This window comes from Microchirus variegatus, assembly GCF_963457635.1.
Source record: "Microchirus variegatus genome assembly, chromosome: 20".
NCBI classification, from domain to species: domain Eukaryota; kingdom Metazoa; phylum Chordata; class Actinopteri; order Pleuronectiformes; family Soleidae; genus Microchirus; species Microchirus variegatus.
Window position 1 is genome coordinate 13,971,172 of NC_139821.1, and position 72,089 is coordinate 14,043,260.

General features: G+C 40.9%; 1 protein-coding gene across 1 annotated transcript; it reads left to right on the forward strand.

Annotated features, from left to right (window-relative positions):
- Nucleotides 1-16,840: 16,840 nt before the first annotated feature.
- Nucleotides 16,841-32,487, forward strand: gpr37b (G protein-coupled receptor 37b; the record flags this gene model as incomplete). The annotated part of the gene is made up of 2 exons (XM_083906814.1): nt 16,841-17,875; nt 31,669-32,487. The coding sequence occupies 2 exons, from the start codon at nt 16,841-16,843 to the stop codon at nt 32,485-32,487; spliced, it is 1,854 nt and encodes a 617-aa protein (XP_083762940.1).
- Between the last annotated feature and the right edge of the window lie 39,602 nt (nt 32,488-72,089).

Below are 72,089 nucleotides of genomic sequence, written 5' to 3' on the forward strand. Positions count from 1 at the left end.
TTGGCACCAGCGACCCTCATATGGAGGATAAAACGGTAGAGACATATTTGAAAAAAAAGAGCATAATTGCTTTTTTTTGAGTGCCGTTAATTTGATATAAATTCCTAACACTTTACAGGGCAAAGAACTATTATTGGGTAACTTCTGCAGACATCCGAAAGTTCACAGCGCATTACAGCGCGATAGAAACATGGATTTCACTCAGCCAAACAGCATAAAACATGCAGGAAAGTGGTCTAAATGTTCTACAATAATGTTCCCTTCACATAATTTATGTTTTTTTTGTATATTATTTATATATCTATATATATATATATATATATATATAGATATATTCTCTTTTTGGATATTTATGTTTTTTACCACATACCGGCAAGGAACCGTATATGGTACCTTTACGGACCATGATTTTCTACATGAAAATTTAAAATGAAAAATGGAACAAAAGGTAAACAAGTCTTCTTATATCCTCCAACAACACTCAAGGGTAGAGTTTTTCCAAGAATTTCAATGTCACTATGGAAAGTCATTTGTCATTAATCTGTAAACAATTCTATCATTTCACAGCTTGCTTGTGATGCTGGTCAACACTATGTCCACCCTGGATGTGTTAAAGGTGAAACATGTTTCTAATGTATGTGTGCGCAACCTTTTCACACATGCACGTGTATAATCCGGTGTTTTCAGGTACGCCGACAGCGTATGGGCAGCGGTACGTGGGGGAGTGCGAGTTGAAGGCCGATTGACCTCTCATTCATCACACCACTTGTTCTTGTCAGTGCACAATGACTAATGGACCAAACATATGCACACAAACACACAAGTACACACAAGTTCAGCATAATTTTACATGTTGTTACGGCTGGGCAAATAATTATGTCCAAAAATGTCCAAAGAAAATTTGATCTGTCTATATTAATCATTACTGAGATAAATTACATATTATATTTCGCTCTGAAGTTGTAAGTTGACACAGTGTAAACACAAGAATATTGTTTAGTCATTTGTCCGCATGGAAGCAGCAGCATCAACACATGTTGATTCCCTCAGGCGTCGGGCACAAAGACAGCAGTGATCTCACAGAGGAGGAGAGCGAGGGCATTTATTTTCGAATGTATGCTGCGTCCTTTATGTGAAAACAGGCTCTGTCAAGCAATACTATCAGACCTGACTGATCCTGTCAACCTACTTGATTATCCTGTTTTCTAGGTGATATGCACGGTCTCTTCCTGGTTTTCTGTTAAGCTGTCAGCCAGTGATGCAGAGGTGTTCTACAGTCATGTCTGCAGAGGTTACTAGAGACACATTTAGCAGAGGCTGTGGACATTTAGGCCATTTTGAATCCCTTAGGGATATCAACCAAAACAACTCCAAAAAGACAATGTAAACATTTTTGATCTATATTGGACATTTTGATTGCCAATGTTACCTAAAAAAGTTAAAGTTTCCCCTAAATGACAAGGAGCTTAGAAGTTGTAAGCGCGTGCATATCTTTTCAGAACTTTTTGAGGGCACTTCTTTGTGTGTTCAGTGATACACTGACCTGTTTGCAGCCGTCTAGCTTCACTTGAAGTGTTGCCGATGCATCTGTCCATCTTGACGTTAAAGCAAATCACTTCCTGGTGCAGCGTGGGAATGACACTGTGTGACACAGGATCCGAAACACTGGTAAACACAGAGAAACACAGAGAGAGGCTTAATCAGCTTGATGTGAACTCATTTTACAATGTAAGTTTAAATGTAACAGACTTTATAAACTTGTGTCCTTAAATCACAAAGTTGCCAAAGAGGTTCTCGACACTGCAGTTGCACAATATATAACATTCTCTATGAGCGAAATTAAAAATTGAAATGTGACTTAATGACACTAGAAGGCCATAAAAAGTTTGCTTGCCCTAACATAATTCTCCTAACCCCCATTGTTACTGCTTCCGCAGATGAAAGAGTAATGGAAATCATTTTCTTCTGTTGCAAAATGTTCTGATATACTTGAAATAATATCTTACATTGCTTGGGCAAAGATTACTATTGATGGTAAACTGTCTAATAGCCAGTTAACCAGTAAAATATCTGCATTGCAGATTAGTAGTAGTAGTAGTATAGAGGACTTCTTTTCACACGTCACATCTTCCTCTTTATGCTGATAAAACTGTAAATACTATGTTAAATATTGTGCAGGTAAACTGTTCATATCTGTATTTCCTTTTTAGAAAGCACTTTTGTGGCTTTTTTTTGGATAGTGACAAGACACAAGAAACAGGTTGGGAGTCAAAACATATTTAACCATTTTTAATTTCATGTTTTGCCCACATTTGACATCTTCAAGTGTCTAATCGCATTAAGTAAAATTGTTGACTTACGGTATGTCAAACTTCTAGCTGTTTTCCCCCCCCCCCACTCATTAGTTTAAAAACATTTTTGTCAAACTGACATGGTCGGTGCCAGTTTGAAAAAGTGCTTTCCTCCCCCGTGTCACTCAGAAAACGTCGTGCTGTGACAGAGTCGACAGTGTGACTGAACAGCTGAGTGGTTTTGCCGACTATTCGCCTATCTGACTGATTTATGTACAGCTGAATGACGGGGCTAGTTTTCAGAGAGAGTGACGGGCAGATTAACTGTCCGAGTGACTGACTGGATGTAAATCTGTAACCGGGTGAGCCACCGGCTGACTTCGTCTTGCAGGACTGGTTATGTCGCTGAGCTGGCAAGCTGCTTCTCGAGTTGCCGACTGATTTGGGAGACGGACAAGGAGCCACCGCGATAAGGTTGCCGAGTCATGATCTTCCCGCTCAGTTTGATCGGATCGCCAAGCTGATTCCGCCAGAGGTCGCTGACATCCACGCAGATTACCAGCGACGCCTCTTCTCTCCATGAAATTTGATTTCCGTCCCGGGTCGACTGCAGTTCAAATTTGACAAAAGCAGCAGCTGGCAGAAGTTTTTTTTTTTTTTTTTTCATAAGTTCTCTGAGTGTTATGTGTTTAACAAGCACCCGCAAACACACTAGAAATCCAAGGAGAGCAGCGTTTCTATTGCATTTTTATGAGGTTTACTGAATCACAGAGACACAATGGAAATGGTTAATTTGAATATTTAAAAGTGCGGGTGTTTTTAGATTTATTTTTGGCCACGTGGGAGCAGCAAAAACAAGCTGTTATTGCACTTATTGCCATTGTGTAAGGTGATGTGTTTCGAAAAAGCTGAAACAACAGCCTCTTTTTATGGGACGTGGTGAAAGATAAGTCAAGTAGACCATTAATGTTCTACAGCAATTGTTATTTATCTACTCAATGAAAGAACGTGTTTAACTCTGAGTACACGTTAAACAAGCTACTTGTTTTACTTGAACACAAAGAGTACTTGTACTTAACTGTTATCAAAATAGTGGTACTTCTTCTACTTGAGTAGAACATTTCATGAACTCTTCCCACCTCTGGTCACGCATAGATCGGCCAAAATGTTCAACACTTGAAATCCGTAGAAATCTGTATTTCTATATTAGTTAGTCAAGTGAACCTTTTCATTTTGCACACCTATAAATGATGTCATCTGTTTTTGCACAACTTCTCTCTTTCCGTAAAGCCCAAATGCATGGGGGAATCAAATCAGGAAACAAGACAACGATTCCCATGATCCCACACTGCTTCCCAACATCATTAATCTAGATCTTGTATTATCTGTTTTAATTAAGTGACCGTTTATCTGCAGAAATGACATACCGTTACGTCCTGTAATCTGCTTCTTCGGGCCTGTGTGGATGTTCTTTGTTCAGATTTGATTACCGTGACCCATTTTGGACCCCACAATTCACCAACTTTTATTAAGAGTCTGAAAGAAAACAGAAATAAAACAGCATGTTGGTAATAAAGTCGGGTGTTTTCAACGCAGAATAATTCCAATCGATTTCGTCGTCATCACCTCTACAGTCAAAGCTTCTTGTCATTTGACATATTCAGCGACACTCTCCCTTTCCCTCTCTGTATTTTTATCCCTCCCTTCTTCACTCGCCTCACGTCGCACCTTCGTGTATTTTAAGCAGTCACACCCTTCACTCTCTCTGGTTTTTTGTCTGCACTTGGACGATCAGCATTAGCCAAGGGGTGGGAGAACATAGAGAAGGTCACTGTAGCGATAAGTGTGGGGCTTGTATCAGTCTGCCATCTCCTCCCCTCCAGATTGGTTTCCTCCTGCCCTCGAGTCACACGGATGCATAATTCATGTTTCCTCATCTTTAATTGTCGCTCTCTTTCTTCATCTTTTTCGTGTCATCTTTTTTTTTTGTCATCTACGCTCCTCTGCTCACAAGTTGTATTTTTTTTTTTTTTTTTTACTCTTGTGTTTTATTTATTTTTCGTTTCTTTTCATCTTTTGCCGTACTTCCTTTCTTCCATTTTTCATATCCCATGGCATGGACGCAAAGACATGCGAGAGAGAGAGAGAGAGAGATGAAATATGACTGTAAAGTTACTTGTTTTCCACAGCGAACAGCCCCGTCCTCACATGCACTTCCTGTCGCGACCATCATTACTCTCATCTACTTCGCAGCACTTTAATTGCAAACTACACTCTGTTCATTACGTTCCAAAAAAATGACACCACACACTTTCTGATCTGCAGAAAACACTGTTATTGTCACTGTACAGCACACACACAAGCGTTCCCCCTCCTGAATTGCTCCTAATGAATGAGTGTAAATAAGACCCTTTAGGTCTGAGTGGGGTACTTTATCATTTTTCCGCAGCACTAATTATCGGTCTGTTGTTTTTTTTTCCTTCCACCAATCAATGCAGAAGTGACTGGCTGGTTGAATTATACATGTTTGTTGGTGTTGGTTTCATTACAGAAGCAGCTGAAATAAAATATTTTTCTTCACCTCTCGCGCTTGCGCTTAGAGAGAGATGAAGAGCAATTTGGGGTAGATTTCAGCTCAGTATGAATCCGTTCTTGGGACGTCATTATATAAATCTGATAATAGTTCTCACATATACCCAACCAGTGGTGGAGGAGAGCGGTGTCAAGGATGGGTTTGTTGTTGTGGCTGCCAAAATGAATCCAGCCTCATTTCCGTGTTTCTGCTCTCACACACTCTCTCTCTGTGTCTGTTGTATCATCTGTGAGCCGCGATGTTGTTTCACGCCGGAATTTAATATCTGCTCCGACGTCCTCATTTCACCGCACAAATGCGTGTTTTCACAATGTGATGAAACTGCCATACAGCTAAATCACACACACGTGCACACTTTAACGCAAATGAACACCAGCGCAGACCATGTTTTCTGTTTGTAACATTGTTACACCTGAGAGAATTTAATACACTTGCACAAACCTGGTGCAATAAGGTCTTGGTGACCTTGTTAAACTGTAATTGTTTTATGTACAAAGATAGTTATGTGCTAAAGAAGTAAATATAGGAAAAATGAATATACAAAAGCCAAGTAAAAGTCGACATCTCAACGAGCTCAAAACACAACGTTGATTAAAGTTCCTCCAGTATTTGGTCTAATCTGATTGATATTGCATCTTCTCCAAAGCAAATACTATTATCTTTGTTTATTTTATTGCCTCAAAGCCTCGCGTCATCAAAGCTTCTGAACAAATAATCGCCACTTTCATTAAATTCCTCGACTAAGACGTACCTTTAGTGTTACTGGCCATAAAACGACCATAGGAAATGACTCTATTATGTTGGACTATAATTGTGTTTATTCAACAGAGGGAAAACATTCCCATTAACACATACACTCAACACTCACACTATTAATTTACTGTAAGAGCTAAATAAAGACTAATTGATAAATGTATACTGTATAATTAAGCAGTTGTTTTTTTTATACCTTGCAGTTACAAATGTTAACAACAAGGCTGGTACACTACATTCTACCACAGATTAATATGTATGTATTAATGTATAGCTAGAATTAAAATACAAAAATGGCCCAACAGACGTATTCTGTGTTCTTTTTGTGAGATAGAAATGCTATTTCATTTTTCTTAATGTTGGTGGTGTAAAGGCAGAGCACACTACACATTATCAAATTTGGACCTCCACTTGGGTGCTGTGCTTGATAATGATAGACAGCAAGACATTTTTTTTTTTTCAAAACATATTTCATACAATTTCGTACCAAAGTCTGAACATCTGAATAGAAGTAAAAAAAATGTCTGCTGTCTGGTCGGACGGCACTTTTACTTTTGAAATAAAAGCAAACGACAATCTTTACTTGACTAAAAGGATGTTTGGCGCTGGAAACATCGATCACACTGTACTTAAAAACCAGCTCTTCGTTGTCAAAAACAGGTGAAAACATTATGAAAGGGAGAACGGTTTATACTAAGTATACCCTTTCACATCTCCTTTTTTTCCTTTAAAGCTAATGCTTGTACTTTCAAATACCAAACAAACATGGTCTCATTCTCCTGAGCCACTTAGGATCCCATCCCAGCACTTGTTGGCTATAATTGAAATAATAGTTTACCTTGAAGCCTGAAGTAAAAACATTCCTCACAGACTTGCAGATGTTAAAAAATGTACACATCAAGATTGCTATTATGCATCCCACAAAAAAGCAAGGTGTCGGCGGCAGATTTCAGGGTGACGCGACCAACTATGTCAGTGTTCCATTAGGTTTGAATTTGAAGTCTTACAAGTCAATCTAAACGTTGCACTTCATATTCCGCTTCATCACATTAACATAATAAAGGACCATAATGTCTGACATCGCACAAAACTTCCAAATAACATCTTCCATGTCCATGTGTACCTAATAAAGTGGCCGTCGGTCTGTGTTGTGTGTTCAGAGATGGTTGTCATTATGTTTTTGAGTTACAGTCTCTACTCTTAAGTTCTTCCCCCTCTGACCTTTGGCGTTACGCATTTTCGCCCTGGGAACTGCTGCTCAATGGATATTCTCTCTCCTTTTTTTTGGACTAATCGCTATAAACCCCTATAGTGAACCTATAGTTTGTATAAATCAGCAGTTTCTGAAAAACTCTCAGTCTCTTAAATCACTTCTCTTCTCCTGTCTGAGGCACAGATTGAACTCGATGCATCGAGTTGCTGCCGCGTGATTGGCTAATTAGACGTTCGCACTAACGAGACGAGCCTGACAAAGTGGAGTATATGTGAGACGTTGTTGGATTGCATCCTCGCGCCTTGCTGTTATATAAGAAGAGACAAATGAGCTTGGCATAGTTTGCGATCACAACAGCTGCTACTACTATGCAGCTCTTGCAGTACGTCGTAATTCCAAAAGATGTACGGGTTATTCTATTTAATTACATTCATGGATGGATTAAAAAAGAAAAGAATCATGCGACCACAAACCGGCTGACACCCCGACATATCTATCAGGAATGCGTCCTATTCTCTGCGCCCAGACTTGTACCGCCACCCGATGGTGAAGTGAGATACTACAGGAACCTACCGGCATGTGCGCAGAAGTAAACGAGGGCCAATCATATCCAATAGATTCTTAGATTTTGGAAAAGTGATTGCAGCTCCGACCTCGTGACGTAAAGGTTGCTTCTTCTTCAAAATCACTTGGTTTCATTCATCAGGCTAATATTTGGCAGATTCTACCTCACCCAGCCCTGCTGGAATACACATAAAAGGCCATTCCCACTTACCAAAAAGTACATTACTCTAGAATACCAGGAGTGTCTATTCTGTTTAATTGTTGTTGTTGTTGTTGCCGTTTGGGCAGGAAGTACATGAAAAAAGTTGAGTTACAAAAAATATGTAAGTTAATTACCCGGTTCCTGCAGCCACAAGACCAGGATCTGTCCATGCAGCTGTTCCTACATGAACTCAAAGTTTGTTAGAAGTGTCGAGTTTGCAATTAAAAGCTGTCAGGTCACAGACAGTCTGCTGCAGAGCTTGATGCAGGCTGAGTAAGCTACTGCATCCCAGCGCCTTCCTTAATGTCTGGCTCCCAGACTTCTCCTCCTCTCCTCCTCCTCCTCCTTACTAGCTGAAGGCCACAGGACTCACAATGTGGTCTGTAATGAGCTGCAGAGATGGCACCAACTACACACACACACACACACACACACCCTCTGATGTCTAAGGACAAGGTACAATCCATGAATTTGCCGGTTTTATTCGTAGGTGCTACAAAACAGCAACGCCGACACACTGCGCACGTGTTTGTGCGCGCAGTCATGATGAGGTGCAGTCCTTTGGCGACAGGATTAATGAAGCAGCAAACAAGGCCACACAAGAGCCACAGTAGCTCTTTCTACCCTTTCCATTTATTTGTGTTGGGGCTGCACATGTCTGACTCTGCTGCTGCTGCTGCTGCTCTGTGTTGTTTCTCTGCCAGTCTGTGGCCTATAACCTCACTTGTTTACGCGTCTGCTAGCAAGACAGATTGAGGTGAAGGCAATAATAATATACAAAAGAGTAAAAGTGACAGTATTTTTGGAGTGGGAAATCTTGATTTATATTACAGATAGTGGGTGCAGATAGTGTTCTCGTTCCAATTTTTCCCCCCTCTTACTTTGCTTTTCAGTCGTGCACATTCACAGCATGTGGGTGCTTATTAGCTGAACTCCTATGGCCGAGTCAAAACTCTGGGATATTTGGTTTCCTTCCTTTCAGCCCCAGTGTTGGTAATGATGGAACTATAGTTGAACATAGGCCAGAATTGAATTATATTATATGATATATGCATAGACCAAACACTCATTATCCTGTAAATAGTAACCAACAGTATCACTTTAACCAAAATGATTTCCGCTGCAGTCCTGGCTTCATCTTCTGTGCGTGCGTAGGGACGACTGTAAATCAGCAAATATCATTAAAAGCATATGCCAGAGTGCAGGGTGCATCATCCTGATCACTGACATTTTGCAATGATAATGTAGAAAATAGATGAAGCTGTTAAAAATAAGATGCCACCCCCACATTGCTCTCTCTCTCTCTCTTTGGGAAGTAGTGACATCTGCCGACTGGCTGAGGAACTACACACAGGATTCCAGTAATGCTGCATATTGCACATTCATTCTTACTGACAGACACAATCTCCGGGAGGGGACAAACAAACACGTAACACTTCAATAAAAAGAGATTTCAAAGGAATATTAATTCACTAGAAAATTACAGAAAATAGCTTTCCTGAATAGAGTCTTCAAATGTCATTAAATTAATAAACCATTAACTCAGCGATGACATAAATCATCACTGTTCAGTTTCTTTTTGCACCGCATATGCTGGAGAGGCATAATATGCCATAATCTGAGTTACAGGAGTAAACAGAGGAATAATATTAATAAAAAAATAAAGCTTTTGGAAAACTGAGTTATTATCAAGTTACTATTAAAAGCACTTTCTAACATATTTCGACTTTCTGTCGCTTAGCTCTGGAAAACACTCGCGTTTACTCACAGGAGAACAAAACTGGCAGAGATGATGCATTAGTCTGTCTCCCACATTCACTCACACTACACTTCAACACTCTTCTCTTTAACAGGCCACCTTTTTTATTGATTTCCTCGGCGCTCTCAGTGCCATCAGATGATTAAGAGGCTCCTTAAAGCACTTTAAACTTGTCAGCACTTTCCCGTAGCGCAGCTCAACCTGTTGGTGATGCACTTTCGACCGCCGAAAACCGTTTGTTGTCCGGGCCAGGGCTGTGAACTCGGCTCATTCCTTTGAGCTCTCTCCAGAGAAGACTATCACAACCATCAGCCATCACACCTGACACTCCTCAAATGTCAACATCTTACTTTTCTTTTTCAAAGTTGGTTTCCAAATTTCCAAGTCAATGTTGCAATCTAACAAAGTACTACATAAGTACAACATTCATGTTTCTTTGTTATTTCTATTTCTAACAACTCTTACATATCTTTGCTACTTGTTACTACCAAATAAAAGCAGAAGACGAAGAGTTGGTAAAGGTCTCTATTTATATAGAGCTTTTCTAGTCTTGATAAGCTGCTTTACTCTACAGTTTTGCCATTCACCCATTCACACGCTTCAAAGTCGGGGTTAAGTGTCTTGCTCAAGGACACATATAGACGAGCACAGCCAGGAATTGAACCCATAACCTTCCAGTTAGACAATTCACCTAGCACTGATACTTCTAAAACGTAAGTACATTTTATATCAGGAAATTACTTTTGATACTTATGTACAGTAAATGTCATATACTTTAAGACTTTTACTTAAGTAATATCAAAAGAGTGACTTAGACTTCTACAAAGTAATTTTCTCGCAAAATTCTTGTACTTTTACTCAAGTAACTCTTTATACAAGACTGGTTGCCACTACTGAACCTGAACGTCTGGTTTCTTCACCACAGAAAAGTAAATATAAGTTCAGTCATGCCACTACTTTACTGCTAAAATCATATACTCAACCTAAACTTCACACAGCAACTCCATATTGATTCACAACACCAAACTATCACCCCACTGGTTGCAAAAAACATTTCCTGCTGGGTAAATGTTCTCAGTCACAAGTTTCTGCTAATACAATACAATAAAATATCATGGCTTTTTGCAACAACTACATACATTTTTCCATAACAGTCCATAAATCTTGCCCAGAACAAATCACAAAAAAATAAAGAGCACTCGCAGCAGCTTCGGACCTCCAAACATCACAACTCTACCGAGCTGTGCCAAGCAATTTTTGGAGGACTTCACACCATAAATGTGCAGATCTGTCTATTTATGCAATAACGAATGGGACGCAGTCTGTTCAACCTCCAGCGCATGGCTGTAAATACACTGCTGCCTGATTAAATGTCAGGGTCAAAACGTAAGTGTTTCCGTGGCTCCACTTTCAATGAGACTCATTCATCCGCTTAATGCGTAATATCGGGATCTGTAGCATCGAGAAGAGACACTCTAACGGGACCGTATATGGCCGTGCACTGCAATCATGCAACTAATGCCGTCGTTTCTGCAAACAGCTATATGAAACAAAATCCATGTTCTTCCTGCATGTGTGCAGAATGGATATTCCACTCTCTGGATATTTTCTCTTTTTAGGACAATTCAATGTTTTTGAATTGATTGATTGAACTTACATTTGAATGCCTAAATGCACTGAGTCGCTGCCTTGTGATTGGCTAAATAAAAATGTGCGTTAAAAAGCAACCTCATAAACTGACCAGTGAGTGTAGGCTGTCCCGAAAAGAATAATCAAGATGGATAGACAATCTCTGGCTCCATGAAAATACTAAATTAGATCATCTTTCTGTCTCAGATTAATGTATACATTATACTCTCGTTCACAAAAGGGTAGGACAAAAAAATGTGTGCGCTAGCTCCACAGAGAATATAAATTTGAGGTAAGGAAGGTAAACAACGAAGAGAGCAAATATTAGATAAATATGAGACAAAGAATTCAACGCAACATAAATTTGTAATTTGAAGCCTGGATTCATAAAAGTGTAGCGAACTCATTGATTTTTCTTTTTATTGAGAACATCTATGTAGTTTTTACAACTACAGTGATAAAAGCAATAATATTTGTAATATAATATAATAATATTTTCTCCTTATTCTGTTTCTGTAGCTTGAGGGGAAAACATTTTGAGGAAAATCACAAGAGACTAATTCCAATCCCTGTTTATATCACTGTACTCTTAAATGTCTCCTAAATGTTCCTGCGTCTCCATGAACCGCCATCAGATGGCAGCAGCAGGACGTGTTTCGCAGACATCCACAGCGAGAGCCTCCTGAAGATGTGCTGACACCAATGAAAGATAATGTAATTCATCATAAGGTGTCGGCGCTCAAAAGGATGACAGTGCATTTGTTGAGAAGCACTCAGAGCCACGGCAATATTGTGCGAGATTGAATGATAAAAGCGGCACAGTGCCGCGCTGATAAGACAGATAAGAGGGGGAAAAACAGCTCTTTCAGTCTTAGATATTCCCGCAATGTCGATCTTGTATTGCAATATTATAGATAATGTCAAACTCAGATGACCTGGGTGACAATGACACAATATAACACAATATTCCATCATAATATCGCAATCATGAGGAGATCTCACACAATTCCAAAGTAAAAGTTGTTTTTTTTGGATAATGGAAGGGTGTGTACTTCACAATAAAAGCATCTTATCATTTTAGTATTACTATAAATATATTTAGTATTATATTCAGTTTAAATGTCATCACTTCAGTTTGACACCTTTGTTTCAGAGGAAAATAATATCAAGGATTACACCTCTGGACTGAAAATTGACAGGCAGATCTTAGAATGACTTGGAACCAAACCTGCTTTCCCCACTGCAGCTTCCTTCTCTTTAATCAAAAGGAATGCATCTATTATTCAATGACGTGGCCTCGACTGTGTGAGTGGGTCTGCTGTCTGTTTTGTTTAGCATGTGTGAAGTCACTGGGTTTGCTTGTATCTCAGTGGCTTTTCCATCTGCCTGTATGCCTGATCTGTGTACAGTGTTCTTGTGCAGGGCGAAAGAACACCAACATAATCCTTAACTTTAGTCAATAAACAATGCAAAACCAGTATCAGATTTCTCAATTGCAACTTAGCAAATTTCCATTAGGAATAGTACCAGAATCTGTACTCTTCCCTTGGGGTACCAGAGTAAAGGTACAGTAAGGTATGGGTGGCGCTAGACCTAAGACAGTCAGCTGATTGTGCGACAGAAACGCATCACTCTCTTGCGACCAGTGTTTCTTAATATTTTCTCATACAAATCTTGACGTCTTGTTGAGACAAACTGAACTGAACTGACTGGATGTCCTCCTTTGTTGTCCGTTGTGTTGTACAACGCCACGCCGACACCGCCGTGGGGCACAGTGCACACCCTGTCTACCGAGTAAAGGTACTGACCAAGACTTTACTGCTCCAAACTGTACTAAACTGTAACATGATGGACACAAAGATGATGGACAGAAAGTCATTTCTTAAATTAACAACATTTCAAATCAAGAATAATTAATATTTATCACTTTAAACATTTCTAGCACTGCTTCTATGGTGTTTCACCAGAACAAACATTTGTGGACAGCATGTCTCATGGCCAAACAGGAAGTGGCAGCACCATAAAATAGGCTTTAACAGGAAGTGATGTCACAATTCCAAAAAGAAGCTTAGTTTATACAAATACTAATTAATGGACATGCCTCAAAACTTAAATCGACATTACCAATTTAGCTACCAAATGAAAAATACAAAAAAAGTATTTACGGGAAGCCGGGCCTGATAAATAATTCAGACAAAGAACGAAAAAAATTGTTGAAAGTTGGTGAATCTGCCAGTGAGTGTGATGGAAAAATAATGTTTATAACAAACCATGCGACAGAAACTTCCCTATTACCTTACCAAAAAAAATTACGTCATCAAGTTGCACCTTGTCATCCTTCTGAAATGATGCCTACTGCTTATTAACTAATGTAAACACAAATAAATGTGCATTTAATATACCAAATCTGAAAATTTCGTTACAATTTGCAACATATTGTGCTTCTGCCTTTACATATTTCTCTATTTCTCTATAGCGTGAGCATATGTATGTGTGCACATGTGTGTTTGTGTGCGAGTCATTAAGTTTCCACTCAGCAAACCCATGAAATCTTCATGGCCCTAACATGTTCTTCCTGCAGACTCTATGCACTAATGAACTCGGGGTTCTTCCCTGCGATTGTGTGTGTGTGTTTAGCCGTGCAGCTATTTGTGACATAGTTTGTGCCCTTGATGTGTCTGAACCGTGGAGTGTTTCCATGCGTGTGTACATCCAGCCAGAGAACCTTCTTCCTTTATCTCCACCCACACACAGTCTCCCTGGACTGCACATACAAAAGACATGATAATTACATGTGAAGTGTTGCTCTGTGCCTACTGGCTGATTAAAAAAAATGGGTACCACGAGTTGCTGCGGTGGCGTTTTCAAGGTCAGATATACACGGTGTAATTTGAACTTGTGAAGCCTGACTGACTCTGACTGTTTACCGAGTGATTAGCTTTGCCAGGATTTACTCAGGACTCGCTGTGTGCTGCCAAGGGGAGAAGTCAAATGTTTTCGATTAATTCATAAGATGACTCGCCGGACATGTGCAGGAAGCAAAGGAGAATGAGTGAATTAATAATCCTCTGTTCTCCTTCAGCGACTTCTCCATGCTACCATTGCTTTGAAAGTGTTATTTCTTGTTAAAAAAACATGCAGAGGTTAATTGGACACTCTTTAGCCCCCTTTTCCACTAGGGTGGCACACCTCGCCTCGGTTATTTTGCGTTTCCATTAGTGATAGTACCTGGTACCTGGTGGCGAGCTGAGCTGATACTATGTGTGACGTCGACAGCGTTAATCTCCAACAATTACCAAGGAAATGTCTAAAATCTCATAATTTAACAGAGGAGTCTGGTATATTGAGACCCGTCCAGGATGGCACCAGCAACCCTGGCAGCCCTCATAAAGCAGTAGCCGATGAATGAATGAATGATTACTTTACATGTAGAACTTCTCTTTAAAGTCAGGATCAAGGTCAGATGAAGATATTGGCAACAGCGACTCAACTTAATCCATCATCAGCACTCTTCTCCTGTTGTGAATCTTGGCTGTGTGGGAATATTGTGGAGATATGGTGTGTGTTTGTGTGTGTGTGTGTGTGCTCCCCTGGCTGGAATTAGCTCCATTTACCTATTTGATGTAGAAGGTCACCAGCTAGAGACGTCTGCTGTGTCTGCCAATTCCCTCTGTCCTCTGTCATGACTCGTCCAGTACCTGCATGTCGTTGGAACACAAACACACAGAGTCACACGTCTGTTCATAACCACATGCTTGAGTTTGTCTCGCACACGTGTACAAACATCGGTATTTTCCCCTGCATGCATACTTGTTTGTGTCTTTCATCTCACATACTTCACATGATTGAAAGTCCAGGCTACAGTGTGAGCAGTACTGTGTCAACAGCGTGAAAGGCCCGCTGACAGTATAGCGCTACAAAGCACTTAAGAAATAACATGCTCAATTCATTAAGTCAAGGGAGCCTCTTGAATTATTGATCAGGCAACCAGACTTACAGTAGTTTAGTCACAGGTTGTGGGTTTCCTGTCTTACTCCTGTATTTATGTGTGTTTAATCACAGTATAGCCACATGTTCTGAACTCTGTAAAGCAGCAATTGATACTTTTTTGTTGTCACATATCCCCCCACTTTTAAACTCAAAGATGCATTGTGTAACTTTGCTGCACCCTCCATCTGAAAACAGACTCTGTCAAGCAAAACTATCAGACCTGATCGAGGGAGAGTTTGTACAGCAGCAACGCAGAGGCGGGCAGGCGGCAAGAAGCCTTTTATACTGTCGAACTGGGTTTTTTGAGCGGTAGAATTCACTTGTGAAACTTTTCCCATTTCTGAAAGTTGTTTGAATCCAAAGGATATTTGTTTATATTTAACATTTGTATGGATTCTATCCATTTCTTTTTTCAAACTGCTTGGGTTTTTCTATCAGAATTCACAAACACTACTCCACAGTCTCCCGAGTACTTAGAATCTCAAAATGTTATGGATGGGAATGGGTATCGGTCAGTATCTGTATCGGTCCGATATTGGTCAAAATAACTGGATCTGATATCGGACAGATAACAATGTAAATGTAAAAAAGTTCCTACTAAAATGCGTCTGTACTGTCATCACAAAATAAACTTTTAAAACAGAAAGTACAGATATTTGCACAGTACTATAAAATGAACTTTGCAGTAGTATAATAAGTATTATTAAGGTTCCAGCAATGACTCCATAATAATATCAATTTCTCCAATATCGATACAACAAAACAAAAGTATATATTGATATTGTGTATATGCCTTGTGCTCACTTTGAAACACAACATAATTGTTCTTTTTTTGTATCATCTTCTGCCCAGTAATAAGTTTAAAACTTAAAATAAAAAAATCATTCAAGATGAAAAACTAATCCTAATTTGACATTTATCACCATAAATATCAACATGTCTGACTTGAACATGTTGCGCCTGGTAAGATTTGTGGCTTCAAGCACTGTCAATATTGCATGTGAGTCCAGTGTGTGAAATTCTTTGTATAAGTACAGCACTGTATCGATATCACAGCGCCGCCTGTGCGCACAAATTAAAACTGTGTGATGTATTTATTAGCACGTCTTGTCGGGCGTGGCTGGCTCCTCTCGGCTGTTGTTGGTGCTGGGGCTGGAGAGTGCGCTGTGGATGATGCTCCGGTGATGGATGAGGAGTGACAGATCGGGGTTAGCCGCCAGGGGAGTCCAATTTCTTCCAGCGCGCGGACCTATATACCCGAGGAGAAAACAAGAGGACGAGGAAGAGACAGAGGAGAGAGGTTTCCACCCCTCCTCTTTCCCTAACACACTCTCTCTCTCTCTCTCTGCTGTACTCCCGCGCATCACAGCCTACAGTGCGCTGCACTGCATTGCCGCTGCTGCTGCAGATCGACCCAACCCAGTCCTCTTAACACACTCCTGTCGGATGCTGTTAATTACAGCAGGAAACTGGATGCTGCACGGATTGTTTGTGTGTGAGAGAGAGCGTGGAGATGCAACAATTTCTCCCTGTTTGCGCTCTATCTCCCTCGGTGCAGCCTGACTCTGCGTCCTGCTCGGTAATGCATACAGATTTCGGGCTGTGCTTGGATATTATCGCAGCTGCAGCGCACACATGAAACTGGGCTGTATCTTTTTTTTTATAACTTACAAGTCTGCAGAGCTCCCTCTCTGAGTGTGGCGCTTCACTCTGTGCTGTTTTTCAACCAACATGGGTGTTGACTGAACGGAAGAGTCTCCCCGCGCTGCCAACAGGAGCAACGAGGATGCACTTGTGAGGATTTAAATCTGCGCTTCTTCTTTTCTTTTTAAATATTTCCAGGACCATGATTCTGCAGCCTGGGACGTTGTTGGTGTTACTTGCGCACGCACATGTCTCATTGTCACTCCGAAGTGATGTTGTTGGAGTGCGAACTAACGAGGAGGGCAACACTGACGCGCACTCCGCCAGGAGTTTCCATGCGTCACTCCGCGAGAGTCACCAAAACAAAGCCAGGGACCGTGCGCTCTCGCCGGGATACGCCACAGGTGCGTCCTCGGCGGGTTCCAGGGGGACTTTAAACTTCACTCACCACTGGAAAAGATTCACTGCAGGTGAAACGAGGCGAGCAGGACGCAACAACTTCAACAGGACCGTGACATCCATGGAGGATCCCAACGCTGTCTCACATTGGGACGCGACGCGCCACCATAATAGGAGGATAAAGTTGAATGGCGGTCTTAGCACTATGAGGACGCCAGCAGGTGGACACTACAATGCGGCTAAGTCCTCATCAATGGGCTGGGGAGACGGAGGAGGGGGCCCCGAAGAGGGTGACAGGCTCAAGAGAGGCACAAAAGACGAGCAGAAGAAAGCCTGGAAGAGGGGGAGAAACCGGCTGAACAAAAGCGCAGCACCTCTAACTCAACCCCATGAGTCGCCGTGGGAACCCATCCCCAAACCGGCGGCTCTCACCTCCACCGACTTGCCCTTTGACCTTTTCACCAGGAGGCCCGAGTTCTTCACTTTCAGGGAGGAGAACCCCTGGGACGCCACGCCGATCACGCCACCCAGCCCGCAGGATTTCGGGAACGAGATCAAGAACCCCTTTTACCCAGTGACGAGCGAGACCTACGGCGCGTATGCGATCACGTGCGTGTCCGGGGTCATTTTCCTCGTGGGCATAGCGGGCAACATTGCCATCCTGTGCATCGTGTGCCAGAACTATTACATGAAGAGCATCTCCAACTCTCTGCTGGCTAATTTGGCTGTGTGGGATTTTGTGCTCATCCTTTTCTGCCTGCCGATGGTGGTTTTCCACGAGCTGACCAAGTCCTGGCTGCTGGGGGAGTTCACCTGCAAAGTGGTGCCCTATGTGGAGGTAATGGTGTGTTTGTGTTGTCACGCTGCTCTGAAGGTCACATTGGCATGTGTCCTTATTCATACTGGGATATTTTTGATGTAGTGATGTCAGGTTTTCTCTGAATGTCATCACCCAGCAGTGACACCAAGCGCCATCTGTTGCACTTAGAAAAATGAGCTTTCGCACTCCTGTGGTGAATAGATGTTAAAATTAATAACTGTCGTTGCGTAATGAATATCAAATAAGTTCACACGAAGCTGAATCAGCCCGTCACCTCCACACGACTCTCACTGTATTTCTCATAAAGCTGTTTTTAGATCGTCTTGTGTTGCATTGCACACAGGAGGAGATTCATTTCATGCCAGGAGCTTTAACTGCATGTAAAAATGGGCGTTCTGGTTTGATAACGGAGCCAAGGACGTAGGATTTGAGTAGGAGTAGAAGGTGACTTCACTGGTTTGTTTCAATGGAAGTCTATGGGAAAATTTGTTTAGTGGCACATAATATTAATTCAGTAAATTATGTTCACATTTAGATGAAGATGCTTAAAAAATCAATAAAGAGTGATTGACAGCTGGCGATCTTTAGGTGCCTCACCATTCGATAACGATTACAATTCAGGGGCCACGACTCGATTATGAAACGATTACCCACCGCTATTTTTAACAACAGAAACAGGAGTTTTGTTCATTTACATTATAATTTATTAAACTAAATGAAATGTGTAACAACTGCAGTTAAAACTGCATCGTGAAGAAGCAACACCTTGAATGATAAAGTGTGCAGTTATAGTGATGTACGATAGCATCACGTAATTTCTATCCCAACTTCTGTTTTGGTTTCGTTGTTGAGTGTCGCGATCGCCGTGTCAGTGAAATAGCGGCGCTGTATCTCGGCTCCATGGTTCTTTGTCGTATGTGCTCCCCATAAAGTGTCCAGGTGATGGTGCGCTGCACTTCGGAGTTCCACCTTTTTGGACCGTTATTTAACATTTAAATAATCAAAATTTGGATATCTGTGAATAGATTCAGAATGGTCCATATCTGAATCGCGATGCATCTAAGAATCAATGTTTTTCCGCCATCCCTAGCTGGTAAATGGTTGCGATGTCTGTAAATTTACTGGAGTAGGACTGAAAAGCAGTGCCCATGAAAAGTTTAAGAATTAAAATTCTACTCCTCAATGATGATGAAGGACGCAGCGTACAAAAACATGCAAGTTCAACAACAACAAAAATCACTAAAAGTTACACACTACAGCTTTAAATTACGAGTTTCAAAGCACTGGTTCATCAGATAGTGTCGCCTCAACCAGTCACAAGTACACTCAGTTTGTAACCTGTACACCTGCTGCTACTGGAGACAGAGAACCTCACCCCACCCTCAAGGCATGTGAACAGGACACACGTTAACACCAGGATGTCACACCATGCTCACCATCTCACTTTCACCCTGACTTACAACAAACAACAGACACACACACCCATCTTTCACATAGCAGTGAAGGGATGCTTGACAAGTTGTTAACACCAGGTTAATACCTTCCCTCTGTGCACTTACTGCAATAACACCAGTGTCACATTCGGCCAAAAAGGGTCTTTTATAGAGAGCATGGATTTCCAGCTCTGGGGTCTTAAGCTTGTACGGAATGGTCTTTGTCAAATCTTTGCACAAAGAAAGAAAACACAAGGAGGGGCCCGATTAATGCATAAATTAGCCTACATCAGTCTAAAGGGAAAGAAATGCTTGGTGTCCGAGGCGCATGAGTGAGCGGTCGATAAGAGAGACTTAGCGTGCGGTTGGGCAAAGAGAGAAAAACAAATGTAACCAAAGCCCAAAAACAGACAAGACATAAATACGAGAGGAGGAGGAGTTTGACTTTCTCCAGCCTCTATAGACGGGCAAGACGCCAGAACAGGTGATTTCAACTTTGATCCCATTTTCCAGAAAAGCCCACAGACAGACATGGAGGGCCATCACATAATGAGGTGGTAATCTGAGCAGGTCGACACCGAGCTATTGTCCTCAAACTGCCTCCGTGATGAGTTTCCATGCTGCGGTTGCTGAGCTTTGTCGAGCGTTTTTTTTTCTTCACAAAACGCACAAATAGGATGAAAAGCTTCAACTGAGAAGAACATGTTCACCTTTGTTTGACAGACTGTGCTAAGCGAAGCATGTACTCTCTGTCCCATTTTATGATTTATATCAGATTTGATATGTTTCTCTTTCATGATATCCAATGCAGTGATTTTGACAAGTTTCAGTATTGTATTAGCTCATGTCAACCTATCAGAGATACTGTTTAAGTGGCCCTTAGGGACAGTAATAATATTAGTCACACTCGTACTGCTAAGTACAAAAATGTTTATAAAAGCAAGCTATAAAAAAATATTATACATTATTTTATTCTATACTAAATACCAGTTTTTGTCATGATGCCAGCACGTTTTTAGTAAAAAAAAAACAGTAAATATTTTAATATACTACATGCAAAGTAGATTTTTCTATTTTGAACATTATTACATTTTTTCACTTACATCTGACATAATTATTGATTTCAAGACCTAGTATTTCAGGATTTTAACCCTTTAAATGCCATATTTTCACTTTTGAAATGAAAAAGAAACATAACATGAATTATTTTTTATATATACTACATGCAAAGTAAACGTTTTTGTCCTGAATTATTTTAGGCTGAACCTGGTATATGTAAATGAGAGGGAGGGGCAATTGTTACTGCGCTATCTAGTTAGCATCTAGCATGATTTTTCTCCATATGCTGAATATGGTCAAAATGACGCCATCTGGTGGAGAGTTCAAAAGCCCAGATTGACACCCAGATATAATCAAATGCGTGTATTATACTTTCATATAAAGGAGATCACTGCAGTTTTAATGGGTTTCAATGGGACATTTTTTGCACTCAATGGTATGAGTGTAACACTTTTCTTCTTTGCACAGCTTATTTGAGCCTCACTGTAGGAGCTGAGCAGGAAATATACAAATACACAATTTTGCCAAAATTCATGACATGCATGAGCACAGCCAACATTATCAAAAAAAAAACAAAGAATTAAAAACCTGCACATCGGTCCCTAGGCACAGGCCTGGCTCATAGGGTTTGGAATCAATAATCAGAAACGACATAGAAAGACAAGTTATCGGACATGGACGTAGACATGGGTGGGCAATACCCCAAGCAAATGCTCAAACTGTGCTATATACAGAAACAAAACAAATTGCTTTAGTTTTAGATACTATATCTCTCAAAGTCAACCAATAACCGTGTTCTACCACCAAGCCTGCCCGTGAAACCGCTGAGTTTCATTTGTTTGACGCTTATCATTTAGATTGATAATTACATAGCTCATGGAGTACATCGTCTCATTGATCACACGCGGGAAACATTGTTCTGCTTTGCCATTTGTCTGTCGCACAGTATGTCACCAACACCTTGTGAGCGCATATGTTTTAATTATCGAGGATTAGAGCGTGAAAAGGACCTCCTTCTTGTGTTGTTGCATATGAACTACTCAACAACCACAGGATGTTATTAAATAAATGTAATAGCAAATCTCTTCTGCAAAGACTGTGTGTATGTATGTGTTAGGGCTGCATAACTATATTTGATTAACCCTTTAACTCCTAAGCCTCAAAATGTCCATCTGGACTTTTTGGATTATTTTAACCATAAATGGGCCAGAAAATGTCCTGTGAGTAAGTGCATTTTGCAGAGTTTTCCTGAATAACTTTCAACATCTGGCAGTTATTTACAATTTAATGTATGTTAAAATAGTGTATTAACAATTTAAAATGACGAAAAAAACAAAGTTGTATTGTATGTGTAAAAGTCGTTTTTCCAACTCTTTCCTCTCTGGTGACAAAGACACTGATTTGCCGGCTTCCTGCAACAGCACGAGTGAAATTACCGCAATAACCACGAGTTGAATTTGACGTGCAACTTCTCAGCTTTCAGAAAACGGTGGAATATTTCCAATAGCACAATCCGCTGCATCACTACGGTAATGCAAACGTGTCGTCTTCGATGCGCTCGGTGTTAATCAAAAATCGCAATACAACCAAGTGCAATATCCCACTCGAAATAGACTGTAGTTATTTGAGGAAAAAGATAAAACATGTGACAAAACAACAGCATCGTGATGACATTATGCAGCGCTCCAGGAATTAAACTCCAAAACAAAACAAAACTCTTGCTCTTCAGTTGACAGTAACACAGTCAACAAACACAACTGCAATTTCTTTCTCTATTTTTTCTCATAACTTTCACAGTTAAGCTGTGAAAAATGATCAGTCACACCGATTATGAATCATATCCTAATTGCAATACGTGATGAAATAATTGCAAAATGATTTATTGAAGAGCTGTTGTGTGTGTGTGTGTGTGTGTGTGTATTTAGGATTTGCACTCGCTTGTCTCAGAGCATTTGTGATAGCTTATGACTATGCATTTTGTGTTTTTTTGGGATATGAGTACTGGGTTCTGTGTGTATGTGTGTGTGTGCATGCGTATGCATGAATCAGGCTGTGAATAGTGCAGCCTGGGGCTCACTTTCCCCCTGTGGAGCATTCAGTGAAACACACACACACAAGTCTGCACAGCCATTCTTCTTAGGACATTGCATTTACGTCCATACATCCGATGAGTGTCGCAAACTTACCTCAAACTGTTTCCGGTACGACTGCAGCTGAGGTGGCGTACATGTATCCCACTCATTACGGTTGATGCATTTCCCACACATGCAGTACAAAAGATCATATTTGGAAGCACGCCATCTCGTGGTTGGAGTGTATTTTCTAAAAAAAAAAAAAGAATACATACAAGTTTATTAGTCGCTTCTACTGCTGATAAACCAGAATAGACTGTATGTGACGAAAATAGTGGAAGATATTGTGGAAGAGGACAGAGCTCCCTAAAGCATGGTGGAGCTCCAGGGAGGGGCCCTCTGCATGGGGCACTTGTGTCCAGCAGAGGAGTGCCTTGCTCGGGCATGGGATAGGACAGTTCTCCCTGGAGCTCCAGGGGAGGGGCTTCCTTAAATGACATCCTTGATGTCTAGAATTTGCATCATACCTACATTTCTATCGATTGTATGTGCTATATTAGCCCTTAGAACACAGCATTTAGGCAGGTTGTTTCCATTACTATGTTAGAACGTACATACAGAGGCTATAAGAATGTAGAGTGTCTAATATCCTTCTTTTTTTTCAGCACAGTCGATAGACAATCAGATAAAAAAGTTTTGATTTTCACCAAATATGTAACACACCTAAACAAAAAGTACTCGAAATATTTTTAAATCAGAATGCTTGGCTAATTTGTTGAACAAAAACTAAATAAAAACGGTCTATTTTGTGACTGCTGCACAATTAACGCTATTTTTTTTTTTTTTAAAGCGATATAAACCAAATGAAAACTTTGGTTCAACTCATCAACACATAAGAAGACGAAAAACACATTTTGTACAGCCTGAACATGCGGCCTATAAACACACTCCCCCAGGACGTCCATATAAGGAGTTGTGTATAATTCCCACAGCAATTTGTCAAGAGTGCGCCTGCGGCACAAATCCATACCGTGTGAGCACTAAGGGTTAAAACAACAACAATTTCCACTTACTTTAGCATCTGCTAGCCAACAAAAACGCACATAATTATTATTTTTTTATATATATATATAATTGGAAATATATTCTTGACAAGGTCAGTGCCAGAAAAGGTCCTAAAGGCAACAGATACAAGTATGTGTTCACCCTATGCAGTGGCTCTTAATCCAAATTCAGTCACAGTGAGGCATCAACATTCAGTCATATATGCAACACACAGTCAGGCAACTATGTGTGTGTGTGTGTGTGTGTGTGTGTGTGTGTGTGTGTGTGTGTGTGTGTGTGTGTGTGTGTGTGTGTGTGTGTGCATACATGATCAAATCCTCAGTGTATGGCTGTCTGCAGAGGGAGAGAAGCAGCCATGGTGCCGTCTTCACTAACTCTTGTATTACTCCGGGTTTAGCAGAGTATAGAATTTTCCTAACCTCCATGAGAAGGCATTTGCAGGTGTGACATGCAAGCTAAAGAGGCAGGGGGGGGAAATTGTAAGGAAAGTGCTGCACAAAAGTATTATTTCAGATATGCTGCCGTTTTCTAGGTCTCTCCAGGCGGTGATGCACAGAGCAGCAAATTCAAGCAAAACTAATGTGCAATAATTGTGTTTTCCGTACCTGGCAGTTGATTGGATGAGGCGGCTGAATTTACAAATAACCAGCGCAGTAAGCATTTTGTATGCTTATTTTGTAATAGGGAAGCGAGTTTACTACTGTAACGCGGCAATTTGAAGAAATTGTCCCATTAAACCCTAAACAAGGATGAAAAAAGAAAGTCCAAGATGAACTCCTAATGTCATAGTCACAATTTACAATACATAAATGCAACTAAATCTGTTCTATGGGCAAAAGAAAACAGACAGAGCAGCAAAAGCCGTGGAACTATTACTGTGACTTAAAATGAAGAATGTTGAATTTGAAATAATAAATCGAGGAATACAGAAATAGTCCCAAGGCTTTTTAATATTTCATATAGTAAAGTCCAGTTCTCATGTACTGTGAAGGATGCTCTGTGAGGACAGCATGGTTAATGTCCTCGGTTATGTCACGTGCTGCACCGAGAACTGTGCCGAACAAATGAGGTTAGGCTCCAGAGAGGCACGCCACGGATTTCAGAAAAGGACAATCGATGATGAGAATAAAATCCAAGGAAAACGATATATTCTTCCAGTTCAGTTCGCTGTGCTTTCTTGATTACGGCTTCTGTGCTTTGTGGTGGACCTGTGCCGGTGTTTAATCTAAAAAATTAGGCCTTGCAGGATTACAGTGAATCCACAGGTTATGACGAGGATAACATATAACTGGGAACAGTTTGGAGCATTTTGCCTTTGACTAAATGACATTTTTGCAGTGAGTTTGAGCTTTGCTGTGGATCTGTTTTTTTTTTTGCCTCAACAGATCCTCGAAAAAACTTGGTTTTCTCTCATTAAGGATGCCTAATGACCACTCCCATCAGTGAGCACACATGGCATGTGTGCACACTGATTCACAGCTTACTGCCAATTATCATCTTGGGACATTAGCGACTCCCTACTTATTCAGTTTAATATGTACAGTTCCACAAACAGAAGCTGCTGCATTCAACTTAATATGCATATATGTGACTGACACACCTTTGCATTATTTTACAACTGTCACTCAACTCGACACTGAACTATTTCGGTGCATGAATCTCTTTCATTTGTGTGTCTCTACTGTGCTACACAATCCCCTGAAGGCAAAAAGCTGTGCTGTCTCTGCTGTGGTACAGTGGGCTCCAGCAGGCAGAAAGAGAGAGAGAGAGAGAGAGAGAGCGAGAAAGAAGCTCAGGGAGGAGACAAAAATGACAGGAAGATAGGAAGAAACGGAGAAAGAGGAGGAAGAGGGGAGTGCAGGGCTGCATGGAGCCACAGCGGGCCGGTGGAAGACTCATCTATTGTGTTGAAATCGGCGGTAATGGCAGCACATACATCACCCCGACACGTTCACATTCAGCGATTCAACACGCGCGCATGCGCCAAAACACTTTCAAGGAACAATCAGGGTTATAAAATGTAGCTGAGAGACAAAGTGCCCAGTCCACACTTTTATTTATAGGATTCCACACTGCAAACGATCAGTGAAAATGAGAAAAAAAAAATCATGTTTCTCACAGTCACCCCTGCATTAATGAGTTTGAAACCTTATTTTATTTGAACAAGGAATCGTAAAACTGTACAAATGTCCCAATGTGCAACACTCGTTGTTAGATGTGTGTTATACTTTTCAGGAGACCAACAGGTTATATGTTAGTTATGGGCACATTAACGGCGTCAACATTAGCACATGGCGCGTTTCCATGACGACTGACCAGAAAAAGAGGCGGGTGACATGTTTACGCGACTCCCAATTGTTAAAATCTCTAAAGTAATGCCGTTTTCCAGTCCAAGCACCGTTTACCAGTTAGCTGTGTTAGCTCCTTTAGCGCCATTAGCACGCCTACTGACGAACTGGATCGGTCTGTTTATTAAACGAAAAGAGCAACGCTACAAATAACCAGTGTACCTGTGTGCTGCGTATGTGTGCCTCCATTTTTTAAGTTTAGCGTTACTTTAGAGACTAATTTTAAAAATCGGGACGCCATGACGTCACAAGCGTCTTTTCCCGGTCAGTCTATATGGAAACGCGTCATGTGTTTACGTTGACATGCCCTTCACTAATTTTACAATATCGCGATATACATCTCAAAAAAAGAGATTGCATCGCAATGTCAGTTTTTTTCCAATATCTTACGGCCCTACTACATACTGTAGGTACATACGCCCACAGACTGTGTCCCTGGCTATAAATTTGGTCAACTTGCTACACAGCACGAAGGCAGTAGGTTGTGCTGATCTTCCAGATGGGTGGGATGGCCTTCTCTCCACTGATCACTGCCCACGGCTCACTCTCTCCCTCTCCCTCTCTGCATCAGCTATCAGTGATTAGAAGTGAGCCTTAAGGGGCGACACACACACACACACACACACACACACACTCACACTTTCAATATGAATTCTTTGGCATATGCACTTACCCACATTCACAGTGCAGACACTGCGGCAGCACAAACTCACACCCCAGACCTCGTGCCCTCTGCGTTGTCTACCAGGCATGCGAATGATAATTGGTAGATATGTAAATGTTTTAAAAGGCATATAATTATCGGTTCTACGTAATAATGCATAACCGCGTGTCAACGCTTTGTCCGTGCATGAGTAGATACTGTTTTAGTATGATGAGACGGAGATGAGGAGCTGCTGTTGTTGGCTGCAATTAAGCAAATTGACGATCATCCACGGAAATATGAAATATTCATAGATTGACAGTATGAATTAGACGTGTTGGTGAAATAAAGAACAATGTGTGTCACTTTTCGATCCGCCCTTCATAGATTGAAAAACAAAAGGATGTATAAAAAGATATTGCATTGTGTGTTGCCGCCAACTTAACACTTCCATAGGCAGGAAGCAACGACCCCGGAATAAGATTTCCCAGCGGCCACTGTACACTGGGAGCAGAATACATCTACAGGTCAGGATATAATTTAATGGAAGAGAGGAATTTATTGTCCGGAATTAACTGCCTTAGACACACCGTTAAAGGACCGAGACAGAAAGCAACAGAATAGAGGAAAGAATTGCGTGATTGATTTGTGTTGTTTAATTTAATTAAAAGAGCAAGACAGAAAGAAATTACGAGCGCTCGTCCCAACTTTGGGATTTCTGTAGCTCTTTTTTTCCTCTTTTTTGGTCATAAAATGGAAGACTGTATTCTTGTCTCCTTGGAAACAGTCGATATTCCTTTTTTACAAAGCACAATAAAGATATAATATGATAATTATTGATTTTAGAGGTTCTGTTTTCTGGTCTGTGTGCTCATAGGAGTTGGTGTTGGCTCCAGGGATATATTTACCATGATTTTAAGTGGAACTATCCACACAAACAGCTGTTGCCTAGAATAGAATAGCGCAAGTCCATTCGTTAAATGCGTTATTTTAAACCACACAAAGCACGAGATGCTGCCACACAGAGATGTTGGCTGTGGCCTTTTCTGTGCTCTTCTCATCAGTCGAGAAGAATCGTCCTCCACCCACATGGAGCTGCAGATAGATGAAAGATTCTATGCGCCATAACCCCACGCAGAGACACACACATACGCACACGCCAGCTACAAGCAGCATCCACACGTGTTTTGTATAACGCTGCAAAAATGTGGACATGCACTGGCATAAATGTACATGCTCGCATATGGGTGTGCACGGCGACTCTCAGCTTAGCTGTGAGACGGATGGCGGCTGTCACCAGCACAGTCTCTTTGCCTAGAATTATGGTCTGCAGGAGCCTGCACTGGGGCGCACACTCAACCCAGAAAAGGTTACTACAGCAGCAGGAATAACCCTTTGTCTCCCTGGCTCATTACGACAAAGACTATATGTGTGGGTTTGTGTTGTTGTGTCTCCACTTTAGCCCATTCATCACCAGATAACAGCCATTATCCCTGACAGTGGCTGTCGTCACAGTTACATCTGCACAGGCTCCACTAGAACCTGTTAAAACCCAATTAATAAATGGAGGTCTGTGTGCTAGCAGCTCACAGGACCTTTAATCAGGAAGTTAATGGGCCGTTATTACAAAAAACAGCACCGGGGGAAAATGTCTTTCTCACCTGCTGCTGTGGATCGGCCAAGACCCTGAAAAACACGTGTTATGGATAAAAGGGCGATTTCATCGCTCTTGAGACCTTGAAGTCCAAGGTTGGGAAAAAATTGGTATAATGAGGCGGAATACATTCATATATGCAATTCTAATTGTCTAATTTTACTGGAATAACTTATGAAGGTCAGAGGGAATAATTCAGATATTAGTATTCACAATTAACAGATAATACACAACAGCAAGACTATATAAGGACTGTTGATTCTCTCTTATTTATATCAGGGACTATTCTATAGATGGCGACCTCTATTGATGAGGTAACAAAAACCAAACAATTCCACTTTTACAAACATATTATTTCTGCCAGCAAAACTTCCTAAATGTGACACTAGACTTATACCTATATGTTTATTACAGACTTAAACATGGAAGTGCTATTTGAGTAATGTCACAACAAGGAGAATTTTTTCATTTTTTCTAACCCTAACCCTTTTTCAAAGAGGAGTGAGTTCTAGGTGTTAAGACTAGCAGGACTGCTGTTTCCAGCTTTTTAAAATGAACATGACAGGGTCATTCATGGCTGCTATTTAAGACTTTCAGTCTTAATAATTCTTAACTAGTCAAGTCTCAGTTGGTTCTTTCTCCAGCTCACTTTCTCTTCACCTTCACCAGTTCAGGCCTTGATTGTCAATCTCAACAGGTAAGTATGGTTTGCAGCAGTGGTTTAAAAAGACACAAGACAGGATGCGAGACATTAAGGACACAAATCAGACCACAAAATATCGCAAGCAACGTGACAAAATCCAGCAACAAGCCTCATTCTTTGTTTCTCCCACTTACTCATTACCTATTATTTTTTCCTTTTCCATTCTGTCCCTGATTCTCATACTGTACGTCATATTCATAACCACCTTCCTCAAACACACACACACACACACTAGAATCCTCATCACCCCACCCTGCCTGACTGCTGCACTCTCTCTCTCTCATCTCCCCTCTAGTACAAAGCTATGCTTGTTCGCCCTGCCCCTGCTCTCCGCCCCAGCATGCTGATCAAAGCTGCTGGGTATTCCTCGTCCTCCATGACAGCCTTTAAAGCCATTCCAGGCGCGTGTTGTTCGAGCCATGAAATATTCACCGCGTTCAAGCATCCATGTGCACTGACAGTTTCTGTGTGTTGTTTGCTGTACGTGTACTGTCAGTCACCACGTATGTGAGCACAGGTGTGCTCGGTGTGCATGTTCATGGAGAAAGTGGGTCACACATAGAGTCTGGTATGAGGCTTTAAACCATAAAATATAAGAGATTGAAAGTTAATACAAATGGAAATGGAGACCCTTATTCTCAATATTGATCAAATTTGTCAGCAACTCTGAAAACACTGCATTAAAATAAAATATGCTGCATTTTAGTGCACAAATTGTGCTATATGTAGGCTGGATAAATAAATGGTATTCATGCTGACACATGAGTCAGAGACTGAAGTGAACAGAGTTGCTCTTAAATGTGTTACTTTAAAAAAAGAAAAGGCTGTCAAAATCCTGTTTATACTTTAGTGCCAGAACAGCGGGAGACCGACACCCATTACACTAAATATTGCACACAACAGCAAATTTAAACAAATTGCTTTCCACTGCTGCTTCATTGTTAGTATAGCAACATTATACTTATTGCCACACTAACAGAGTTGCTTAGTTATTATGGGTGTGTCACCAGTCGTAATGAGTGGGGTTTTTTTTGCTGGTCCCTGCTATGTTGTTAAGCTGTGTGCACACAGGACGCAATGCAAATTTTCGTGCTGATGCGATGGCTAATAAACTTATATTTTTTGTGTGTTCACACTCAGAGCTCCATGACACATGTTATGCTATATGCACTGTTATAAACATCTCTGGAGGAGAATTTACCCGTTACACGATAGACATGATTGGTGCAGCATTAGAACCAAAAAATTAAAGTGAAAAACTGAAAACAGTAATGAACATTTAAATAATAAACTTGTTTTCTACAAAGACTATGAAATTAGGGTATATCACCAACAAGATCCAAGATGGAAGTAACTATTTAAAGCCATCCAAATTCATGAAGAACAGATCAATATAATAGTTATTTGTGGTAAAATTAATGTAAAGCCTCCATGCATTAATACATGTGTGTTGTCCCATTGTTAGTGTATGGATTTCTGCTGTGTGCATCACATGTAATCCAGTACATACACCTGTATTTCAGTCATAACATGTCTTCCCGTGCAATCAACACAAATGCAAATGTTTCATTCGAGAAACAGCACCTGTATATTGATGAAAATAAGCTCAGCTCAATTGGTGCTTGGCAATTGCTATGCTGTGATAACACACACTGATATCACTGAAGGAGCAATTTCGTCTGAAGGGTATGAAAAAACGTGATTAGCGTAAATCAATTCCACATCACACTGGGGAAAAAAAAAGAAGATACATCACTTAAATAATTGATGACAAATGATTTCAGATTTCAAACCATACAAAATCAATTAAATCACACATTTGTGTCATGATAGCACCTACTGGTTTGAGATGCATTCAAGGTTGATCACAATTACTATTGAGCAATGGAGTCTGTGGGTGGTTTATCTGCTCCACTTACACCCTCACTGTTCTGTTTGGTCACCCTTCATTAATGTTGGAGTGCGTGTGTGTGTGCATCTATATCTGTCCAGGAAGTATGTGTTTAGAGCATCTGAAGCCCCAGCTCACTGTGGCCATCTGGAAAGCCGGCTTTAATTAAATTTAAACTAAAGGGAGGGAGAGGATGGAAGGAGGGGGTGGTGTACAAAGGGGAAATAGAAGGATAAGTATAGAAGGAAAAATAAGAGGAGGAGGAGGAGATGACAAGTGACAGAGGGAGGGATGGTGCACAAGATTTGATGATGGAGAATGAGGATGGATGAGTGGCAGATTGAGATTTTGGTGCTGGAGGCAAAATCAGCAAAGAATCTGGATCATGTAAGAACTCGCACCGTCTGGCACTCACACTCAAGCTGCCTGGCACTTTTTCATTAAAAAAATATATACCAGATGCTGAAGAAGAGTTTGATGAGTTTAGACACATGAGAACATAAAGGTAGTGCAGATAGTGAGCCGTTGCATGTGTGAGACATGAACAAGAAGTGCAGAATGTTTAGGAAAGGTATTTTAGCCACGGAATAGACCTTTCATATGTACTTTAGTCAAGGGGATGCTTTCAGGAAGCTGTCTCATTGTGGAGCCGTGTCTCTACAGCAGCCCTAATGGACAAGACACACAGCTTGCATTTTGCAAACTTGAATGAATGGAGAAGGTCGTGGAGGAGTGTTTATATCCTGTCTGGAAGGCATAGGCCACAGCAGTTTACCTGATGCGAGCAATAAAGGGAACGATAACCAGAGGAGTGCTCCATTTGTTGCACTTGCCAGTTTTCCCTTCTGTGTGCATCTTTAAAGAGTCTTTGCCTGTGTACTCGTTGGATTCACTGATTAAAGCGACACCAGTCCTAATGAATGATTTTTGTTTGTCTCCTCAGGTGGCGTCTTTGGGTGTGACCACCTTTACCCTTTGTGCTCTGTGCATTGATCGCTTCCGGGCTGCCACTAATGTCCAGATGTACTACGAGATGATCGAGAACTGCACATCTACCACTGCCAAGTTAGCCGTCATATGGATCGGTGCCCTTCTCTTGGCCCTGCCGGAGCTCCTCATTCGTCAGCTGGTGGCAGAGGACACAGGGATTCCAGACGAGCCCCCTGAGGAACGCTGTATCATCAGGATATCCACCTCACTTCCTGACATGCTCTACGTGCTGGGCCTGACTTACGAAGGCGCTCGACTGTGGTGGTGCTTCGGCTGCTACTTTTGCTTGCCCACCCTCTTCACCATTGGGTGCTCACTGGTAACGGCGCGCAAGATCCGGCGTGCGGAGCAGGCGAGTGTGCGCAGCAACAAGAAGCAGATCCGGCTGGAGAGCCAGATGAACTGCACCGTTGTGGCACTGGCAATCGTCTACGGCGCTTGTGTCGTGCCTGAAAATATCTGCAACATAGTTTCTGCTTACATGGCAGCCGGCGTTCCTGAGCAAACCATGTCTATACTCCATCTTCTCTCCCAGCTGCTGCTCTTCTGCCGGGCCGCCGTGACGCCGGCGCTATTGCTTCTCCTCTGTCGCCCACTGGGCAGGGCATTTCTAGACTGCTGCTGTTGCTGCTGCTGTTGTAACTATGCGCCATCCTCAGCCACAGGCAGTGACGATAACGAACATGAGTGCACCACCGAGCTGGAGCTGTCGCCGTTCAGCACCATCCGCAGGGAGCTGAGCAACTACACACCTGCTGGCTCCAACTGCTAAAGTGACATTCCACATTAGGGCTGGGGATTTCACTACCGTGCTATTAGCCTGTGGATAGTGGTTCTCACACCAGGCTACGAGACATTTGCCTTACCTGGTCTGGTCACAGAAGGGAGTTAGACACTGAATAATCATGTTCAGCCAGTGTCCTACGTCCCCGGCTTTTACTAAGACTGGATATTTACAGTGTAACCCTTATTTCCCAGGAAAGCTAACAAAAAGATAAACCTTTGTTACATTCATGACCTGTGGTGCTCTGAAAAACAGGGTCATATTTTAAGCAAACCTGCCTGAAACCTTACAAACCTCCCTTCTGTTGACCTCGTTTGCCTAAATATCTCTGGACACCTCTTAATCCGTCTCAACAAGAGGCTTGAATCAAGTGAATTTCTTTTAATTATCCTAATACTGAGGCAGAAAAAAAACTGCAGGCCTCATGGTATTGGTGACAAAATTAATAATATTTATGCTGTACAATGTACAAATTGTTGCACAGAATCTGTCACAGCATTTCGGTGATAAATGTGTTTGGCCACCATAAATATTATTTATGTACAGGAAAAGTGGACTGCAAATCTTCAATCACCTTCTAAACGTGTCACAGATGAAATGAGGGTGACTAAGCTAATTAATCAGAGAAACCCTCAGACGATAATTCACGAACTCAGCATACGGTGGGCAGAAGCTGGCTATAAATGAAAAGATGTGGATTTATACACTACATCAGCTTCAAATGTCGATGAAATGGCGCTCACACGGGAACAAGGCTTCTGAAAATTAAACCAAGAGAGCGTCTCAGCAGCAGTGACAGTTTGTAAGAGGAAAACACAAAGACGACGACGGAGAATCCAAAATCACAACTTTCACAAGTGTATATTGAAAAATATCCAGCTGACTCAAACATAACTGGGCTGGTCTCAGAGAACAACAACAATAGACTCGGACTTGAGTGGAATTAAACACTTTGGGGAGGACTAATTCAAATCACTAGAGTTGAATTGAATCAGATGAAACACGAGTGATTAAATTGGACGAAGTGACGGTGAAAAGGGCGAAAGGTAATGAAAGAAAACACAGTAGATCATTATTGAAGAGGATTGACTCAATGTAAAGTGGACTGAAAATGGATATCTGCACTACAACTGTTGTATCATGTTATGCCTTACACTTTGGGCTGTATATATATACTGTACACTTTTTTGGTGCTCTTATGATGAATGCGCTGTAAACAACAAATCCATTGGTTTGACTTAGAGGCACAAGTAATTGAGCTGTGTACTCTGTTTCTGGACAAGAAGACAGATTACCTGTATCTGCCACTTCGGAAAATTTAAACGACAGAGTAGAAAAAGACAAGAAGAAAAAAATCAATGTTGAATTTCACCGATCCACAGACAGTTTAAAGAGATCACCTCACTGACAGTTGTTTGACAGCGACACTACAGGTATGGTAGCACTTTATTTTACAGAACATTTATATGTAGTACATGACTAATTCATGAAAAAAAATGTAATTATTTATCACTGATCATTTTAACTTTCAGTAGATGCAGGTTTTTTTTTTTCATTATCGCCATATTTTTATTTTGTTGGAACAAAACCTGATTAGTGCCAGTTACTCACATACAGAGTAAACCATTTACTAAAAACTACGGTGAAATTATTATTTTTAAAAGAAAGTGCCAATGTAGCATGATAAAAAATGTACATACTTTTTTACAACTGGCCTGTATATATAAGTGGAATTATAGATTTGTACCAGTTATCACAGTAGCGTTTAAATTTGTGGTATTTATTTGATTTCTGAACTGTAAAACAAAGTGATACCACGACATAATACCACGACATAAACAAAATGAATGGCAAGAAACTATTTACAATATCAGTGTGTACTGAATTGTGGTTATCCAATCTAATAGTTTACAACAATAATAAACGCAGCCAAGCTGTTCTGGATGTCTCTGTGTTAAAAATTAACATGATGACACAGGCTCTAACTGCAATTTTAAGCAACTTTTATACATTTTCAAACCAAAAACTTAATTTCATATGCGCGTAGGATTAATCAGTGCGCTAATCTGTTCCAAAGTCGAGCACATAAACTGTCATCGTTAGCATGTGTAGCTAACGACTTAGTATCTACCAAACAAACCAGACTAGGCCTCTAGTCCACATTTAAAACCCCTTTGAAAAGAAATAGCTTTCAATGAGTCAGGGGTAAAGATTAAAGCATCTCTCTCTGAGACTGCTAATATTAGCGTCATTAGCCGACTGGCTACTAGCTATAGCTAGTTTAATTACCTGCGTTTTTAAGGAGAACCAATGAAATGTTTTTCACAGTGTATAAATTTACAAGTGTATTGTACTGTAAATCTGTTTTCTTAATCCTACTAATCAGACCTGGGTCAAAACAAGATTAAAACCACAGTATCACTTCAAAAAGACCACACATTTGATATCAACAGGTGTACTACAGGAAAAAAAAAAGTGATTTGTTGAAATGTTTATACATAGCGGTGAACCCTGTGATGACCCAGGTGTGATGTTCATTGGTATACTGTATATTGGGATCTTAACGTATGATTCTACACTGCCAAACACCTTCTCTGTGTCTGTCTCTGGTGCTCTTGTGGTAGGAGTGCACTATCTCTGGGTGTCTCTCAGCATGAAGGTCTGTTTGCCCTCAGCTCTATCCATTGGAATAGTGTGGTCTACTGTAGTGAGTGTGTTGTCACCCCCACTGGATGTGCTGCTCTTCAGTACAAAAGAGCAAAAAAATAAAAAATAAATAAAAAAAGAAGATTAATTACACAACTTCTGCTGACTTGTCTGAAACTTTCAGTGACCGGTAATGTTAGAATCCAGCTAACATCTTGTTTTTTTTATTATTTTCTGCTGACTCATTGTCCTCTAAAGTGGCTGCAGATTCCGATCCAGGCTGTTGAACAAAAGAGTTGCTCGCTTCTGTTTTCATTTCACCTTGGTTCTGCATGTCAAGTCCAACAGCTACACACACTCTCAAAGTGGCATGAATGCACATTATTTCATTCATTGTCTAACCCTTTATCCTCCACATGAGGGTCGCAGGTTGCGCACACACAGACAAACGCCTATGGCCAATTTAGACAAACGGGGGGGGGGGGGGGGGGGGTGCAAACTCCATAGAGAAAGGACCTTGTTCAGAAGAGGTCGTGAAGCCGGGTCTTTTTGCTGCAAGGCAACAACAATAACCACTATTCCTATTCCACCCAATGAGCGCACATGATGAATTGTATTGTATTTAACTAGTTTGAAAATGACCAATGTCCCCACCTTTATTTAATAGTTTCAGTGCAACTTCTGTCAAAGTATGGTGTTGATAAGGGGTTATAAAGAAATCCTGGCCCTTTTGTTGATTACGTATCATGTAGACTACACCACTGGCTCAATCAGTCCAGGGAAAATACAACATCACCACATCAAAGCTTTGACTCCACAAAGGGCCAGTCAAAAAAAAAAAGTGTATACATGCAATTTAGAGAGAAACCTTGTCCTAGCTTGGAGCAGCAGCAGCCACCTCTAATAAACTCCTGTTTATGAGCTTCAAGAGACTTGGTTGGAAATGCTGCCACTGCCTGCAGCTCTTCGGAGGAAATGAGCAAGAAACAACCGATGCAACACTATGCCCTTCAGCCTGTTTGACAACTCTTTCTATTTGTATCACTGTCAGGGGCCCGTGTGTAAACCTGTCCACAAATATTACTTTATGTTCCTGTACAAAAAGCGTTTTTCTTCCCGTTTTTTTTATCGGACTCATGTAAACTGACCTTTGACCTTTTCATCTTTTTTTTCCACATACTTCGGGGAGTGTAGATCATTCTAAATGGCTCAGTGTGTCGTAACGTGGTTCAAACTATTGATGAAGTGATTCTTGTAAATCAGTCAGTGAGACATTTATTCAGAACCTTGTGAGTATCCTTCCTCTTCACTCTGAGCAAAAATGTGTCTGTACCGGAAAAACTTGCTGAAAATGTAAGCACACGGCCACTGTTGTGTCTCGTCACTGGTTTCTAAATAGCTTTTTATAATAGCCAAAACTGTCCCTTTGTTTATCAAAGAACTTTATCTTGAAAACTGTATATTAAAATCTTAAATGTACAATGAGTGTAGTGTGGATTTTTGTGTGAATTAGGGTCATTTATAGAATTTGCGTGCGGGTGTGTCGAGCGTAAGCTAAAGGAAAATCGAGGGTTTTAGTGGCACCATATTTATCTTTCATTGTTTGGCACGACTGAAAGAAACTCTCCATAATTCCAATAACTCCCCCATTCTTTCCAAGGCAAAAAGATAGTCTATTGTCACCATGCCAAAGGGTTGTTGCTATGGATACAATTAGTCAATGTTTATTGGGAAGATTTAGGTTTAAAAAAAACAATGCAGTAGAGTTGAAAAGGTCCTTATAAATCTCTCAACTCTAATAATTGCCTCATATTTTAAGAAGATTGACTTTTCAAAACGAAGGTTAGCATTTTTTGTGGTTGTGGAGAGACATGGCGTGAACAAAAACAACCAAATAAAGGAAGATTTTAAGTCAAAATGACCCCCAGGATACAACAAGCTCAACTTGCATTGTACTCCATCTAATCTCCACATTGGCTTTACTACAGTTCTGTAATAAAAGGTTGTTTTTGTCTTCCTTTGAAATACGTTCCATCTTTGCAAAAAAAGTCTCAAAGAATGTCCTTGTGATCTGATTTCCGTAAGATCCTCCTACTACCGCTGTAATTTCTCTTCCTCTTCACAAAACGGGAATTCTGTAAAATATTCATCCGCAATGTATCACTCTGTGCCGTTCTTCCAAACACATCCTACACATCCGTCTCTCTCGCTCTCTTTCACTTCTTTGTCTGTCACATCCAAAGTGTTGTACAGCATTGACGACAGTGGCCGATGTGTGTGCATTGAGGCCGCAGAACAGAACTGTTTATACCTCCCAGTGACAGAATTAACGTCGTTCTGGAACACTGAGCAGACGCCTACATGTTTCCACAATGGCAGGCAAAAGGAAGCATACATCCGCCAAGGCCCAACAGCTCCCTTAAATGATGCCTCATAGCTTAATTTATAACCTTTATAGTTTAATTTAAGGCACAAAAAAATAAGCCTTGTTATCCGGCCAATTCCTAGAAGCACCCTTGTTCTGGATCCACACCAAAATTTAATGAGTTTCCACAGCCCAAACCCCATCCGTCGACAAAGTTTAGTATAACTCTGTCAAGTACTTTTTCCATAATCCTGCTAAGGAACAAAAAAAAAACATTGCGGAAGTAAAACTTTATACTTGAGTTATACATTTACGTACATTTTTAGCCCCATTAACGTCGAGTCATCCGCTCATTTTGTGCTGTGAACAAAATCCACCCGCGATCTGTCATTTATCTCTCAGACAGAGAGAGAGAGAAAAAAGAAGTCTAATTATAAAACGTCTGTTGGTGAGGAAGTGTTGGCTTTGAAATGTGCCACATTTATCAGTTGTCTCCCCTGTCTCTTTTCTCCTGTCAAACACAAAAGCCCGGCACATGTGTGCACAAGTGTGGATATTATCCATGCTGCGGGGACCTAGTTTCTTTTTTTATTTATAGGGTCAGATTATTTGGTCTTGTGGTCCCCGAAATGTTTAGCACCAACAGAGTTTTAGGTCGTTACATGGTTATTGGTAGGAAGTAGTTACCAAGAAGGTAAGAGGGGGTCTTCAGAAAAATGTGTCGTCCTAGAAGAAGCTGACAGGCGATGTGCCACTCATTCTGTTAATTTCCTCAAAAACCGTTGGCCTCCTGCGTGAGCGCTCGCTCATGCTCAATCAACAACATATTCGCCAAAGCGTCTGCAGCTCCAGCTGTGCGCCTCAGTGAATTGTGGCTGTTAGTCCTTTTGTTCTTTCACAATCGTCTTCAAAAGCCTAACCCTGATATTGAAGGATGTGGCCTTTTCATGATCAAACACTGAGAAGTTCTGATCCAGTTTTGTCACTTTTGAACTTTTTTATCGTATTTATTGTGTTGCTATTTTTAGGTCTGGAGGCCCTAAACTAGGCCCTGGTTATATAAATACACACATCAGTATAAAGCAGCATACTGCACTGCTCTATTATACTGACAGCTGTGTCACATAAAATGTTTGATGGACATTTTATTTGTCTGTCAAAGAGAAATGTTGATTTGCTTCCTGGGGGTAAAAAGAGAGAACAAAAATGTCTTGTCAGCATCAGTTGCTGAAAATCAAATTGGGAAGCCAAGGTTGCAGATTTTCTTCCCTTTTTTTTAGGTTTGTTGTGATGCATATCCACCTTTTCTGCTTTTTCAAGTCCAATTGGGCTTTCATTTAAAACAGGAAGTCCCAGCCAAGCAATCTGGCTAGACTTTTGCTGGCAGTGCATTAAAAATAGTTGCAAGCTAACCAGACTGCTAATTACCATCTTTGTGACTTTTGCCTTTCAAAAATAGATCAAGACCAAGATATTGCAATACTTGCAGCTAATGGCCAATTTTAGATATTCCTTAGAGTTAGGGGTGTCCAGATATAGCAAGAAGTCTAAAAGTGTACATCTAATATTGTGTTATTCACCATCTTGCCAAACTTGGATGATTCAAAAAGTTGCAAATGTAAAATGTGTCACACAAACACACATGAAGTGTTTATAAAACAAGTTGTATCAAACCACAGGTAAACGCCTGATAATATGCAAAACTAAAGGACAGATTTTTTATCGAATCTTCTTGGGGTCTAAGATATGATCCAAGGAGTTATTCAGGATTTTCTTAAGTTTGGGTATTGCTGCTTCTGATGTACAAGCTTATATTTTTGATAACTCATAGTGATTTACTTTTTAACATGATGCTATAAGACAGGGGGAAACAGATGAATTCTGCTCTTTGCTGAAATGCTTGTCTCAGCGAATATGTACAGTAGAGTACTTATATAGTACAGTTTCAGTACTTGTCTATGCAGTACAATATAAACATGCAATCATAGAAATATGCAGCAGAAGTGGTCAGACATGGACACATTAAGAGCTGCAGTTTAAGAGACACTGTTACGTCCCACTGCTTGCCAAGTGGGATTTTTTCGTTTTAAAGATTGCGCAAAGATATATCGAGATGGTTCTCAGGGAACTGCTCGGTAAAAACCCACCCTCTCCATTTATTTTTCCTCTTCTGTCTCTACCTCTCTGTCTCCTGCCCTTCCATCCATTCATCTCTCATCTTCTCTGAGCACTAGTCTGGCCCTCTCATACATTTTAATGGCAGCAGTTGCGATCCTGCTGGTCAAGTGAAAAAAAATAAAATTCAAATGCGACCACTTGTGTTGAATAAATACATAATTTAGCAACACAAGTCCTGTTCAGCGTTGTGGAAGAGACAAGATAAATATTTCAATTTCTGAACAGAACATAGAATGGGATTAAGTCGGGAGATGAGATGCTGAGTTGTGCGCAGCGGCCAATGCTTAATTTAAGTACTGTTTCTGAAAGAGTCATTACAGATTTTGGTCTTGTGTAAATGCAGCACAGAACCAACTGCTGGTTGACAGCTCACCACGGGACTCATGTGCACAATTTATCTGGCAGGTGCAAGAAAATTGCTTTGGAAAATAAAAAACGAGCATATGGTTGATGGAAAAAAAGACAATACTGAAGCGGTAACTGCAGCAACAACTACACTGCTGTCAATCTGTGTTTTAAACATAGACACTGAGTCTTAGGAGGTTCGAGAGAGAGTCGTGCACTTGCCTGAACCAAGTGTCCTTGAGCCTAAAAATCACATTTCCTCATCTAGATGAGCTGAATGATGATTTCCTTTTGATGGCTGATGCTGAATGATGAGCGATGGGAAACTGTTTGAACGTGCTTTGTAGTGTGAGGCGCTCTGAGTGGTCATTAGAACTGGAAAAGTGCCATATTAATTCAGGCCATTTAGCATTTATCCATCCATCCGTTTTCTCAGAGCATATGGGGGTCAACGCTTCCTTTACACATGTCATGTCCTCAGTGTCCTACTGGAGGATCTTAAGCATTTTCCAGGCCTGATGGGATGTATAAATCTAGCAGTGATTGATGGCTCAGCGAAGTTCAGTGTGCATGGGATATCTCTACAGGTGAGGGACCCCGGAATCATCCCTGTCAGTGGTTCTACACTGAGCCTCCTCCAGATCTCTAAGGCTACGTTCAGATTACCACGCTGAAGTGATTCATTTCCATCCATCAATCCATCGATCTTCTACTGCTCTATCCTTCACATGAGGGTCGCAGAGGGATCCGTGCCAATCTCAACTGACATAGGGCGATAGGCGAGGTACACCCTGGACAGTTCGCCAATCCATCACAGGGCCACATACATAGAGTGTCCAAGTTACCTAATCCCCATATTGCATATCTTTGGACTGTGGGAGGAAGCCGTAGAACTCATGCACACACAGGGAGAACATGCAAACTCCATCAAGAAAGGCCCTTATTCTGACCAGGTTGCGAACTCCTGTAAGTAACGGGACTCATGCCGAAATGGGTTTTTCTCCGCAGGGTGTCTGGGTTCTCCCTTACAGATGGGTGAGAAGCTTGATTATCTGGGAGTGGCTTGGATTAGGGCCCATAGTTTCCTCCGCATCGTGAGGAGCCCGATGAGGCTTCCTGGACACCTCCCTGGTGAGGTGTTGAAGGCACGTACCACAAGGAGGAGGCCATGGGGAAGACCCAGGACTCGCTGGAGAGACTATGTCACCCGGCCGACCTGGGAACACCTCAGGATTTCCCCCAGAAGAGCTGGACAAAGTGGCCTGGGAGAGGGAATTCAGGACATCTCTGCTCTTTATATAATGCTTTTCTAGTCTCCACTGCTGTATTCACCATTCCATATATCTCATTTCTATCAAACAACTTTTATACCCACTGACTTTAACTGGCTCTACCATTGAGCCACCACCAAATGAATCTTTTGGGGTATTTTCACTTTGACAGCTCATAATATCTGTATTAAATCTGTATAAAATCTGTATTTATTGATATTATAATATAATATCAATAAATACAGAACCGCCTTTCATTTCAATGACTTGCACTCGAGTTGATCGACGTTATTTAGACAATCACACGCTTCATTTGTCTATGTATGTGATCCATAATTGCATTTCTTTCTAAAATAAAATGCACCACACATCACAGTGCACAAGTATCTAGAATGCATATGAAACAAAACAAATCAAAAAACATCAGTGTTTAGTGTGCAAAGCAGCAACAGCAGCGCCTAACACAGATGAGAACACACAAAAAGAGAACTGCCAGTGATTATGTTTACATATAAGACAGAAAGAGTTGAGATGTGACTCAGTGGGTTGAAACCTCATCTCCTGCCTATTACCAGGCTCTGTGAGCCAACATGTCGCTCGGATTCAAGTTAGAAAGTGAGGGCGAGTTGTGTCGCTCTGCATACCATGTCTTTTGATTGTTTTCTTTGTACAGGAAAAAGAAATCTCGTCCTTTTAAGCTGAAAAGACAGACTTCAAAGGGTAACGCAGTCCCTACTTAACTTTGCTGACTTTTAATGTACTGCAGGTTTGATGTCCTCAAGTGGTTCTGGAACTTCTTGTGAGCATTTTCTACATCAATAACTTGGATTGAAAGGTCACATCATTACTGGAGCACACAAAAAACATGAAACAAGAGGAAGCAAAAACCTTGGCTAAAACCATTAATGCAAAATGGTACAGATGAGTCATAATCACAGTAGCTTTGTTTGTACAACCACCTACTTTTACTGATTACTCCCATTGCCATGGAGACCGTTCCACACAAAAGGGAAGGCTCATCTCATGCCACTTAAGGATATTCAAGTAACTGACAAAAGCAGGTTTAAATTCACTATTTCCTGTACAAGTGCATGGTTTCAGAGGTAGATGGTAAAAGTAGATGTATAGTATAGTATAGTAAAGTACAGTAAAATACAGCTTGGTTTGAGTAGAAAGACCAAGTTCCTTACTGACATGCTAAAAAAAAATGTCAATGTATGTAAATTGTGTGCATGTGCATGGAAGTTGTGGGAGTCAATATTGAGTTAATTTATTTTAAATGATTAATGCAGGATTAATTGTTCCAGTGAATAGTTTAAGTAGTTAACCATTGGCCTTGAGTAAATATTCTTATAAGGATTGTGGTATTGTGCACCTTTGATGTTATTAAAACCTCTAGTTTATTAGATAAAGGGTACCCTTGATAGAATGATAGAATCTGCCTCGGTTGACGTGTCCTTGCTGTTAAATCTATAAATCTTGTCATTCACTACCTGGAACATCGAGGGAATATTTATATTCGAGAGGCTTGGATATATGTGGATGGAAATACATGTGCAAATCCTTTACATGACTTCCTCGCGTAGTTGATTGACGAATTGAAACAGTCAAACCCATTGGAACCTGCCTACAGCTAACAACATTGGAATTAAGTGTTGCCACTACAGTAATATAAACATGAACGTGTGTCTTAGCTTTGGAAAGTATTACTAAAAGACGAAAGTAAATCCAAAAGTAAGCATTAACTGGACTTTTCAGTCGAGTCAAGAAGTGAATTCAGGTTACTGCATCATAGAAGACATGCGGTTGACAGAGTTGAGCAGAACACGCCCTGTCTGAGGATGCTGTCCACAGCAGCACGATATGTCTGTGTGCACAGAGCATATCCAAACATGTCAGTTTCTTCCTGCTCTGTTGCTCAGTCCCAAAATCAACAAGCCGATCCACAGTTTTGCTGACATTCGGTAAAAAGTTGCTAGCTTTGCACTCCAATGACCGGTCACCTTTCTCTCACTGTTAGGCTTTTTTTTGGTTGTCATTGGTCGTCTTATCACGTTGTCTCATCAACAAACTCCTGGATAACCCCATGTAGAAGAAGACATTCAGGCACACAAAGAGGATATAAAAGAATCCCTTTGGTGGCTGGGGTACGGTACAAGTACAAGATCACAAACATGCTTACACATCTGTTTCATTCTTCAGGGAACACAAAGTTTAGACCTTCAAGCATTCATGCTCCAAGTACTGAATTGATGATTTCAGTAACCTCACGTGGAGGATAAAGCGGTAGAAAATGGATGGATGTTTTTACACATATACTGTAGACACTAGGCTTGATGTCCGTGAACATTATAGGGAGGAGTGGGCTATTTCAGCGTCTGTGTACCTTGTCATTCATTTCTAGGTCACTAGAAGAAGTGGAAAGTGGACGCTTGGCTGAGCTTGAGACATGCTCAACGAAGGATCGTCACATCACCATCCACATGAGTGCATGGATCCATGTGCATGTGTGTGAGTGGAAGCAGTGAAGCAAAGGACCTTCTCCATAACCCAAACACACACACACACACACACACACACATCTCTCAGATACACATTTATGTGTTCACTTTTTTACATCTGCAGGTCAGCTCACTTGTGTGCATCCACACAGACAGAAGAATCGGCTTCGAGTGCAATAAAAAAAGTGGCCCTTCTTTACCTGCTGTCACTTTCCACCCCGGTGCTTTGAGCTGCTACTTTGTTAAAGCTCTGCAACTGATGAGTATCAATTTCACTTCCAAAGTCTTTTTTCCCTCTCACCTGCTCTTCCTTCAGGGGCCATGTCTGAAGTGCGGGTCAGCATATCAGAACTTGAGCTTTTAAAGAAAGAAGAATCCGAATAAAGTGCAACGATCTACGTGTAATATTTATTTGGAGGTTCCAATTCTTTTTTTTATCATTATTAGTTTATTCCAATATGATACAATGGCAAAAATATAATATAGTAATAAAACAAAATGGAAGTTCTGGCTCCAATTGTGTTTTCCCTGCCTCATTTTCCTCACTAAAATAAAGGGGGAAAAGGCTGCTGTTGTGTTTTCTATTTGTTATAAGGAAACAAACTGCATTACATACATTTTTTATACTATATACAGACCTTTAGTTTGACTTTAAAAAGTCCTGCAGTGATGTATTGGGATTTATTTATGTAGCTGTAGCTTGCATTGCTTTTACTAATGTTTATATATGTTACCGATTCATGACATCCGACGAAACACTTTGCACAGCGTCCCTTGCATTAGTTATCGCATGCTCATTTGCATACTTCAGTTCAGGGCAGTTAAATGAGCTCCAGTCCTTCAGCGAGGCACAAAACCATGTTTGAATTTAGCTGCAAATGACTGAAGGCCAGCAGTAAAAAGTACTTATGCAATCTTTCAGCAGACTGTAATGAATTTAGCAAAGCGCAGATGCACGATCAGACTATTTAAACAATATGTGATGGATTCTTATCATGGAGAAAAACAAAAAGACATTTTAATTATGTAAATAGCTATTGCCATTTCTACTGGGATAAATTCTAAAACTAACGATCTTAAACTTTTCTTCTGCAGATTACTCTTGTTGAGCTCAGATGGTACAGGCACTGTGAGAGCTTTGTTTGGGCTTAGCTCCAATTAGGCTGTCCAACTCGAGATTAAGACATCAGAGAAGAAACTCTCCCAATATCTCCAGGTTTTATGTCAATGGCTCTCTTGGCTGCACATTAAGTATCCCGGACAAAAGGAGAACGATTCTGGAAAGCCTCTTAAAAATTAAAGACAGCCGAGTGCAGAAAAACGTTTGATCACTTTGGGCCCATTATGTTGATTTTTCATTGCATTCAAACTTTATTTAACTAGGAAGTCCCTCGAGATTGAAAAGTCTTTCACGAGGGGAGACCTGGACAAAACATCTGAGCTGTTACAATTCAGTCATCAGGAAAACAAACCCAATTAAATAAAATAGCCTAATTACAAAGCCTCTTAACAACTGGAAACTTAAGTTTGTAAACTTAAAGCTGCGTTTTTAGCCCATGGCATGTATATGAAACATTTCAAACAGTGAAATGTCACAAACTTAGTGATGGAGGCATCACTGGATCAAAAACTCGGGTGTGCCGTGATGTAAATTCGCTGATTTTCTCAATGGACTTTGGTCTCTTTTTGGCACTTCAAAACGTTAGTTTCCATTTAATGGCAAGAGAAAGAGAGAAATATATTCTTAAGATATTCTACACTTTCCCTCTGTCCCTGAAGGAGTGTCTGGGTCTCGCACAGGTCCAGGGTAAAGGCATAGCACGCAGCAAAGTCAGTGATGACAATGTGTCACACTGCAAACATCCTGAACGATCGCTTTACAGCACGCTGCGATTACAAAGCAGAATGCACGCGCGCATTCACACGAGCTCAGAGTCGCAGGAGAGGAGACACAATTACAAACACTGTCAGACGCACTCATCTCTGAGAAATAATTACTTTACTCGCAGCAGTCGTCTTGTGTTGAGCCTCAAAACAAAACTTCAGACTTTGACAAACTGCTGTGTTCATTATTTGCGGCACCGCAGCTCAGTCACATACCGGGGCTGCAGCCCGGAATATACATGAGGCTGAGTCTGATTATAAACTCAACTTATTGCTCGTACATGGAGTTTCTGCTGCGCTATCACTATTAAATCAAAACAGTATTAGTTCAGAGGGAAGAATTTCTGTGGATTTGGCTTCTGCTGTTGAAGAACTATTCTTTGTTGTTAGTTGTAATAAAAAAACAAACTATTTCAAAGAAAACATACTGTATTTTTATAAACATGTAGTCAACAAGAGAGCAGCAGAGTTCTTTGGAGGACCTTAGAATGCTGTACATGAATAGAAAAAGTGCAGCGGCAGCAATATGTGACAGTTTATGAGTCTTTAAGGGTTTTTTAATTGCATTGTAGCGATACACCTTAGCCGTTAATACACACAGTTCTCCCCAGCCAGATTTCACTGTTGTTCCATGTCTCCTCTGAAAATTAGATATCACACAGTCTAACATGATTATATACAGGCTAATACGGAATGATGAAAGGTTGTTTTTGATGGTAGGGATTACTGCGAGAGAAAAAAAAACACTTGGTAATATTTGCTATAACTGGCAGCAAAATAACATGGAGAGTAATTTCTAATTTGTTTTGTCTGTTAAGACAAATAACAAGGCTGGTCTGACAGGAACAGTTCAGAGCGAGTAACTCGTCAGTCCACTCGGTGCCTGCCAAAAATAATAGGATATATGGCTGCCAAACAAAAGGGCATACTTCTGTGTTCATTTGTGTTTCCTCATACAGACATGGAACAAAAAGAAAACTGCAGCTACTGTATGAGTTTGTTTGGGGTTTTTTGTGCAGGTCTTGCAACGCTGCACTTGCAAAGAGTACAGTAGAACCACAGCCAGCTTGTAATTATATATTATCACATAATGTATTTTCAAATAACTCATGCTGTCAGGTACTTTGCTGTAACAGCATCAACTCTGAGGTTTGTCTCTTAAACATCTGGTACACAAAAAAAGTGCACTCTTCTCTTTCTCTTGCTCAGTACCTGGCAAATTCACCATTAAAATGTAAAGGTGCAAGTGATGTGTCAGCTTTTAAAGTGCAAATGCAAATATTCTCCTCATATAGTGGCTTATATAATACAGTGATCAACTGTGAAGTAAAGAATTTTGGAATAAAGCCTAAAAACAGTATTTCTCCAGGGTTCTGTTGCAGGCGTGTTTAAAAATGTGGCTTAATGACACACCAGAGCCATATTTAGCATAACTCCTCCCATGCACTGTAATGATATAAAAATCCTCAGATCGCTTTATCAGTAACTCATGAGTAACTGTACCTGGTGCTGCGCTACTGCCTTTGGTTTGCAAGCTAACGTAGCTGAGACGTCTGAGAAGCGTCCATTTCCGTCCTGATAGCGCAATTACAGAGCCCCAGCCACAATATAGTAGCACGCGGCGACAAGATTTGTCGTTTCCATGCACAAACCATAGTAGGAAATTACAAATCTTTTTGCCCCAGTCATACAGAAAAGAAGACCCGACAAAAAAAAATATTTTGTGAAAAGCTCTGCCACTTCATTTAAAATTCCAAAAGATGATGTAACGAATCACAGAAAAAGAGCCGACTCCTGCTGTGAGGCTGCAGGTCATAGAGAAAGAGGTGAGGGTTGTGGCTGAATCAGCTGTGTCTGTGTTGCTTCTCTGTTTGTTTGTCAAGAGGGGGTTTGATATGGTGCATTTATGATTGTAAACACTGACGAACAGTGACAGCTACCTGCTTTGATTGAGGACACAAACCCCAAAGCAGATAATGTTGCTGAATTTACATGATTTGAAACCTAATTTTCAATACAGCAACTTTGCAGAACAAAATCTTTCAGCCCAAAGAGGGAGAGTCAGCTTTCTTGAGTCTGTTCTCACAGCAGGATAATCTGCATCTACCACTGAGCAGCCATGGAGAAGATTTATGGTCGCCTGTTCCGTTTGAAGTCAAACCACTCATCATTTTCTGACAGTTCGAACAATAAAAGTTTGTATCAATGCAAACGAAAATATACAAATGCAAACAATTAAATGGCTTTTGTCATTTTCCTTAAATAATAACTAAAAGTGAATTCTTTCCACATATTGCCTGTATGCAATGATGTCCTGGCCTTATTTCTGTCTTTTACCATTTACCATTTATTTGCCTTGCTTGCTTGATTTTGTGTTTTTTTGCCAGAGACAAGGGTGACGAGCACACACAGACGTAGGCTACGGAGGCTTTGCTGGCTGCTCTCACTACAGGACTGCAAAAAAAAAGGGCAGCAGAGAGAGAACTTCAAGGTGGGTTTGGATGAAGAGGCATGATCCGTGGCCAAATAAGAATGCCAGGTTGCAAGTCAGGGTGGGAAAAACACCCCAAAACTCAAGAGAGACCTGGCCAAATTAATCAGCAGCACAAATAAAACATGACAAAAAAAAGACATCAGGACATACAACAACATAAAAACAAACCCACGTTCATTTTTCTTCTACCTCTTTGCTTTACCTTTAATTGGAGGACTCTGACTGGCTGACAACCACTCCAAGACCCTCAAAATATAAAGAGTATCGATAAAGGACGGATGGATAAAGAAGTGGCAAATGAAAAATCAATCATGTGACTGTTTACAGGTTGATTCATATGTAGCTATGTGTATGTAGGAGGGTCACCCTAACACAGACACCTGCTGCTGCCTACTTGACTTGCCCTCACTAACGAAGGCAAACATTACCATGGCAACCCCGCTAAACACACACACACACACAATGAACCCTGCAGACTGATCATTAGAGCCATGTGATCTCTCTCCTTCGTGTCCTCTTCAACCCCCCATTGCCCTTCCTTTGAGATCCCAGCAAATTGCCTCCCCTCACTTTATCACCTCATTCTCCTCTCTACCTCCCCCCTTCTCCAGCTCCCTGAATATCTGCAATGCTCCTTTACAGCCTCCCTCCCCACTTTATCATTTCATCCACATTCTTATCTTTCACCATTTCCCAAGTGCTTTTGAGCCATCTCAGCTGCCCATCACTTTTACATTATCTGCCATCCATTCGTCAGTCTTCCCTCATTCTCTATTTCCAACTTTAGTTCATCCATCTCCTCCAATAATTAGCCAGTTGAAGGTTTTAATTAGGGAAAAGAGGAGCTTCTGTCTCCCACACTAAAGCTCTAATTGAAACCCCAATTAGTTTCCTCTGGTTGTCGGTTTGCTGAAGGTTCTGCCACGCTGCCAAAAATCTGATTTTCATCAGGAGGTGGATTTTCCTGAAGTGATTACTTTGACTCGTAATGAAATGTATTGTGGTGGTAAATCAAAAGTGCAGGCGAGAAACAGTCTCCCTTATTGCTCATGTGCATTATTGCCTCAAGCAATCGGCCTCAATCTGCCCTGGAAAATTAGCGACAGGAAGCTGTTGCAACTGGGCAAGACAAACAAAACAACAACAACAAAAAAGTCACTAAGGTAACTTGTTGCTGTGGCGATTGCCATAGCGATGGGAAAAGTCGTGGGAGAAGCAGATGCTGTCGTTTTGAGGGAGTAAGGAAATGCAGGGACAAGTGCAGAGAGTGAAATGATTTGCATGTGTGTTCTTGTGTGGGTATCTTTGTGAGGACCAGAAAACTTATAAAGCATAGGGAGTGAGGACATTTTGGGGAAAGTGAGGACATTCTTGACTGGTGCTCACAGTCGGTCAGCCCGTAAAAGGGCATTTTAAAGGTTGAGACATGGTTTTAGGGTTAGGGTAAGAACAGAGAAATGTGTTCTTTTTATCGAGGTGGCAAGAACAAGAAGAAAGTTAGTTCTGGCCAGGACATTTCATACTTCACAAGAAGTGCAGAACTCCTGAGAAGTCTTGTGTTTGTCAGACACCACACAAGAAAAGTTTCTGTCCAGATGATGCGTCAAGAACAAGGTGCAACTCCCGAACAAGGACTGCAAGAAAAATAATGAAGTCATTGTTTTGGGAGAGAGAGTATTAACAAATATATCTGAGCTTGCAGAGTAGGGCTTGTTGTGATGGTTAAGGTACAGGGATAGGAGATATATTATGTAGAGAAGTGTCCCCACTATGAATACTGTGCAAACGTTTCTGTGTTTGTGCACATGTTTTTATATCTTTATGTTGACTAAAAACCTACAAACATATCTCCTTTTTCAGGGTTAAGACCTGGTTTTAGGGTTAGAATTAGGTTTATGTTAGGAACAGGCACTTTAGGGTCTATGAAGTGTCCTCACTACTATATAAAAACAAGTGTGTGCGTGTGTGTGTCAAGCAAGAGAAAAAGGAAGAAGAAGAAAAAAAAAAAGGCGACAATGTGTTCAGCCTTCCAGCCAGTCTGAAGCCAATCAATGGCAGCTTATCAGGCTGTTCTCGGCTATGCTCTGCAGCTGAATCCAGAGGCAGATATGAGCGAGCTGAGTCTGTCTGGGACAAACTCAACAGGGGGTGAAGAGAGGGAAGGCTTAACAAGTGCAATGTATGTGGGTGAGGGCATTCAGGCGAGAGGGGTATTGCTGGATATCACAGAAGAGGACAAAGAGATGAACGAAAGAGAACATTTTTGTCAGTCAGGTGTCTCAATTGACACATAATTATGGCCAATTTACAAATAATTATTGTAATTGCATTTCTGGCAATGATTATGTAATTCAGGTTGCTAATTATCCACTAAAATCAGCTCTCTCCTATGCAATTCTCATGGCCTTAATGTGTTAATTCGACATTCACTTTTGGGTTTTCATCAGCGTATCTATGTAAACATGTTAATTTCTTCTTTCCCCATTTGTCTGTCACCGTTTTCTGCTGACTCATTTTAAAAGTCATGATAAGTGTGAACTTGGAAGTCTCTGTGTTCTGAACGGCTGAAGCCAAATCGGCTTAAATTACGGCACAGGAACATTGCCGTTAAATCTGTTTCTCGCAATTTTACTGTCATACTTCTAACTCTGTCATGAGCATTATAGCTCTGAGCACATTGTGAAGCTCAGCAGTTCCGCTGTGCCGTGCCAATCTGTTGCCAGTCTGTGACTGGACATTTTTTGTTTTTTTTTACTATAAAGAAAGAAATATGAATTATATGCAAGAGGAAAAAAAAACCTACGGTGAAACAACAAACCATTATTATCCAATAAAACATGATTTGGTAGATTTGGTAGAACAAGCCAGACAATGAACAGGCTCAAAATACATTACAGGAATAATTGAATCTTGCCGTATATAGACTGTTGTTGAGTTAATGGATGTCTGGTATAGCTGGGAGTGACAGTATTGATCACATAATTCATCTTTTGTTGCTCAACCAGGTTTTTTGCGTGTGTATGTAGGTGTTATTAAGCTATAGCTTCAGCTGAATTCCTTTTTTCGATTTAACATTCGATTATAAAAAATCACGTCAGCTTGGTGTACATGAACAAAAAAAATGGGGGGCAGTGATTTGTTTTTTTGATTGTGAGAAAAAGAGGAGGAGAAAATGAATGAATGTGTGTGTGCATTCATGCATGTGTGTCTGTGTGTGCCAGTGCATGAGTGTAATTGTTTCATTCAGGCTTTGCGCCAAACAGCTAATTGTAAACCCAAAGCATACTGAGAGCATTAGGTTAGGGGTAGTTTCTCCCCCTCTCTCCATCCCTCACTCACACACACACACATTTGGGGGTAGGGGCTGATGGAAAAGAAACAAAATCTAAAATGACAAAAGCGAGACAAATCAAGGACAGGGGGCAGAATGATTTGTGGGACAATGCTGCTTGAAAGACAAAGAGGGGGAAAAGAGCAAAAAAAAATCCACAGGTAGAATTCAGAGGGAGCCGACCGGAGTGACAGAGTCAGGGAAGAAAAAGAGGACAAACAGGTTGACTGACAGCTAATCAGACACACCAGACACCAGGCAGTGACGACAGAACGTGTGAAAAAAAAAAGAAGCTGATTGAAATAAATATAGCATATCAGAATCACTGACAATGTACGTGATTGCTGTTTCTTCTATGCAAATTCAATATCTGACAAGTTTGGTACAATTCCTCACATCAGCCTTACACTACACTACACAGCAACAGTGAAGACATTCTGTCAACCATGTCAGAATCAAGAAAAGACAGGTTCAAAATCTCAACATTTGGCAAAAAACCATTCTCAAGGACACCTCTGAGTGAGGAAAACAAAGAAAAAATGGAACAGAGCCCCTCCTGTTCCCGAGGTGACGATTGTTCCACTCGGCTTAGAACTGCAGCAGAACACAGTCCACCTATAGCGACATGGCAACAGATGGAGGGAGTCACTGCACTGTTGCACTTGCAGGAGAGGAGAGGGGAAAGGCTCATGGATGGAAGAGGCTGGAATTCATTTCAGGTCAATAAACATGCTTTTTTTTGTGGATATGAGTGAGGGACAGACAATCTGTGCAGTGGAAGCACATTGCCTTGGCAAATGGTCTCGGGCGTTGTCCTTCCAAACGAACCACTATTTCACAGCTGAACAGATCTGAAACAAATCATGGAACCTCTGTGTTTGAGGATACATTTATGCATCCATGTATCTCAAGAAATTGCTTCAAATTATGGGAACAAAAAACATACTACGATGCTATAGCTGTGTTTTCATATCTAATGGCAGTTTAATGTGACCTTGGTCAAATCTCTGGAGAATTACCACACAACTCATTCAGCTCTACTGAACCTTTGTATTTGAAAAATTACGTTTTTGGATGTTCTCTTCTTAACACACATACACAGGTTTTCCTAGACTTCAGACGTAGTGCGAGATGTTGCTTATTTTATGTATTTAATTGCCTTTTTTGGATTTTAATGTTACTCTACAGCATGGTTTCTCAATCCTGGTGCTGGGGACCGACTGCACTGCATGTTTTAGATGTTTCCCTGCTTCAACAGACTTGATTCAAATGGCCATCTCATCATCAGCAAGCACTGCAAACGCCTGATAACAACCCCTTCATGTGAATCAGGTGTGTTGGAGCAGGGGAAACTTCTAAAACATGCAGTTCAGTGGGTCCTGCTCTGTAGCAATTTGGCCTACAGCAGTGTTTCCAAATCCTGGTCCTCAGGGACCACCATCCCTGCATGTTTTAGGTGTTGTTCTGCTCCAACACACCTGATTCAAATGACTGTGCCGTTATCAGGCTTTTGCAGACCTTGATGACGAGCTGCCCATTTGAAACAGGTGTGTTGGAGCAGGACAACAACACCTAAAACCTGTAGTTTGTAACTTTTAAATAATAAAAAATAAATATATATTACAGTCAAACCACTGTCAAATGATCATCGCACAAACACACAACGCAAAGTCAACACAACAACTCTCTCTTTGTGACGTCGCTGCACCCAGAGCGACATCACCACTGAACAGGTGCAGTGGAAGAAGCACACCACTCAAGTAAAGTGAGACTGAGAAAAACACCAGAAAAGCACAGATGGAACGTTTCTGAAGTGGATTCTCTTGCTAAAAATAAGTCTGGACATTTTAGTAGGACTGCACAATAAACAGATTTTTATCACAATCACAATTTTTGCCTCTCACAACATGAAAGTGTGTGCTCTGCCGACAGCCCTCCCCTAAACAGCTGCCTTACCAGGTGCCAGTGTGTGTAAAAGACAGATAAAACCCATATCTTACTAAAGGACTGTAGAAAAGGGCCTATATTGCCTTGCAAAGCAGACAGCTCTGCTTCTGTGTGTGTGTGTGGTGTGTGTCTGCTTGTGCGCCCTCTAGTCATATACAGAAAGCCGCAGGATACTTTGGCATCACCTGTCGTCTTTGTTTTTCCCCCTCTCCTCTTCTTCTCATATTTCCCCATCCGTTATTCCTGTGAAACCCCTACCTCTCTCTATCACTCTTTCTCACTATCACACACTTTCTTGTTGTTATTCCTAGCACACAGTATCTCTTAAGGTAAGGCTAACCTGCCAAAAAGGTATGAAGAAAAAAATCCCCAAACACAGTCAAAACCACTGACAGATTGACTGCAAAGCATTACTCAGCTGCACTGTACTGATTCTTCTCTTCACGCTCAGTCTGTCAGCCGTCATGCCTGGCAGGTTACACGGGATTGTCCTTGAGTGTCCTGCTCAGCTGTCCCCGCTTTGTCCTCACGAGGCTTTAACTGTTTTCTATTAACAGTAAAGCATTCCCCATTTATTGCACCGTTTTCCCGTATAACTATACAAGAATGTTATTGTTGTTGCTATTGCCACATAAAATGTTCTGTCAGATTATATCAGAACATAACCTCCAGGTTTTTCCGGCTGCAGGTGGTATTGGAGTGGGGGAAAAAATAAAAAATAATAACGTACCCACTGTTGACATGTGGATCCCAGAATACCTTGTGGTGCCCCTGCAGCGCTGTTCCGTGCTGTAATGTGCTATGTGCTCCAATCTTGATTTAAAATCAGTGTGAAAATGATGGCGCGGTTTCAAGAGTTAGCGTGGCTGTCACTATGACCAGAGGAAAATAGATGACCTTGGTTAAAATCAATGGCTGAACCGGATGACGGCATTATGATAAAAAATGACCGCCTTCTGTAAAGTTACCCGAGGAGAAATAATAAGAAACAGATGCGTATATCGACAGAATACATTGCTATAGCTCTTTTCCAGGCTCATTACCCACTCGATGCTCTTTACAGTACAGTTGGCATGAACGTATTTGAATAGCACTTTTTTTCTCCAACAAGCCATAAGGGATACTTCAGCGTGTACAGAAACAGGCAAAAATCGAACTACCAACTCTCAAATTAGTGGACAACCTTCTCTTCAGTCACTCAGCTGTTCCCACTTTTCAGAATACATTCATCATATATTCCTTCTGGAAATGTGTAAATCTATTTAAAAGATTTTGTAAAGAAAAATTGCATCTGTTTTAATTCTCCCCAATTGACTATCGTTTGAAATTCTGCATTGTATATACAGCATATCTTTCACCTGAATTGTAACTGGTGAGCTGTCTTGGCCAGGTCCTCCTCGTAAAAGAGATTCCTGTCTCAGTGGTTAAATAAAGGTTAAATAAAAATGTGTGTGGAGTTTGTGAACGCTGACCTGAAAAGGCATTGACTAATGCTTCCTCTCGGCTGCAGTCAGATGGCATCATATAAGAGAAAAGGTGTTCAGACATGAAAATACAGCGATGGGGAACAAAAAGCTAACATCTGACCTTTGGACCTCCTTCATATTATGAGAACTGCTCACTGCATCACTGTCACATTGAGGCTGATGGACTGAATGCTGTGCATGTCTATGATCCCAGAGAGACATGGTGCTGCTAAGGCTGCCAATCATCACATCCCTCAACCAGACTCTCATGAAGCAGAGAAACCATCCTGCATTACTGTGGAGACAAGAGCTGCAACTAATCTAGTCATCGATAACTGAAACAAATCATCTTACTTGGATAATTTAAAAAAACCTAATCAGTTAGATAAAGTTACAGCCAAGAAGAGCATCAGACTTTTTTAGTAAGTAATTGCCAAGTTGTACAGTAGAGGGCACTGTGCTAGTGAACAGCTCCTGGATCACACAACCTGAAACATATCTACGAGTCCTTTTTTTTTTCAACCCCTGAATACAACCCATAGGGTATGTTTACAGAATACGACCCACAGGTTTTTAGCGAACCAGTATTTTTAAAAAAACGGAAAACCCGGAGAAAACCCACACAAACATGGCGGGAGCACGCGCAAACTCCATGCAGAATAACCTTTGTGTCCGACCGGGTCATGAACGCGCGTGTGAATGCACACTAAAATCCAGAATTGTGAAGTTTGAAGTTAGACAGTGACGACATGTTGCAGCAGCATGGATGTACGTGCCTCTGATCTAGTCTGCTGTCTCTTCTTCCCTCTGTGCTCTTTCCTCCTAATTGCCCACAGCCTTGTGTCTTTTCTAGCGTTCTGTCATCAAGCACAAATGTCAGCCAATATTTCATTCTTTTCCTACCCCAAAATGTCAATTCCTTGGACACAGCTTGTCTGCTTTCCTGCTGTGCCATGTTGTCTGCCTGTCTGTCTGTCTCTCAGTTCCGCTGCATCCCACTTAAATCTGCGGTCAGTGACATTTCACATGCTCAGGGGTCACTGGACAAAAACTCACTCACTGAATATACTTAAGGTGTGTCACAAAAGGTTAGCTTCAATGAGTATGTAACGCCGTGTTTTTCCATTAGGAATGGTACCAAAATAACTGGCCCCAACCGTTCCAGATTGCGGTACCCTTCCCTTGGGGTAACAGAGTAACGGTATGGTACATGTGGAGCTAGACCCACGACAGTCAGCTAATTGGGAGACAATGTATATTTAAGAAAAACGGCCACAAACCGAGCAGAAAAAAAACAAGCTACTGGATGTCCTACATCAGGCCTATTCAATTACAAACCCCGGGCCCCATTTTTCAAACCAAGAAATTTAGCTGGGCCAGACATTCCCTGTAGCCAGTAAGCAGCAGGTGAGGACAAATGTAACAAGTGCATCAAAAAGTGCATTAAAAACATAATAAAAGACCTAGCAATATACCTAAAAGTGTGTTAAAAAGTGCAAAGTATTAGCTGTAACCATTTTAAATAACAAATTAACGCGTTTGTCATCCCAGGTGTATCGCAAAGTGCATGAAATAAAAAAAAAAGGTAAGGGAAACGCGTCATATATGACCCACAAACATCTCACAGTGCCTTTAACAGAATACAAAAACTAGAAAACCGAAAACTATCAATGCTATAAAACCTGTCAGACTACTGTAGGAACGTATGAAGGAATCTTTGAGGGACAGTGAAAAGTGTTTCTCAAGTTTTTTCCCTCAATGAAGTTGGCTATGGGCTGCATGGGCTGCACCAGCCTATTCAAATGAACAGCCTATTCAAATGAATAGGCTGGTCCTACATTGTTGTCCTTTGTGTTGTTGTCTGTTGATGTCAGCGCACCGGTACATCCTTACGCTATGTTATCCTGCCGACACAGCCACCGGGCACAGTACGCACCCCGCCTACCAAGTAAAAGGTAATGTTCTCAGTCAAATCACAAGCCTGACTGAGGGCTTTACACTGAATGCATGTCAGTAGTCACCTATTTTTCTGAAACGATGATGATAATCATCGACTGTAACACAAAAATAAAAGCTTTAAAAGTCTTCGGTGTAAGAATTAGTGACACTGAGTCGTGACAATGCAGATGGTAACAAGTAGTTTTCCTCTCAGGGAAAATGTTGTTTTTCTTTGTGCAAACTGTGCACTTTGGCTGATTTGTCCATTCAGGCTGTGACAGAAGATGCGTAAAGGTGCTGCATTTTTTTATTGTGCTGTACTTCGAGTCTTACCTCAGCATGACATTAAAAGACACATGCTGACAACATGCTGACCTCGGCCAGAATCTACCTGGGAGGACACAAGTTACATTATGTCTCCAGGCCGTGCACGGTTATGCATTGTTACGGTAGTCTCCCAAAGGATTTCTGTTCACCTTGGTTGACTTGGCAGTAAATAATATGAGTTCAAATTCAAAACTTGGTGTAAAAAAGAAGTATAGGGTTGTGTTTTTAACTCAAGAGACAAGAGAGCACACACTCATTTAATGCTGACATTGTTTTAGTCCCTTATATGGTACGTATTAGGCCTAAATACTGTATGTGATGCATTACTGTTCTCGATTGTGAACATTTTAAAACCCCTTTATATGGCTGCATTCCACACTTTTAACAATGCAGTGCAATAACAGCGACAGTGAAATATTTATGCTGTGTTTGTAGAGGAGGAGGCAGTCTGCGCACCTTTATTAAAAATTAAACTAAATATAGTTTTCTGCTGAGTAAAAGAAGGTACATTATTGTTCTTCTTCTTAGCTTTGATGTTCTCTCTGAGGTCCTGGGGAGCTAACAATAAAAGTATTGTTGTTTTGATAGTTAATGACTTTCCTAATTGTTATAAAAGGTCATGTTTGTAATGGTAAAGGTAAGGGGGAGATCAAAATGCAGTGTTTTTTAAAGACTATGGAAGAAAACAAAGTAAATACGAAAAGGAAAATATTCCAACACAGAGAGAGCAGGGGGAACATATGTGAAATTCAAAAACACAGGTGACATCACATCAGGGCGGGACACACAATCACAATGAAGGGAAAAGAGGGCAAACACAGCAAGGACACTAGATAAGGTTTACACACTGGGGAGAACTATAAAATAAAACAGGAACTGACAAGACACAAGGAAAACAAAGAAAACTGGGAACAAGGAATTAAAAATCCAGTCCAGAAAGTGTAATTTTCCAGAAACGGATTTCTATAGTATATGCTCCATATCTGTGATGGGTGACGTACATTGAAACAAAACAGGATTATATATGTCATCAGAACGCAAAGATTACATATAGAACATGACATATTTCCTCATTTAGTGTAATAATGCCGATTTATGGCCATCTCTGCGTTTTGTCACCTTCATCAGTCATCAGTGTGTAGGGGGAACGATTGATTGAGGCAAAAATAAATAAATAAACATAACCAGTTTAAGTTCAATTCAAGGAGTTCATCAGCTGCACCTGATCAATCCCTGCATTTCCATGCCAGCCCGTTTTAAATGGATCACGTTCCGGCACCACTCTGTCGATCAGTGTTAAGCTTTTAATTGGATCAGAGGTGTGAGGCTCCATTAGAGGCAAAAAAAAGAAAATTATTACAAACATGTCATACTCAATTAGCGACGTTAATCAAGGCTTAATTAAATTCACGTATGCACACTTGATGAATGTCTGACTCAATCGCACATCGACGACAAAGAGTTGCGGCTTTACCTTATATGACAAATCAAAATAAGCCTATTGATATTTACACCGTGTCGGCCATTTTGTGCCATTGCTCTTTATAAATACCTTACTACATTTACTCCATTAGTTCTGTGTGAGTATATTCTATGTACGGCATTTAACATGAGAAATTCTACTTACTGAACACGGAGACAATAAGCATTTATCTTTTGAAACTCATAACTGTCTCATCATCCACTCATTGATTTTTCTCTCCCATCAAGACGGATGGATGATTACATTTGTCCTGAGCTCACACTCATAAGATTTCATATTTTAGCTTGGATGGGACAAATCTATTGTGACAGGGAAAAGAAAACCTTCTTCATCCATCTCTTTTCTTGCCTCATATCTGCAGCTACTTTCTTCCACGTCCTGATTTGGACACTGAATGCATTTTCTATTTGATATAAATTTAGCTCAGAGACACGTGACCCCGCCGTTGATTTGCCTGCAGTCGTCTCTGTTTGGCCCGGACGTCTTGTTTTATCTGTCTGTGTTTTTATATGCGGTGGTAAAAATAGAAAGTGGGATGGTGCGAATGCAAGTGCGATTCAAGATTAGGATTATGTTTTTTCTTCATGCGGCGTTTGTATTATACCGTTTTAAAAATGCATGAATCGATAAAAACGCATTACTGTTCTTCAGTTATGTCTGACCATGATTTTGATGGTAAAATTACACAATTTCTGAAGACAATCATCTATTTCAAAAGCCAGTTGAAGATGAAAACATCACTTTTTGTGCCAGACACACAAAGAAACCATCTTAACAACTTAAACATGGGCAAATATTTAATTTTACTGCAGGTAGCACACAACGTCTTTATGCAAATGACAAAAACCAACAGAACTTCATCTGTCGTAGAAGAAATCGCTTCACTGACACCGACATGCAAACAAATGCCACCACAGGAGTACTCGAATCCAGTTTTCAAATAACAGACAAGGCTTTTCTCTGGGGAGAATATGTTCAGTGGTTCCTCGTCAAAAACATCATATATTTTCTCTGCTCTTTAACATCTTTTTTTATGTCTGATATGAAAGACTTAAAATAAAAAAAAAAAAAAGGTTTCTGTCACTGCTCGTCTCATCTCTTTTAAATTTTCATATTCCCCTCCACCTCTACCTATAACTCGCCATTTAAACAGATTAGTCTAATCCACACAGACAGACACACAAAACTCAGCAATCCACCACACACACACACACACACTTCAGAGCTTCATCTACCACACACACTCAGTCATTTACCACACCCTCACATTAGTCTAATCTCTTCATACCTGCAAATGACTTTCACAAAGAAGATGAGGGAATATGGGACTTTCGTATTTCCTGTGTGTGTGCACGTGTGTGTGTGTGTGTGTGTGTGTGTGTGTTCTTATATTTGTGGCTTTGTGAGGACAAAAAAACAGGCCATTTTGGCTGGTCCTCACTTCTTTAAAGGGCTTTTTTGGGGTTAAGTCCTGGTTTTACAGTCAAGGTTAGAATTGGGTTTAGGTTAGGGTCTCGTCCAATGTCTCGCTACAGCCAGGTAACCGCCTATAGTGAACCATCTGCATCACATCCAAATCGAGGTCATACTTTCACTTTCCACTTATTTATTCAACCATGCATTCATCCACACACACTCTCTGTCTCTCTCGGTCTGTCTCGCCGTGTGTGACCTCTGTGAGACCTCAGTGTCTGTCCCCCTCTGGGCCAGCATCCGTCTGTCTCACTCTTTTTTTTTACTGTAGTTCATATTCAGGCCAGCTGTTACGAATGGCAAACAACGCTTACCGAGTATTACTGAGTAAAATTATTGCCTTGTTAAGTACGTTAAATAATGTGTTATACAGTATAAGTTCATTTTGATTTATTTAAAGAAATTAAATCAGAAGTTACATAGTGCCAATACAGGTGATGTAGACCTGCTCAAGCTTTAGCAGAGGTCACATTTCACCCTGTTATGAGTTACCATTAAATAAAAAATAAAATAATTATGAATTTGAAGGTTGAAATCCTACATTGTGTGGCTTTTAACTCCACATAAAAGCACAACATAAATGATGAATTTAAGCACAAGAAAGACATTAAAAGAGAATATATATAAGAGAGCTCAGAATTAATTTTGCAGGCAATTAAATTTAGTTTCATAATATCATAATTTACATGTTACAAAGGATTTCATGTGGATCATGGGAGTCGACAATTGGAAGGTAGCGGTTCAAATTTATTGAGTTAGTTGATTTTTCTTTTTTAATACTTAACATATACTTGTTGCAAAGAAGTTAATAATAATAAAAACTCTTAAATGTCATACTTCTATATGTGGAAATTGGAAAATTAATGTGATATTCTTTCATTTGGCTCGTGCATGCTGTGTTGGAGTATGATAGTATATCATGCCGATATCCTGGCATGTGCACATGCATGAATGGACACACACACACTTGTGAAATCAACATAAATGTGTTAGAATGGAAGATTGGTTCAATGTTTGAACACCTACAGATACAGGTACATAAAAACTTTTGTTTGCATACGCAGAAAAATGAATCACTGTTGTCGAGGAGGAAAAACTGGGGAGGGGATTTACTGAACCATGTAAACCACATAATCAGACGTGTGCAACTTCAGGCATGTTTGACTAACGGTTAATTAAATCACGGCAAAATCAGGTCCTACAGTGTAATGCTTTCGCAAAGGTAAATATGCTATGACATGCTGCATGCACATGAATTAAAAAGAAACCGAGGGAACAATAAAGGAGAGATTACACACACACAAACATTCAGACACCCAGAAGAAGAATTCATCTTCTGTCTCTTCCTTTAAAGTTAATGCATTAACAAATACAGTGACACACTGTAATGAAGCACTTTTTTTGAACGCACACATCACATCATTAAGTTTTAGAATATTGTGAGGGCATTTATACATTACATTTGCCTTCTGCTTCCCCCCCCCCCCCCCCATTGCTGCCATGGGATGGAGACGGGCGGGCAAAAGGGAGCGTCTGAAGTGAATTGATGTGAACATTGATTCACACATGGGAGAAGGGGGGAAAAAAAGAAACAGAAGAACAAAGATAGGGAGGAAGAAAGAAAGAGCTCATTGTCAGCCATTTTGATGGGAACATAGATATCAGAAGAATGACAAAAGGAAAAGAGGAGTGTCAGAAAAAAAGAGGGCTTATTGTTGTCGTCTTAGTTTGTCTGCGTCATTTTCAAATAGTCTGTTCCCCCTCAAGACCCATGTGGTCCAGCAGAAATATTGTATCCCTCCCTCAGCCTACTATTTCAGCACAAGTCATGTGTTTCCGACATCATCATTCTGTGAATATGGCACCCAGAGGAGCGACACACTCCCCCACCTGAAGCCTACAGTAAAGCAGGAAAACACAGAGCAACAACAGAGAAGGATGTGTGTGTGTGATGGTGGTCAGAGACAACGCGCTGCAGTACAATGCAGGCTTCCCTCCATCACAGTATGTTCATTGTGTACAACTATGTTTGTGCTGAAAGACTAACTAAGGAAAGAGAGAAAGTGTGTATGTGTGGGAAAGAGAGAGAATGGCGGCGTTTGTGTGTGTGTACATGTGTTACTGAGCTGCTGAATGAAAGAAAGGGTGTGGCTGTTTGTGTGTGTGTGAGTGTGTGTCTCTGTGCGCGTGTGCTCGGAGAGATGAAAAGGACGGGTCACTGTGGGTGTCATCATTCAAAGCAAATCAGTACAGCTGAAGATGAAAAGAAAGCATTACAACTAAATGGCATTTGGGCAAAATAAATTGAAAAGCAGTGGTTAAAAATACAGTAAAACTAAACAAAAAACGTGGAAAGAAAAAATACTTTCCCATCATTAAATGTCAGTATGTTTACATGACATTAGAAAAACAAATGATTGTGTTATTGACTAAAACCAGACTAAAATAAATGTAAATAAAATAGTCCAACTGAAATTGAACTAAAGTCAAACTAAAGGCCCATATATACTGTACGCAAAAGACAGAGATGGATGGAGCCTTTTGCCCATCATTGTGCGCCTAGCAGGGGGAGCTTACGATGACGGACGAGCAATACCAACGGAAATCCTGGGGGCAGTATAGAGTCAATAGTCCAATCAGTCAGGAAAACGACAAAAAAATTACCTACAGTTTGGCTGTGAAACAGCAGTAAAACATGCTGCCAGAGCTCACTGGTTTATCCCTGCAGCCAGAAAACAGAGTGAGATATTACCCATTAATAAAAGACGACTTAATTTAGTGGTCTGACATTCCACCGCCACAAAACCTGCTTGCGTTTCACTCTATTTCAGATCAAGCACAATAAAGTAACCTCTTCAATGGTCACTTTGTTTATAGATGCCTGCAACTTGGTGCTCGGCTCTGCCCTCCTGAAGGAAATATTGCGTAAAAACATCCATACCGACGCAAAAGACGTACGGAAGTATGTAGGGTAGTGATGGAGATATTGTTTGGGACAGAAGGACATAAATGGAGTAAGAATCGGCCACATAATGTGATTGGGAGTTAGATTTCTACATATGGTCAACTGGATTCAAGCTTACCTGGCCACAGCTTTAGGTCCACTGCCTTTGACCCATAAAGAATAATAGAAGAAGTTTGTACACAAAAGGAAAAGACAAGAGCAAGAAATACAACAAAGTGAAGATAGACGGTCAAGGAGACTGAATTCATGCTCAGTCAGGATAAAGTAACGGATGGTAGAAACACACAAAATGGCACTCAACGTGTTGGTCTGGGACATAATGGGTCCACCAGGAAAACGCCTAACAAGCTGAAAGGGGTCTCCTAATGTAGTGAAAGTGGACACATTTCATTGAATAGATCGATTCCCCACTGCTGCTTTTATACTAGGACAAGGACAGTTGTCCAATTAAAAGACACAGTCAAGCTACAAACATAGCTCGAATTAACTGTGCATGGAAACATACAGTGTGATGCCGCTGAACAGAATGGCAGATGAGCAAGTTATGGTATCATATCAGCCATTATCCCTGTGTTTGAATGACACATAACAGCGGCCACATACAATCACGCGTCTTTCCAACCACATTAAGGATGCAGCAACCTTATAAAAATGCATTTTATAGCAACATACTTGACAAGTAAAGGTTTGACAAAGCAAAACCGTTTTTACAGAATAAGTCACACGGGAGCTGTTCATTATTCCAAAAATATGTGTGTGTGTGAGCAAAATGCAAAACTAGCTGTTATGTTTCAGAGACCTGGTTTAGAAGGCTCTCAGTGTGAATTCACACCCGGCTGTGGTCGATTCTAAAAAGCGTCATTTCCACAGTCACATGGACAAGCGGGAACAATAGTCGCTGTGTGTGTGTGTGTGTGTGTGTGTGTGTGTGTGTGTGTGTGTGTGTGTGTGTGTGTGTGTGTGTGTGTGTGTGTGTGTGTGTGTGTGTGTGTGTGTTGCCTCTGTGGTGTGATGGTGTGTGGGAGAGATCCAAAAGGACTGCTTGGTTCTACGTCTATACAAACGTCTTGCGACAAACTCACCCACACACACACACACACACACATGCATACACATTACAAGCCATGATTGAAGACCACTAAAGAGTAATTGTTGTTGGGCAGCCAAGCCTAAGTGAAACGCTCCAACTTTCCTTATTTCTTAATGTTTGTGAGCACATGTGTGTGTCCGGTTTGTACGTCACTGGGAATGAATTAAAGGAAAAGGTGCGACCAAGGTCAAAGTGGGTGGAGTGTGACACATACTACAGCTCTGCTCTGTGTGCCACCCCCTCTCTCTCATGTCTCCTTTCTCTTCTCTTTAGCTTCAAGTTCTGGTTTCCAATTGTTCTCTCTTGCCTTCCGTTCTCGTTCTTGCTGTCTGTTTCAGAGAGCTCAGTGGCCACACTGTTTCAGTCACACTGGGACTACAAATGGCTAAAGTCTATTCCAACAGCCAGCAGCCTTCCAAAGAAATGCCTGGAGCATACAAGCACTGCCAGCAGACGCGTACAAAAGAGCTTTGCGTCTGAGCTATAACTCCAGTTTTCATAGAGGGAAGAATAATTATCCAAATATATTCGTATAACTTGGTGTTAGTGGAAAAAGACTGATGGAGTCGACTTCATATTCTCACATAATGAGCTCACGCACCAGACTGTTCTAATAAATTAGGTATTAGCTTCTTTTTTGTTTGCTTTTTTTTGGTGCAATGCGACACAGAGTCATCCTGTGGCCACAAGCATAGCTGCTAGCAAAGAATATTTGAGCAATCCTTACTTTCTACATCTTCAGGAGTTGGCTACAGGCAACTGGGCTTGCTTAAATAAAGGTTCACCTCTTATTGAAGAGGCTTCTTTAGTTTTGACTAACTGGTGGAAACTTTTGGGACAATTACTTAATTAAAGTAGTGCCTAAAAATCGCTCGGGGGAAGCCAGTAGCAAAGGGGAAGGAGAAACTTGCCTTGTGACCGAAGGATTGTTGATTCGAGTCCCCGCCAGGTCAAGTGCTGGGGTAACCCTGATCAAGGTACCCAATCCCCTGGACCACCACATCCAGTGTACTCCTTGTGCCAGTCCCTAGGCCGAATAAATGGGAGAGTTGCATCAGGAAGGGCATCTCTGCCAAATCAAGTATGCAGTTCATCCGCTATGGTGATCCTATGGAGGAAAAAGCCAAAAGAGGGAGTTTACAGTGGGATAATGGCGGAAAAAGCTATGTTAAGAGATGCCCCATCTATGTTCAATACACAGACTTTATGCACTTGGTTCTCTATGTTGTGAATAAATAGAGAAACCCTGTTTCACTCTTTTCACATAAGGTTTTCTTCAGTGAGACAGATATCATGATGTATTGCTATATGATTATCTTGTACGTATTGATTATCACAGAATTGTTGTATCGTGATATTATTTGGTATCACTGAACATTGTCATGCAGAGGTGACCAACAAAACTATACAGTGTACAACAACCACTGGCAAAGGGAATAATGGTGTTCATTGGTTTTGTTCATCTGAGTTCATAATTCCCAGGTTAACCTGCTAATTTTGGTGGGAAAAGGAGAATTATCATGTACATCTGAATAACTGATGTAGTATACATACATGTATGATGATCCATGTAACACATATAATATGCATGTGCACCAGACTGTTCTTAATAAAACAATAAAAACAGAGTTCTGCTTATGTGAGCATGTTCATTCATATTAAGACAATGTGTTAATAAGAGACATTTGTGCTTTCTTTATCAAAACAACAAAATACTATTCATTGTCTGTGAAGAAAAAGCCTAATTAAGTCCAGTTACTACTGAACAGCACAACACATTCTGTGTAAATGCATTTAATCTCGAGGAAATGATCAGTCATTGTAAACATACCCAGACAAATTCTCAGTCATTGCCCTCGATGTCACGTCACTTAGCCTGAACCGCGAGCATGAGCTTCACTGCCAACCTATGCACACGTAGAGCAGATGTTGTTGTGCGCTGTTGTAAGCAGATGTAGCCAAGCATGGTTGCACTTGTAAATCTCAAAAGCTGCACACACGCACAAGCCACGCACCCACACAGCCTTTTCTTTGTACACAGTGATGCTAATGTGTCTACAGTGCCTTTAGACACTCATTAAACTCGTGGAAGTGTGAAGGCATATGGGCTTCCCAGATGGCGCCTCTGTCTGACTCTTCAAGGTGAAAGTTGTGTTTAACACTTATGTGGCCAGCAAAGGAAACTAACCATATTTTCAATGACAATTATTTCTAGTAATTCATTGTGGGAAAATATCCAAATGATAATATATGCAATGTGCTATTCAATAACATTCTCTTTTTCATGGCTTTTACTTTAAATTTCAAAGCATTTTGTGTCTAATCTGTAAATTGCATTACAAATACATTTATATTGGTAACTACTTATCGTCCCATATCAAAACAAACACTTTTATTGTGAAATGATGTGTAATATGATATCATTATTATATATACTTGACTGCCTCCTACTAGACAGTCAGTGGCCCCCGGGTCTGAGTAAATAATTTTCTGTGGATCTTGGGCTTGGTCCACTTTATTTATTTTTAAGAAAAGTAAAAAAGAATTGCTGTATTTATTGACGTTAGAGGATTGTTATTTTCTTTGTATTATCTTTAATCAGTCTAACTTGCTGGAGTGGCTCAATTTAAGATGTTTGATTCTAAAAATAAGAGCTTATCGTGACTGTGTTCTGTTTTGCTAGCTAAAAGAGCTAAAAGTGTAACACACACACCTGCGAAACAGCGCACCCGCGCACATATATACACACATACACAAACGCGCTACACCTGTCCCCTCTTTCTCTTTCTCTCTCTGTTCCTCCTTTTCCGTCATTTAACAACCCACTCGCCACAATAACTCTCTCCGGGCAACAGCACAACAGTTTCAGACATTTCCGCTCACCCACTGTTGACACACACCGTCACGACTCACGTCACGTCCACCCCTCCAGTCAGTCAGTCAAACCGAATCAATTCCACTTCCGGCTTTAACGTAAATTCGTGGGCATGGTGTGGTCACGTGACCGATTTAAATTTTCATTCATTGGTTTCAAATGGTTTCAAAATAGTAGGACACGAACTGCAGTCGTGACTCATGTTGTACAGTAAGTTAATGTTTTTAAATTCAAGTTGATGTCATTGTGTTTTAAGCTAATGTCGTTGTGTTTTTAGCTAATGCTGTGTTTTAAGTTAATGCTGTGTTTTGAGTTAATGCTGTTGTCTCTTAAGTTAATGTTGTCTTTTAAGCGAGATGAAGCTTCTTGAAGATCTGAAGCCTTCCAGCCAAATGCTTCACAAAAAGGTTAATTCATGTGCACACAAACCCCCCCTGCTGGTCAAAGACTGTTAAACAGCCAGATATATTATAGGTAATGTTATCAATTTGTATACAACTCAAGACCGTCTACAATACTGTTCTACTGCAAAGTAAAAGAAAAGAATCATCCATCTCTAGTTGCTTGTATATTTTTATAAATAGCAGGGGTTTTTTTTGAATATTTTTCCTTGTTATTTCCACCTGTAAATAATTTTTTCCACTGTGTTCACCCTGGGGAGTCGGCACCTTAACCCAAGTCAGTCGACTGTGCCGAGTTATCAGAAGAACCCAGTGACATGTCTGTGACATGCACACTGCTGCAATGTGATCGTTTCGAAGACGTATTCCAAGTCCAGCTGTGTTTTTTTTCCCACCACTCGCAGTCGCTACATGCATTTATCATTTGGGTCGTGTTCCCATAATGTCAAAAATAGAGTGGTTGTAAAGGTACATGGCCTATTTGTGTTATACATCCCACCCAGTGGGGCGAAACACAGCAAAACAAGAGCCGAGTCTGGTCTTGAGAATGTCAGAACACAGTATGTCCTGTCAGGGAGAAGACAACGTGTCACCACCGATGAATGGTGTCCACGCATCCACGTCTATTAAAACAGGGACTGAGTCGTCATTTTCACAATCAGCCAACAACAGTTTAAGATTAAGTTAGAAGGAAGTCACACGATGCACCTGTGCGTCCGCTGCAAACACCTGCTTTTAAAAATGTGTCCCACTTTAGGCAAAAGCTCAGTGTGTTAATGTGCATAATACACAGAATGTCATATTCAGATATAGTGTGCATGTGTGTGAGTGAATGAAAAGGAAAAAAAGAGCACTTAGACAGCATATTAAATCTTAAAGGTCACTAGCTCCCCATTTCTCTTCATTACCGTTACCATATTTACTCGTATGAACATTTCTGTGTCATGTGACAAAGCTGTGTGTGTGAGTGTGTGTGTGCGTGCGTGATTGTGAAGTGAGCTCTCAACCCAGGTATAATTACACAGTCATGTGTTCAATCGGACCGCGTTTATCAGGGAACCTGTCACCCTCGTATCGCTGTCATTGCCATAGTAACCGAAAGGTCTCATTTTGAATATCACTCTTTTAAAAGGCTTTCACACATGCAGCCTTCAAGACCAGTAACACAGCAAGTGAGTGTGTGTGTGTGTGTGTGTGTGTGTGTGTGTGTGTGTGTGTGTGTGTGTGTGTGTGTGTGTGTGTGTGTGTGTGTGTGTGTGTGTGTGTGTGTGTGTGTGTGTGTGTGTGTGTGTGTGTGTGTGTGCAGCACCAGCATACGAGCATGTAAATTAATCTTCAGCTTCCACGTTACTGAAAGTGCGAGGTTGAAAGAGAGGGAGCAGAAAGAGAGAGGAAGAGAGTGTGTGCAGAGTACAGGCTGGCTGTTGCTAGGTGGAGTAGAGCTGATGCTTTGAAGCAGAGATGTTTGCAGCTAACACAACAAAAATCTCTCCCATCGCAAATGTGCACAAAGACCGGTGCAGGAAAAAGGGCAAATTATCATAATTTTATCCACCTATTAACACGTCCTCATTGTTCCTCACACACCCCACGACTGTGAGCGTCTACAGCATTTGTTGAGTTTGAAGCCCACGTGCTGCCAGGGACACAAGGCGAGTCAGAAAATGGTATTTTACGGACAAAAAGCCACACATGAGAACAGCTGAGGAAGGCGGTGGCAGGAGGAGAGTTAAGTCAAAGCTGTGATGACATAAGCTCAAGCAGCTCACAGAGAACGACGGTTTTTAAGCAGCAGTGCACAGCCCTGCGATGGTGAACGAATGAATGATCAACAACGAGCTTATTCAAGAAGTCAAGTAAAGTTGAATTTCGAAATATTCAGGAATTAAACATGAGGTATAATGATTCAGCAGTGTGCCAGATTACAGCAACCACAGTCAGCAATTGGTGGCCCATGGGCCAAAACTGGCCCGCCAGCATCAGTATCTGGTCCCGGCAGATGATTTAACAAGTCTGATCTTAAATTCTGAGCTTTTATTCTGAAAAAATACTTACTAACCCTGAGCATACTAACTTATTCAAATAGATTCTGCTGCTAGACTTAAACATATATATATATATATTTATACACAGTTTATAATTTAATCCAAACCTGTCTCATCAGACTCAGGTCTGGTTTTGCGATGCTGTCCAATCACGATCAAACAAAAATAATAGTTTGTCTAACATAATTGTCTATTGATCGCGTGACAGCTTGACCACCTGCTTATTCCACCTCATGCTGTGGATGTTGTCTCTCTCTAATCTGCGGTTTGTTGTCCTGTGCATGATTTTTGATTTCCGAGACATGCTTTTTTTTGTGTGTGTGTAGAGGGAGGAATGATTTGAGGAGGAAAGGTGAAAAAGAAGAGAGAGAGAGAGAGAGAGAGAGACGTCTGGACGATAAACAGCCAGACTAAAAGAGGACAAGGAAGGACCTCTTCCTCCCGCCGTCTCTGTGAGTCATCACACCCCTCCTCCTCTTCCTCCTCCTCCTCCTCCCACATCTGTCTAAATGCTTCTAGAGGAGAGTAGACATGCCCTCAATAAGACCAGACTCAAGCACTTAAACACTAGGTGTACGTGTATATATATATATATGCACTCCTCATTATCACGCAAAACTCTTCAAACCTGCATAGGTGGACCCTGACGAGCAAGCGCGCCCGTTAATTAAAGCAAAAGCATGAGTGTGCACACAGGAAAGAAACAGACTCTCTCTCTCACACACACACACACACACACACACACACAAACACACACACCTTTGCACTTGCAGTAGGCCGAGGGGAGTTTGCCATGGCAACAGGAGAGTGGGGCAGCAGGATGCAGTCTCTGTCTGGCTGACACAGGTGTGTGAACAGATAAAAACTTGCAGGATCAAGAACACACACACACATGTGCACGCACACGCACATCACGCGTGTGCATAACACATGACCAAGTTAGAGAGGGAGGTGCAGATGTCACATGCCTCTGCTCTTTCTGTTTGTTCTCTGTGTGTTGGTGTGAAGGTGTGTTCAGAGGATGTCTCCCTCATATGCTCAGTATTTTTACCCCCTGCATGTGTGCAGAGGAGGAAAGTAATGAATTACATCTACTCACGTTACTGTAATTGAGTAGGTTTTTTTGTTCGCTACATTTTAAATCACATCCGTTACTAAGTTAATGTAGCAATGTTGGCCTGCATTTAATTAATTAAATAAATAAATAAATAATAATGTAAACTTTGGCAATGAATGATGAGGACAGGTGAATCGACAGGTGAATGATGATGACATGTGAATGATGAGAACAGGTGAATGATGAGGACAGGTGAACGATGAGGACAGGTGAATCGACAGGTGAACGATGAGGACTTGTGAATCGACAGGTGAATGATGAGGACAGGTGAATCGACAGGTGAATGATGAGAACAGGTGAATTGACAGGTGAATGATGAGGACAGGTGAATTGACAGGTGAATGATGAGGACAGCTGACTGGTAAGGACAGGTGAATTATGATGAGGACAGGTGAATGATGAGAACAGGTAAATGAATGAGGACAGGCAAATGAATGATGAGGACAGGTGAATCGACAGGTGAATGATGAGGACAGTTGACTGGTAAGGACAGGTGAATGATGAGGACAGGTGAATCGACAGGTGAATGATGAGGACAGTTGACTGGTAAGGACAGGTGAATGAATGATGAGGACAGGTGAATCGACAGGTGAATGATGAGGACAGTTGACTGGTAAGGACAGGTGAATGAATGATGAGGACAGGTGAATCGACAGGTGAATGATGAGGACAGTTGACTGGTAAGGACAGGTGAATGATGAGGACAGGTGAATTGGCATTAATTAAGGTCCCTGAGTGAGTGAGAAAGTATTTGTGACCTTTGACCCAGTTTGACCAGTAACTTTATTTCAGTCCTCTTTCCACCTCTGCATATGTGATATTTATTTATTTATTAAATATTTTATTATTTATTTCTCATTCTCTTGTTTTTAATCATAAATTGTTACATTAACCTAACATTTCCTTGATTAATTAGTCCACAGCCGTGTGTGTCGTCCATTTAAGGCATTGCTTTTTAAAATATAAAATTAAATCTTTCTATTTCCCATTTTCCAGAGTGCTGTTTTCCATCTCTCTAAATGTGGACTCAGGGGTTTAAAGCACTTTCTGCTGCAGTGTGGAAAACCCTGAAGAATCTGCGAAGGCATTGATCTGTTTCTTGTTTTATTTCTGTTGACATCTTTCCAAGTGTAATATAAACCGGTCGGGTTGTTTTGTGTAACATTATGTTTCTTTAGGAGACAGAGACACGGCATATAAAATGACTCCCCTCTACGCTACTGCTCCACGTGCATGTAATATTACTGGATTTATGTGTTTCGAATGCTCTGGAGAAAACATGATGAAAAACATAGCACATATATGTGAGCGTGCGCAGCTGAATCTATAGGAGCCTGAAGGTTATAAATGTTGTACGATGAACATCTCATACATACGGACTCGCATCCATCATCATCCTCACTTTAAGTGATTCTCCCCGTCAGTCGGTAATCAATCTATCTGACGTG